Source organism: Crinia signifera, chromosome 6 (genome assembly GCF_055691185.1).
Source record: "Crinia signifera chromosome 6, ASM5569118v1, whole genome shotgun sequence".
In the NCBI taxonomy this organism is placed as follows: domain Eukaryota; kingdom Metazoa; phylum Chordata; class Amphibia; order Anura; family Myobatrachidae; genus Crinia; species Crinia signifera.
This window is the reverse complement of record NC_139222.1, coordinates 156,092,043-156,164,131: the sequence shown is the minus strand read 5'-3', so window position 1 is coordinate 156,164,131 and position 72,089 is coordinate 156,092,043. Positions and strand designations below refer to the sequence as shown.

The 72,089-nt window shown below is 43.4% G+C and overlaps 1 protein-coding gene across 1 annotated transcript; it reads left to right on the top strand.

The window, feature by feature from the left end:
* The first annotated feature begins 29,665 nt into the window (after positions 1-29,665).
* LOC146009663 (uncharacterized) lies at positions 29,666-54,254 on the top strand. The gene is made up of 6 exons (XM_083150118.1): positions 29,666-30,002; positions 30,497-30,565; positions 30,862-30,938; positions 38,076-38,104; positions 38,197-38,247; positions 54,161-54,254. Exons 1-6 carry the CDS (start codon positions 29,666-29,668, stop codon positions 54,252-54,254), a joined length of 657 nt encoding a protein of 218 aa, XP_083006244.1.
* The last annotated feature ends 17,835 nt before the right edge of the window (positions 54,255-72,089 follow it).

The window sequence follows — 72,089 nt, the reverse complement described above, 5'->3', positions numbered from 1 at the left end:
ATGTGAGTTTTTATTATTTAATTTTTTTTTTTTTTTTACTGTTTAAGATTTTTAGGTATTCTTCAAACTAAAAGCCCATGTCTGGGCTTTCAGTTCTACTGCAAATCACAAACTGAGTAGCTAGGTCACACAAGAAAATATCCTCTAAGACTGGCCTGGCAAAGTGGTAAAGAGGGGCACATGAGTTGTTCGCTGGGTTTGTGGGGATGCTCTGAACTGGCTGAGCAGTCAAAGGTAAACTACAAAACCCATGAAGCATAATACCCTTTCAAATATGCCTGCCTCTGGTGCTCTGTGTCTAGAGAGTGACATGATGTGGAGTGGAGCAGACTCTGCCAGGGACTGAGTCATCCAGATGCATAACAGAGGTGCTGTGTATGATTTTATCTCCCTTGTGGAAACTGCTACTGGGAAGAGCACCATATAGAGACGCAAAGAGGAAGATGACACAAGGCCCTTCGATACACTCAGCTTCATTATTTCATCATGTTCTGCTTCACAAGGACAGTCAACTCTGGAACTGTGAAAGAAGAAGAAGAGGGACTCACTGCAGTTGGAGGCAACACAAGAGCAGGCAATACAATATTAGCCATTGAACAGTACACATCACAGAAAAAGGAAGAATCAGAGATGAAGTCACAGGTGTGCTAAGTGGACAGTGACCCCAACATACAGTTACTACTGTAAGTGTGAGAGGGACAGGCCCCAAAGCAGCAGATCAAGGGTTTGCGAACATCAGAGGCAGTAATACATATATGGTTTATTGGTACTCCATTAGTTGTGCTAGCATGTGTGTTTCAGGCAAAGCAGCACTGGTCGGCGTTTCATACAAGACCACGTCATGAGTACATTGAGACCAAAAATACAGTGAGCACTGGTTTGTAGTTTAAGACTACTGAGGAGAGAGACTTGCACATCTCATTGTGACCATAGTGAACCCATGTGGCAGACTGATGTGCTTAGTTAAATCAATCATTACATCTCCATGTAATATCATATGAGCTCTAATTCGGAATCTACCACAGTGTACGATGGCTGCAAATACACACGATACATTCTCTGCCACATTGGATTCTGTCTTCAAGCATGAATGTATATACAGCACTATGTATGTTAAAGAATTTATTATAAATTATGCAAAGGACTCCTGTCATATGATGAGATACATAATCCAAATGACCAGGTCTTGTAATTCCAAGATTGTCTTTTACAGTGAAAGGGTTACACGCACTGGCTATAATTAGGAGATTCTTATCCAGCATCTTCTCTCTAGTTAATGGGAATTTTATGCTGTTCTTAGACCGACTGTCTCGAACTTCCTTTAATGAAAGGGACGTTGAAGTTTTTTTTTTTTTGTTTTTTTTTTTATGACCTATGCATAGTAGGACCCCTGGCCGCAAAGTATTATCATGTGTGAAACATATTTGAATGTATATATTCAATATAATATATATACAGACAGAAACTATGTTCATGTCTTCTCTGACTTAGTAGACACTTTTGTCTGCCATTTGTCTGTGTCAACATGTTACATGGAAATAATTTGTCTGTCAAAACACAGTACAGGGCTCTATCTTGTTATCAAGTATTGTACATGCCTCTCCCGGTGCTGCAGCACAAATGAGTATCTACTGCCCTGTGAGGTGGATTTCCTGAGGATGAAGGTGGGGTGTGACCTTCAAGTGCTCGCAGACTGCGGTGAGGGGACTAGTCAGCTGATGTGCTCTTAATATCCAAGAATAACACCTGTCCGTCCTTCCTCTTAACTTATGCCAAGATAATCACAGCTGAGAGTCCCAAAAGCAGTCAGACATGTGTCTAAGCCACAGAAAAGCTCTCACACATCAGGTAAACTCAGTGCAGCAAGAAAGAGAGTTCCTTGAGAGGAACATAGGTGTGGTGGTGAAGGCGTACCGCACGCCATGCTTAATATAAATTGGTTAGCGCAGTTGTTTGATTTTATTAAACAAACTTGGATTTTCTTTTTAGTCCAATATTTTCCTGACATGTTGTCCATTCCCAGTGAACCATATTAATAGTAATCCAGAGATTTTGACATAATGAATTCTGAATCTGTGTTGCCCCTGGACTGCAACAGTTTTAGCTTCTTTGTCATAGACAATTGCATCAACTTACAGTATTAGCAGCAGCAAATCCCATTAAATAGCTTGTCATCTAAACTGGAAGAGCAGCAGAAAAAGGGTGTGGTACAGGGTTCCGACAGTCGGGATCTCGACAGTCATTAGCCTGATGTCGGGATCCCGACTGCCCGGACTGTGGTGAGCGCAACAAAGCCCCTTGCGGGCTCGCTGCGCTCGCCACGTTGCGGGCACGGTGGCTTGCTACGCTCGCCACTTATTCTATTCTCCCTCTATGGGGGTCGTGGACCCCTAGGAGGGAGAATAGCCGGTGGCCGTCGAGAACCCATGCGTCTGTATTTTAACAGTTGGGATCCCGATGTTGGGTAAATGACTGTCGGGATCCCGACTGTCGGGTCCCTCTCCGGCACCCATAGAAAAGATATCTCTCACATCCTCCTGCTATTTTCAATGTAAAAAAGGAAAACATGCAAAAACACCTTGCAGACTGTGGCCATTATTCTGGTTCACTCGCAAAGGCAAAATCCTTCTCAAATGGAAAAAAAAAACATGTGCACTGCAGGTGGGGCAGATGTAACTTGTGCAGAGAGAATTCGATTTGGGTGGGGTTTTCCTTCAAAGTGCGATCTAAATTGCAGTGTAAAAATAAAGCAGTGAGTATTTTTCCTGCACAGAAACAATATAACTCCCCCCAAATGTATCTTTCTCATTACGTCTGCCTCCCCTGCAGTGCACATGGTTTTGTCCATTTGAGAAGAAATTTGCTTTGCAAGCGAACCAGAATAAGGGCCTGTGGGTACGCTACTTAGATATACACAATTTGATCCTTTATTATTATATATGCATACCAGTATTTCTGACTTTATTATATATTTCTATTGCATACATTTACATGGAATTTTATTTTTATTATTGATATGCATGAGTGCGCCATTGTTCTGTGTGTTTCATCCTCCAGACAGACCATTGGTGGAGAGTCAAATATATCGCCCTATTCCTCCATTTTTATCTAATTGTATTTACATCTAGTAAGATGTAATATTACAAAAGATAAAGTCATAATGTGACTCATACAGAGGTGAATGCATGATCAGGTTCATTTTTTAATGGCGCCCACCTTTTTACAAATGCCAATGGAGGGATAACCAGCGCTTACAGTAGGTTGAAACTTGCTTGTGAGCAGGAGACCAGAAAACAGGTGATAGAGTGGGCTAATGAAACCACACTTACTTTTAGGTTCTGTCTCGTGTTCACATAACAGTTTCTTTTTATAAGGAGGTATTTTCTTCTCCCCACCTGGATTGACACTTAAGGCCCCCATACATTAGGCCGACTTGTCCTTAAGACAAGTCGGACCCAATTCTCCTGTGAGCCACCTGGGAGCTCCCCGGGAGGCTCACACACAATTTGGCACTTGATGAGCCAAATTTGACATGTGATAAATTGCTTGCGATTTATCACATGTCGTGGGCGCAGGGGGCGGGCGGTGAGGGGCAGGGGGCGGCGGTGCTCTCATCAGGGGGAGCAGTGGGGCGGGCAGCGGGTCCCTGAGCTCCGGGGAGTGCTGACCTGGCCAGGCGGTGATGTTCATATATATCAGCAGCGCTGAGGGAGTTGGGAGGGGACGTGGTGCCGGGTGCGGCGAGTGCTGCTGGCTGACCTGGCCGGGCATGTGATAACAAATAGCAGCAGCGGGGACGGGACGCGCAGTGGCGGCTATTAGATTTTTAAAATACCTGTCAAATGACCGGCCATTCTCTGATTGGCTTAGAGTTATGGTTGCTCAAGGACCTGCTGCCCGCCCCACTGCTCCCCTGGTGTCTGCATGCATATGCCTGTCAGGTGGGCAGGCATATGCATACAGGGAGGTCGGACGTGATCATATGTACTGACCATCCGACCTCTCTGATCCGGTCCGATGCGCACGGGACCGCGCATCGGATTGGATCAGATATCACACACCTGCGATTTTGGGCCAATTTCACCCGATTATCGGCACAAAGTGCCGAAATCGGATGAAATCGTCCCAAAATCGCATAGTGTATGGGGGCCTTTACTTCAGATTTCTCTCTCGAGTGCACTGAAAGGTGTCTTTACTCTTCTAATACAACAATACTTTTGCACATAAAGGATGCAACTTACTTTCAATTTCGCATTCCCATAATGGTATCTTTAAAATCACGATCCGACATCAAGGATAAAACCACAGGTATTTATTACAGGAACATATGTACAGGGAAAAAGGAGGAGACACCGGGGCACAGCCGCTGAATACATGTATTTCTCCCATCCACGGCACTGCAGACGCTTGGATGGGTGACTCACAGACGGGTCCCGGTCTCCGTATACAACAAGCTGGGGTATGGTGCGCCAGCAAACAGCACTGACGTCAATGCGTTTCGGATGGCTCCTTTGTCAAGACGTGCTGTTGTCTCTCTCTATTTGGGATTTAAACCCGGCAGGCTTGTAATGTGATCAGACTTTCACCAATCACATAAATCCCCCAAAAACTTTGGAACCCGGCTCTTATTTTACAATATTAAAATACAATCACAAAAAAATGCATTATATCCATCAGTAGATAGTATAAAATGAATTTAAAAAAGTATTGTACAGTATACAGGCATATATATAACTGTAGTCATATTTGCCCTATATAAAATTCGAGTTTTTATCACTTAACAGTACAAAAATTCATATATATAAATAAATATCGATTTTATTAAAAAAAATCTTATGAAAAAGCATATATAAAAGCATCAATACACAGTATAGAGCTGGGTGTCAAAAAAGGACAAACAAACAAAAACATAATGTTAGTAACATATAAAAATCTGAGAACCTAAAACGGAATATATATATATATATATATATATATATATATATATATATATATATATATATATATATATATATATATGGTTTATCTAACCCTATTCCTTTTTAGGTTCTCAGATTTTCCCCATTTTCAAAGGCTTTTTTTTGCCTTGAAAAAGCGAGGAGCGAAACGCGTGCCGGCAGCACGGCTGTGTGGGTGTACTACTGTGTGCACTGTCTCTACTGTATTTAATAAAGATGTGTATTTAGCATCTATCACTTCTAGCCCTTTTTCGGGCTGTAATTATACTGTAGCACCGCCAAATCATTGTAGCATTGTGATTATTATCGCCTAAATACAGCAGCGGGTACACTCCATGTGTGCCACCGCTGCTGACTTGCTGAGAGACTGTGTGCGGACACGCTACCAATCAGTGTGTACTGCTTGATGTAACTGGTGTTATTGGGGCTACCACAAATTATTGCCTGTTTGTACTGCCATAGCAACACTATAGAAGCTAAAGGCTTCATATTATATGCGCACTGCATTAATTATTAACAACCAATGTGTACCGCCTGATGCGCTGACAGTTTGCTCAGCAAACGGGTGACATCGGGGTTACCACAAACTATTGTTTGATTGTACTGCCATAGCAGCATCATAGAAGCTACTGTATATGCTTCATATCACATGCGCATTGCATCAATTATAACCAATCAGTGTGTACCGCTTTATGCGCTTACAGTTTTCCCTGCAGTACTGGTAACATTGGAGCAACCATAACTCATTGCCTGATTACACTGCTATAGCAGCACTATAGAAGCCAAGGGCTTCACATTATATGTGCATTGTATTAATTATAACTAAATCAGGCATCAATACCATCTTTAGTTCATATACCAGCTTTAACAAACTAAACAGCAATATTATCGACACAACATGTCGACACATTGGTACTATCAACATAACTGGCAATAGACACACAGATCCTGAACATATATCAACTATATTAAAGTGCAAGCAGTTCACCTATACAGCAACAAACAGTTGTAACAAATGTAACAAGAAGAATTTTTCCCACATTTGAAGCTGTTACTGTTTTCTAAAGACGCAACACTGTATAACTGTATGATTAAAGAGACTTATCTCAAACACACAATCAGTCCCCACACGTGCTGTTTTTAAACACGCACCAATTCTCAATTTGTTTGTCATTTTTCTGTTTGTTTTATATTTCGCATTTTTTAAGAACAATCAATTTAACGTTAATTTTTATTGGCATGAATTAATTCTTTATGGTGCACCACACCAAGACACACTTTCTCTTTCCTTATATAATCTGTTGTTTTTGTGTCAGTGGTAGCACACCGTTAACTAATATGGACTTCTAGAATCTGAATAACAGGGGATCACAACATATAATAGTAATTGCAATACCTAAATCCTGTGCGGTAGATTATCCCACTCTGTTTCTAATAACGAGACCCCACAGGCTGCTCCCTCTGTATAATAACGGGACCCCACAGGCTGCTCCCTGTGTATAATAACAGGAACCCACAGACTGCTCCCTTGTATATAACAGGACCCCACAGGCTGCTCCCCCTGTTTAATAACAGGACCCCACAGGCTGCGCCCCCTATTTAATAACAGGACCCCACAGGCTGCTCCCCCTGTTTAATAACAGGACCCCACAGGCTGCTCCCTTGTATATAACAGGACCCCACAGGCTGCTCCCTTGTATATAACAAGACCCCACAGGCTGCTCCCCCTGTAAGTCTTACCTGATCTCTGCGTCTTGACGCCGGACATCGAGGTGGGCAGGAGTGAAGAGAAGGTGGAACGCACCGCTCCTGCTAGCCGCCGGCGCCTGTAACCTCATCCTCTGTACCGGCCTCCTGCACTAGACATGTCCTCAGAGCAGGAGGCCGGCGGCCATTTTTCTGTAGACTGACTGAGCCTTCGTGCGGGCGGCATAGAGGGCAGGGATGCCGTTTGCGGTGCGCGGCTCCAGCGCCCTGTCAACTATCGGCGCTCAGAGCTGGCGCTCCACCCTAGCTACACCACTGCCCACCTGTGGTCGCTTTCGGTGGCTTCCTCAGAACCAGTGGACATGCCTGCATTAATGTATTGTTAGGTGCTAAGGAACCCTTGTGGCACCATTTAAATAAACAATAATATAATAATATGCACAAGTTTCCCATTTGTCCATATATACATAAGTTCCTAACATCAGCTGATTTTCACAATATCTCTTGTAAATTTTGTAGGTAAATACTACCAAGAGTCTGTTTGGGAATGTACATGGCAGAAATTTGAAACGTAATTTCCTACAATCAATGGAGGTCATTCTAGTTTATTCACACACCCCCCCCCCGCGCCCGCGCGTTTGCACAGGGGAGCAATGTTTTGTGTCTGCGTATGCGCATTACTTGCGGGTGACTAGCATAGTCACTGGCCTGTTTGTATGGAGCAGTGCGGGCAGGGGGCGGTGGGCACGGGTCGCGCCCATGGGAACACCATGAATTTCATGGGCGTTCCCATGCAAACGCTGGGCATTCCCATGCAAATGGCACCATGACGTGGGTGCTGGGGGTGGGCAGCTGACATCCCCAGATGTCAGCTGCCACCCTGTTCATGTAGCAGGGCTCTGCAAATCTGATTCACTCTGCAAATCAATCATTCAGCGACCATGGAATGATTTTGGAAAATCAGCGGGCAAAAAAATCAGCGTGCGAAATTTGCAGCTTTGAGAGTCAACCAGAATGACCTCCAATGTGGAACTACCGCTTTCATCCAATTAATATTTCTCCTGAAATAATGTCAGTTAGCTTTAGTTTTTTTTTTAGACAAATGAGAGTGACAGGAATCTGGGCTCTGTTTAAAACCACTGTTACTTTTGTGTTTTTGAGTACTGTATTTATTACATGTGCAATTCTTTTTCTGTCTACATCAAAGGTCCGTGCATGATAAAAAGTTGTTACAGTAGACAATATCTACAGGTTGGGTTGCCGACACTTCACGAGCAACTGTAATACTTAATAACTTCTGCAAGGATAACGATGCACTGTTGCCAACCATAAAATAGAGCCAACCACATAAATGTTCCCTCTCCACCTCTACAAATGTATTTTACATTTCCTTTCCTGCAAAGTAAAATCTTGGTTTTTGTATGTGGGTTCAAATATTGCCTGATTCTGCCTAGCTATATTCATCTGAAGTTGAAAAAATATGGTAACATACACACATACACACGCTATATACAGTATATAAAGTATATATATATATATATATATATATATATATATATGCTAGGCAGTGTTCCTAACTTATGTATACAACTTGTCTCTTTCTGTAGAAGGTGAAGTGAGCGGTCACCTCGTCGGAGGGATGCAGGTTTGTGGTCAATAATTATGTGAAGGAAGGACGCTAAGTTATGGTTATTATGGACAAAATGTTGCGTGACCACTTGATCACTATGTCCACTGGAAATGGCTGCTGGTGTTGACAATTTATGTACAACCAGTCTCTTCCTGAGATTCCGATCAGATTTGCCAACATGCCCAAGACCACATGGACACGTGTTCAGGAAAATTATGTATTTGGGGCTACAAGTCTTATTTCAAATTTTTACCCAGTGTGTGGGTGAGAAATATTACTGCCAGTGGAAAGTGCTTGGCATAATGCACATTTCCGACACCGAAAGAATCTTGATCAGAGTGTGCTGACCTCATACCTGTGATATCGGTGTTAATGGTGTTTATGACCCAGTCACTCAGGTGACTGTAACAGGGCAATTAACCTTGTATTATGTAAATTTAGATCAGGGTCAGCTCTCATAAACGGTTTGAAATTTGTTGAATCTGCCCATTATACCGATTGACCCATGGTAGATGGTCAGTCACCTCTGTCTTGCTAGAATGACCCAATGTTGCTTCATGTGTCTGTTTCAGTGTCACCTTACATTTAGCATTTAGCCTTGCATTTAGCCAATTCTAACTGTCTGCAGTCATACCCCATTATCAGGCCCCTTATCAGAAAATCATTATAAAATGTTAGCAATATGTATCACACTCAGAGCAGATATGTATGGCTTGCAAGAATTGTAAGTATGGTAAAGAAACTTGTAGGATGTAAAACCATATTACGGTCAGTTGGCTTGCGGTACAATTTAGTACTCAATGACCCATTGACTAAACCAGTGATGGCTAACCTTGGCACTCCAGCTGTTGTTGAACTACACATCCCAGCATGCCCTGCAACAGTTTTAGCATGGCCAAATAGCAAAACTGTAGCAGGGCATGCTGGGATGTGTAGTTCAACAACATCTGGCGTTGCAAGGTTAGCCATCACTGCACTAAACTGACCAGCACATCAAAGTCATTGACCGTACTAGGACTAATATGGTAAGTGAATTGTACAGGATGTCCTGAATCAAATGTTCAAAACCTCCCATGTGCTGGTCCAGATGATGAAAAGGTCATCTATGTATCTTGCGTAAAATAATACATTGTCAAAGATGTCACGATTACCAAGCAATATTTCCTTCTCCACCATGTACATGTAGGCACTGGCCTACGATGGGGCCAGATTGGACTCCCATCGAACACCCAGATGTCTGCAAGTGGAACACCCCATCAAGCAAGAAACAATTACATGTAAATACAATCTTTAATAGGTCAATGATTAGTTCAATATCAAGACCTGTATAAAAATGGCTATCAACAATTAATTCACAGACTGCTTGTTGCATCTCTTGTTTATTTGTTGTCATTGTATACAAACTCAAAATGTCCATGCTGCAAAGCAATGATTCATCAGGGACAGGCCCAATGTCCTTCCATTTATTCAAGAAAGACGTGGTGTCTTATAAATGTTGAGGATGATTTACAATACATTGCATCAAGGTAAGGTGGGAAAATCAGAAAATGAGAGATATGGTAAGAAATCACCAGTTTTTTTAAGCAGCAATCATTTACACTGCAAAATCAAACTGATTTTGCAGTGAAAATGATTGCCGCTTTTAAAAAAAACAGGAGATTTCTTACCAAATCTCTCACGTTCTGATTCTCTCACCCTATTACATTTCAACCACCATTTCTGGCTGCAATAATAGGGTGACCAGGATGATATTGGACAGACTTGAGAATTTTTCGACAGAGAATATATAATCGGTACAAAGGGATGCTCATTAATCAAGGCTGTCACTACATCTGTCATTACATCTGTCTGTACAAGCCACAGCTTGTTTCTGTTTGTCTTCTCTTTGTTGTTTGAACCAGCATGCCAGGTTTTCTGTTGTATTACTTGCTGTGGAAAACCTGGATATTAGTGTCCCTTGATTCCACGTCAAGTGGGGGGTACTGTACTGTATTTGCCTTGCCCAGCCTCCATTAGCAGCCTTGTTCCACTGTGAGACCTGGTGGCACCGGAGTTTGCACTAACCCATGGGCACCAAATAGCCTCTCTGAGATATATGCTGATTGATCACGTGCCTAAATTGAAGAGAGGAGCACATTGTGAATGGATCCTCAAAAAGAAGGAGACTTGTTGGATCTTTGAGTTACAGACTATAGACCCTAATGGGTTAACGAAAATAATATGTTTAATATTTTTCTTCAAGGAGTGTAATATAGTAGATGAATATTTCAGTATTCCTTGCGGGTACAATTGGTGCCATCAGGTACTGGTCAATGTGCAATAGTGGTATACATGTTTTTAATTGTCTTATGTGTTATTTTATGCATACTGTGATGATGGTGATAGAAGCCTTGAAGCTATTAATATATACTCCCACTTGTTCATTAATTAATATTTAGTTTACTATTGGATGGGTTTCTGGTGCATTAGTCGAAACAATATTATATTATATAGCACTTTTTTTCTTATAGTTGGATATTTGTTTACTCTTTATACTTGAGCAGGACTAACCTTTTCCCCTATATACATTATTAGTATGGACCAATTTGCCCTACTATTATGCAGAGATGACACCTTATGTGCCGATATTTAGGATACAGATGGTGAATTCAGACACCAGTTGCTGCTACCTCGGGTGGGCGGTCTCGATGGTGTGGTGTCATGATTAAGTTTATTAATATCTTATTATAACTACTGATGCCTCTTGATGATTGGCTAGATCCCTGCAGAATACTCATGATATTCACATAACCCCAGCTCCTGGTGCCTCTACCTATGGTGAGCAGTCCAAGAGACACAGGTGCTTGTGTGTGATTGATGTATACAGGGACTTGCTGATTTGCCCCTTCATACATGTCAGTGCACTCATAATGCCAATTTGGGTGTGACATTGTGGACTGCACAAGTTATACATGTTACCCTGGCTCTGGGCGCCACTGCCTTTGGTGGGTGGTCCTCCTGGTTGTGTAGGTGATGGTGTTATAGTGGTTGGCTCAGCTAGAGCTTAATATATGTAAGATGCACTGCTTTTCACTCTGATGGTTGGTATATATATATAGATGGAGCCGGCCTCCCTCTTGCTGGCGAATCGCCAGATTGTCTCCGCTGGCGATCCACCAGCGGCGAGGCACTCCATCTGACTGAGACGCGATTGCGTCTCACATGCACGCGCGTCTCAGTTTCAGGGCGACAGGAACCCTGTTCATCTCCGCTTCAGGGAGACGGACATGGTTAACAGGGTTAGGCGGGCGAGCGGGGAGGCGGTGGGGACCCCGGGTGACCGCCGGCAAGCCGGCGGTCACCCGGGGGAAGCGCCATCGGAATGGGACGCGCGCGCATCTCGTGCGTGCGCGTCCCCTTTCGCAGATCAGATGGCAGCTGGCGGGGGATGGCGGATGGCAAATCTTCCGCCATCCACTGCAAGAGCGAGGCTGGCTCCATCTGTATATTGCAGATTGACCATGAAGTAAAATAGTTGCTGACTGTGTTTTTTGTACAGTAGCTTCGTATACTGCATGATACATCGGCTCGCCTGCTGTTAATTGAAACATTTACCTCTGATTGGCCCATTCATATGGATGTATATATGTAGTATCAGTATACCTCCTACCTACAAGTTGAACTTTTATGCTGTTGTTGCATAAAGGGAACACTTAAACAACACAATGTAACTCCAAGTCAATCACACTTCTGTGAAATCAAACTGTCCGCTTAGGAAGCAAGGAAATTCTTACCAAGGAGAGGAAGAGGAGAACTAGGCACTGATGTGAGGTGCTTTTACCACAATTTAGCTGCTGCTTGGGTGAGGTGTATAGTAAACCTCTAAGACAAATAGCAAAATACCGTGTATATAGATACCTATATAATGAAGCAGCGCTGTTACTTTAAAGTTTAAACGAATCAGTTAGTGGGGATTGCCTCAAAAAAGTACAATTTATTTAAAAAAGATACATTTAAACATTAAAAACAATTCATATTGCTACATGCAAGCAGCCTCTTGTTTGTGATAGTATGATTGGCCAATTTTCAAGTCCTCTAGAAAGGCAAGGGACAATTTTGTGGAACCACAGCTAAGTGTCAGTTTGCAAAGTCTCAACAACTTTTGTATATGATTTTTCCAGATGGGGTCCAGTTGTCCTCACTAGGGTGCAGTTGTGCTGTGATGGTATTAGGCCGCTGGAGGAATATCTAGGACCTTGTGGGGCTTCCTAATCAGGTGGATGGTGTTTTTAGTTGAAGCAGTGCTGGGTGTCCAATTCCCAAAAAAAAAAATTGCCAAGTGGAGGACGAGAGGTGATGCCAATTTTGGTCAATGGAGGTCTGCTCAGGTAGCCACCAACACGTTTCACTGAGCTCTGTCACTTTGAAAAAGCTTGGGTTAATAAATTTGATTTCCATTGATAATTGTTGTGTAATTTTGATGTCAGCACATTCAACTATGTAAAGAACAAAGAATTTAATAATAATATTTCATTCAGATCTAGGATGTGTTATGTTAGTGTTCCCCTTTTATTTGAGCAGTGTATATATGTGTATATACATATATATATATATATATATATATATATAAAATATACATGGTGGCGGAACACTTGTGGGTACAGAGAACCGTGTAAAAGTGGCAGAAATGAGGCCACATTTGTGCCCATACATAAACAAGTCTTTGGAACTCACTATTCTCACTTGTTCTTTAAGAATTTAAATTATCATAATTTTGGCTAATAATAATAAATGGCAGCATCCACTAAACCAGTGGTTCCCAAACCTGGTCCTCAAGTACCCCCAACATTGCATGTTTTCCAGGACACCAGGCAGGTGCACAGGTGCACTCATTATGGATGCATATTTTAAAAAATCCACAGGTGGAGCTAAATATTTGACCTGTGATTCTGTGTGGAGACCTGGAAAACATGCACTGTTGGGGTACTTGAGGAACTACTGTACTAGACAACAGGTGCACTTTTAGTCCAAACACGAGCCTTACTCTAGCCATCTCTTCTAAACCCAAATATTCAACTTCTCAGTGCTCAGATCATCCTCCTATGCACAAGCGAGCTCACAACCCTCCTTAGAGCCAAGGCAGCCCAATAAATCTCTTTACACTCTTGTAACTGGATACAGTTAAGATTTCCAGCCACACACAAAAAAAACAGCTACTTATTCCTGTCACAAAAAATGAAGCCAATCACAGTTGCTGGCACATGTACCGCACACAAAGCTCCAGTTACTGGTGCTGGCTCTTGACACAAGCACATGCAGATGTTTTCTCGTAATAGCGCCTGTCATTGGAATACAACCCACTCTGAGGCCGGTTATAAACCTGCTTTATAGCTTTGGTGTATACAGTATACATTTTTATATTGCAATAATTACAGTTTTTCAAAGTTAACCCCTTTCATGAGCTATTTGCAGAGCTCAGCTGAAGTAACATATACAGAATGTTTTACAAAGTAAAAAAAAAATACATTTATGGTAGTCTCAATTAATATTTATGTAATGTTAGGAAACAATCATTTTGTAATTTTTTCTTTTATTCCAACCAGTTTATATTCAGAGAAATCATTGCTTTGGAAATTAATGTATATTTTTTCTTGAAAAATTTTGTTGGCAGCGATTGTTTCCAGTGGTTCAGGAGAGTAAACATCTCACAAAATTTGAATACAATGCATATATTAGTGTGTAGTGGCACAGAACATCTTGAAGTTGTATCACAGTGATTTTGCACCTGTATCATTACTCATAGACCCATTTCCCAAATACTCCAAACTCTATCTGCTGTCTGTAACGTTTTCATGATCAACACCCACTTGAGCCTGCATAAGGTGGGATCTGACACAACGATAATCTAAAACAACCACTTGATCTGTCTACCAAAATTTAAACAATCTTCAGTTTATCTCCCACTAACTGATAGCTAACAAGCATGGAACCCCGATCACGAGGTTTTTACCGTATTTTTAGTTTAGAGAATCTCCCCCATTCCTTTCTCCATCCCCAACTATACATATTAAGATCTTTGAGTCTTTTCTAATAAGCTTTTGTGCTGCAGTCCATACACCATTGTAAATGCCATCTTAGTAGAGTCTAATGCGTTTATTTATACCCTTCTGGAGATATGGCGCCACGAACTGAGCACAGTATTCTAGAAGAGGTTGTACCAGTGGCATTATTACTTTGTTTTCCTGCTGCTGCAGAAAAGGTGTCTCAGTACTTTTTTTTTATGTAAAAGTAGCTTATGAGCAATGTGCCAGCTACACAAAAATGTGTTTATTTGCAGAATAACATGTCATACATTTTACTGAATAATTGTAGAACAAAATGTGACAATATATATTACTTTTAAAAAATGCCAACACATTGATGACCTGTCCACATGGCATTTCCTGGCTATATAAGACACAGGTCTAGATGTACTAAGCTTGAAAAGCAACCAGCCAATCAGTTTCTAACTGCCATGTTACAGGCTGTGTTTGAAAAATGGCAGTTATGGGCTGATTGGTGGTTGTTTTATCACTTTTCAAGGCTTAGAACATCTCACCCATTATACAAGTAGTTATTTAGATAGATAGACAAACAATCGATTGTAACCTTGTGAGCAGGGCCCTCCTACCGTTTGACTGTCTGTAAATACCCTGTTTGTTGTATCACTGTCTCCTTTGTAAAGCGCAACGGATTATGCTGCGCCATATAAGAAACTGTTAATAAATAAATAATTTACCCAAATATTTAATTTAATCACAAAACATGCACTGTCAAGCTGTATACACACGGGGGTGATAAATTGCTAATCAATATATTGCTAATCAATATATTGCTCAGTGTCTCCTTTTCATCAGCGACCAATGATGGTAACTGATGAAAGGGAAACTCTGCGCATAGGGAATCAGCAAGCTTCTGTGACCAGTGATCTTAAGGGGGCTAAAAGCGGGAGCGCGCACTCAGTAGTAGTGGGCGGCGGTGGCTGTGTACTGTAGCTGCGTACTGTAGGTGACAACCCCCCCCCCCCAGTCTCCTCGCGTCTCCTCTGCGCCTTAGGGTGGCCGGTGTTATTACCCGCACACACGTTTCCATTAGTATCCCCGGTCAGTCCTTGGAAGCTGAGTCTGATGACGGAAGGCTACAGTATGTCAGCAGGTGGGATGTCCTCCCTGTTACGCCGCAAAGGGCGCACATCACTCCTGGGGAGCTGCAGCACTACACATGGCGGCACACGGTGGCCCAGGTAACCAGTCTGCACCATTGTCATAATTTACTAAAGAAGGGGGGGGCACCACAATTTTTTTTGGCAGGGGGGAGCTAAATTTATAGTTATGCCACTGGAGGACTGGCACTAAATGTGCACAAGACGATGATTGCTTGGCATTCAAATTCAATGCATGAGATAGTACACAAACTTTGTGTCATGTTTTGGAACCTTGTGTTATGCACAGATTAAATATATTTGTTTATACTTCATGTGGTTAATGTGTTTAAACAGCCACAGGGCGTAACTAGAACCATGCGGGCCCCATAGCAAAATCTTGATAGGGCCCCCCCACCACTGTCACTACAATATGGGGACAGGAGAGGGAAATTCAAAGATAGAGGCACAGGCACACACAGAAATGAGCAGGGGGCTGCACCAAGTGTGGAAGTCAGCAGACATCAGGCTCCATGTGCTGCGCTGCCTGGTGGAAGATACTGGGGAGGAGCGCTGACTTAAGTTCCGTCCGATGTTTCCGGCTGTGCGCACTGCTAGGTACAACAAAAGAGAGGAGAGACTGCTCCCCATGTGAAGGAGCTGCTGGGCAATCAAAAAAGGCAGCTGCAGCGCCCTCTAGTGTGACGATCTGAGTCTACGCAGCCTGATATTTGCCCAGCCTCCTCCTACCTTCTTCTTCTTCTTATTATTATTATTATCATTTTATTTATAAGGCGCCACAAGTGTTTCGCAGCGAAATACGGAATAATCCGTTATCCAAAATTCTTCTGGTCCCGAGCATTTTGGATAAGGGATACTCAAACCTGTATAAAGGAAGGCTTTGCCCAAATACAACCTGCATAGTGTATATCCATCTCGGCTCTGGAAGTACTCACACTGTTAGTGCATTTACAGGCCAGGCTACACTTTCTGGAACTTTGGTGTTCAGTTTTATAGTATTTGCCACTGTATGTTTTTAATTTAATATTCTGAAGCTTTAATGTGGTATTATTGGCAAGATCAAATCAAATCAACTTTTATTGGCCATGTATACTCGCGTATACTAGGAAATTTTTGCGGATTGCGGTGCAGCTACAAGCAAGGGGAGCACAAGAGGGGGATGGGACATACAAGACATTTCATTACAGTGACTGTTTTACATTTCAGTGAAAGGCAAGCACAGTTGGACGTTACTATTTGCATTAGGTTGTCATAGATTGTTTAATTGGCGGATAGCTGTTGGAAAGAAGCTTATCACGGTTCTTGGTGATTTGGCAGGGATCGTCCTGAAGCATTTGCCTGATGGGAGCATGTCAAATAGGTTACGGCCAGGGTGAAGCTTGTCTGCCACAATCTTCACTGCACGCTTCTTTACCCTAGCAGAGTGCAGTTCCTGTACAGGGGGGGGGGGGCCAGTCCCAATGATCTTCTCTGCCGTCCTCACCACACTTTGCAGTCTGCGTTTGTCGGACTCGTGGGCCCCTCCATACCAAATTGTGATCGAGGAGGACTGATTCCACGATTGCCATGTAGAAGATGCGCATTTGCACTTGTGGGATGTCGAATTTCTTGAGTTGTCTCAGGAAGAATAGCCGTTGTGGGCCTTCTTGATGGTAGTGTTTATATTGGGGACCCATTTGAGGTTGCAGGATATATTTGTTCCTAGGAACTTGAAGGTCTCGACCTGTGGTACCTCGCTGTTGGAGATGACTAGTGGGGGCCACGATGTTCGGTTTCCTTCTGAAGTCAATCATCATTTCAACTGTCTTGGTGGGGTTCAGGTCAAGGTTGTCAAGATGGTGGGTGGTGCTCCTTTCTGCCTCCTGTGATCTAGGATGGACATTTGAAACATTCTATAGGTTCAGCAATAGAAAAAGTTAAATTAAATGGCCCTGTGTGAGGAGACACCCAACTAAGTGGTAGTGGTGATAGAGAGTTGGCCTTGAGTCAGTAGAGGCAGATATGGTTATGGTATGTCAGATGACCATTCCTTATCTAAAAGCACAATAAAGAGACATGCCTTTTTATATTAACTTCTACTGGATAAAAAGATTTAGTTTCAGACAGTATTACCAAATAAGTATGTGTTACCTTGTGTGTATGCACATATTAAATATCTGGGAACATTAGTTTTCCATGTCATTTCCTAGCACTTTCTTAGCAGTGAAATGGCTTGCTGACAGTACTAAGACAGTACTGGATTCAGAACGCCCACTTTGAAATGTGGCTACGCTCTGTATACTCGAGTCGTTACCAAAAGACGTGATGCATATTTCCTGATGGAATGCAAGGGTTCCAAAACATATACTTTTTGGATTTCAAACACTGACAATCTGTTGTACAGCACATTCTAAAGCACTCCTTAGGAACACTCAGTACAAATGATATCTAATATATCAGCCAACCACTGTTGTACCTGATGTTCCACTGACTTGCCTCTATGTTTCTAAACTCTCCTGTTAGCCTTGACCTGAGTTGTGCCTTGGCCTTGCTCCTATTTTATAATTTCACTTAAAACCAATGACAGGATTCATGTTGCTTCTACACCCAGCACTCAGGACCTGATTAAAGGTTTCAGGTGCCCCGGGCTAAGCCTAATACCCATGTTGCTCCCCTTGTAATGCTGCTAAACACACATGTATCAGCGTTTAGGGACTCCCCATTCATACTACCCATGTGCATGTAATGAAAGTTACACAGCTGGTACGTAGACTGTAATGATTGTGGCATATGAAGGAGACTTTGGCTTTAGGCTGACCAGCTGGCTTTATAGCACAGTGCACATAAAACAATGGTTCCATCAGTAAGTTACTTTGGCACATTCATCTGGCAGTCATAGATATCTATAAATCACGGAATAAATTATCCGTCTGTCATCTGCAAGGTAAACACCTCCCCCCCCCTCTTCCCCTTCCCTAGTCCTAGTGCCCTAGGCTGCAGCCTAATCAGCTTATTGGGTAATCAGGCACTGCCTATCCGACTTCTCCCCACTGAGAAGGTACACAGTCTATGGGCTCCATTACTGCACATGCACTGTGCTTTTCCTTCAGTGGACAACCTGTTTCAGCCCAGCTCCTGAGAATTACATATGCCAGCATACCCTGTTGCAGCTTGAGCATACCCTAAATGTATATATGTTAATATATGTTACTGTGCATGCTGGCACGTGTAGTTCCACAGCAGCTGAGTGCCATTAGTTTATATAAATATTGAGCACATCAGACATTCAGACTAATTCAACATGAGATGTAATTTTGCAGTTTTGTTAAATTAAACCCCCGTGGCAGGCTGCGGGGCTACCCAACGCAGCAAAGGCTGCCCTGCAATGTGCCTGGAAAGTTTTGTGGGCACATCGCTATACATCCAGTGATGTTTATGGTTTTGCCCTATGGATACTTTCATCAGACAAATGTTTCCTTTTATACCCTTGCTGTGATGCATACGCATAGCAGAAAGAACAGTGTGGCATAGTGGGATGCATGTGTTTGCATGCTCCTGCTATACCATACATTTGAATGAGAGCTGATGTGCACGTGCACGGAACCAATTAAAGTGGCCCACAACATGCCCTTTGTACACTCAGTTGCTTTTCAGTTTCTCCCACAGAGATGTGGCTAAGATTTGTATAATTCAGGATCACCTGTAGTTGCTTGAAGTTCTATATGATTAGCAACTCTGAAGGTATTTAATCAGGATCCTGGTGGTCAACCAACCCTGATAGCAAAATCAAACTTTCACAATGGTGCGGGATCCTGTTGGTAAGGGTAAGGATAGATTTAAGGGGTGGGTAAGCCTTTGAGAGGGGTCAGTTAGGGTTAGACTGTTGGAGGGGATGGTTAGCGTTAGGCTGCAGGAGGGCTTAGTTAGTGTTATGTTAGTGTATTAGAATGCTTAATATTTGTAGACATTCCCTTACTAATATGTGTAAACCTGAATCTTTGGTGATGGTCCCTAGGACCAGGGGAATTCTGGGAAGTGGGTGGACCTGAGGTAGTGTGTCTTAGTGATGGGCAAAACGGGTCACTAGCGAGAGCTGGGATCCAGTAGATCAGTCAGTGAAAAGACCCGTATCTTTTAGGCAGGTCAATAGCTCACTTTGAAAGAAGGGGTAATTTGTTAATAACGAAGCATGCTTTGTCTTACAATCGTTTATTCCCATTATTTTTTACTTTAAAAAAAAAAAAAAAACATTGAGCTGAACAAATAAGAACATACATAACCGAGTAAAACACTGATCGATGGCTGGGTGCAGAATCACCATCGATGGCAACCATCAATGGCGTCTGCACCAATGGCCATCCCTAGCAGCAGCAGCCTTATTATTCTTTCTTTTACTTGCAGTAGCAGCACAGAACTCAGTCTCCGGAGTCAGTACATCTCACCTACCACAGGTGGCAGTGCTGAGATCAGGAAAATGCATTGTAATTAAAAACGAAACTGAAAGTAAAGGAACGATGGATCAGCTTTTTGGGATCGGCGGCTCACTCGTTCTTTCATGGGATCCATTCAAAAGATTTGCTTCATTCGCGAAAGACCCATCTCTACTGCCGTGTGCTCCTCTCTTCAAACGGTGAGTAACCATGGATAAACTGGCTCCTCCAACCGGCATGCTGATTTCTGGTAACTAGTCTGAGACAAGGAAAAGATTTAAACAAAGGTTTAATATATATCTTGCTGCATGTGGAGCTGATACAGAGGCTGACAAAACAAAGGCATCCATTTTCCTCCATGTGATAGGAGAGCTTGTGCTGGACATTTATAATAGTTTTCAGTTTGCTAAGGGGCAGAATATGGTGCTATCTTCTATAATGCAAAAGTTTGACGATTACTTTGTACAAAGGAAAAATGTGACATACTGTATGAAAGATATAAGTTTTTCACATGTGATCAGAAGTCTGGAGATGGATTTGATCAGTATGTTACAGAGCTGCAATCACTCAGTAAAACCTGTGAGTTTGGTGATTTAAAGGATTCACTGATTAGAGATCGAGACTGCTGAGAGAGCAAGACCTAACACTAGACAAGGCAGTGACTATGTGCTGATCTGCAGAAATAACTAGATTAAAGTTACACAAGGAAGCTGATGGTGCCGTAGATGTAGTGCAGAAAACAGAGCCAAGCAAACCTCCATTCTCAAGAATGAAGCAGTCTAAGCCACAGTCTAATAAGGAAATTTGTAGTAGATGTGGAAATGCTCACAATCCTAAAATGTGCCCTGCTCATGGCAAAATGTTCATGAAATGTGGTAGACTTAATCACTTTGCCGAATGCTGTAAAATGAAAAGTGAAACAACCAAAGGGCTTGCAGTTAAACACACAGAAGAGTTCTTTGTGGATTGCATTGAACTTTGCAGTGCAGATAAGAAAGAATGGACTGTCCCTTTAGCTGTGAGATTGTCATTCCCTTTAAGCTTGATACTGGTGCGCTGTTGAATATAATATTGTTTCAAGACTATAAGAATTTTAGAGTAAAACCTAAAATTCATTCAGCCAAAGGGATAGTTACAGGGTACACTGGGGAGGAAATTCCTGTGAAAGGTACATGCTTAGTGACACTGAAATATAAGGGACAACAGTTTAAAACATCTCTACTGATTTTGGATAAAAATGTGCAACCGATTCTAGGATTAAGTTCCTGTGAGAAACTAAGCTTGCTAAAGAAAGTTTTTACGGTGACATCACAAGTAGATGATAACTGCAAATTGATGTTTACAGAATACAGAAACTTGTTTGAAGGTCTAAGTTGCTTGCCTGGAGAGCATAAAATAAATATAGACAAGCACGTTTCTTCTGTGATACACCCCTGCAGAAAAGTGCAGTTTGCACTGAGAGAAAGACTGAAACAAGAGTTAAATCGCATGGAAGCCTTGGGTGTGATACAGAGAGTTGATGAGCCTATGGAGTGGGTAAGCTCCTTAGTAATTGTTGAAAAGAAAAATGGACAACTCAGAATATGTCTAGACCCCAGAGATTTAAACAAAGCTATTAAACGAGAACATTTGAAACTACCATCTAGAGATGAAATCATGTCGCAATTTGCGGGAGCAAAATGGTTCAGTAAATTGGACGCATCTTCAGGATTCTGGCAAATGAATCTAGATGAGGCCAGCTCAAAGCTTTATACATTTAATACACCAGAAGGTCAATACAGATTCCCTTGACTACCATATGGAATTTTGTCTGCTCCAGAAGTATATCACAAAAAGATACACGATTTTTGAACATATTCCAGGTGTTGAAACAATGATGGATGACATTATTGTCTGGGGATCTACAAAGGATGAGCATGATTCTAGATTGAGACAAGTAATGGAACTTGTCAAGAAAGTGAATCTAAAGCTAATCAAGGACAAATGTGAATTTGGCGTGAATACACTTACCTTTATGGGCGACGTGGTCTTGGATCAAGGTGTAAAACCAGACCCACGGAAAATATCAGCCATAGTGAACATGGAACGTCCTAACAACAAAGACAACTTCAAAAGATTCCTAGGAATGATTACTTAGGAAAGTTTATTTATCAACTCGCTGAACGAACCGTCTCTATTAGATGGTTGTTGGACAAAGATAATGTGTGGATCTGGTCACATGAACAAGAAGAAAGTTGGCAACACTTGAAACAGATAATTACAGAGCAACCAGTGCTAAACTTCTTGACTCCTGCGAAAAGAATAAGAATTTCAGCAGATGCTTTGCAATTTGGCCTAGGCTCAGTGTTGTTACAAGAACATGAGGATACGGGGTGTCGGGCGGGGGTCCCGACATCGGGATCCCGACTGTCTAAACACCGACAGCCGGGTTCCCGACGGCCGTCGGCTATTTTCCCTCATGGGGGTCCACGACCCCCATAGAGGGAGAATAGAATAGTTGGCTTGCATAGCGAGCCACCGCACCCGCAGCGTGGTGAGCACAGCAAGCCCGCAAGGGGCTTTGTTGTGCTCGCCATGCTGTCTGGGTCCGGCCAGTCAGGATCCCGATGTCGAGATAATGACTGTCGGGATCCCGACTGTTGGACCCCTATACCACACCCGAGGATACATGGCAACCAGTAATCTATGCATCAAGAGCACTGACAAGTGCTGAAACAAGGTATGCTCAGATATAAAAAGAACTTCTAGCAATCACAAATGCATGTGAGCGATTTCATCAATTTGTCTATGGTCAAATATTTACAGTGGAAACTGACCACAAGCCATTGGTAGCTATCATGACTAAATCATTACATGACTGTCCCATGAGAATTCAATGAATGCTTATCAGGCTATAGAAATATGATGTACACTTGGTGTACTGTCCTGGTAAATACATGTACATCGCTGATCCACTTACTCGTGCTGTGGACAAAAGTGAAGGTACCAAAAGTCTGATGTATGAAGAGATAGAAGCCTATGTTAATTTGATCGTAGCTTCTCTACCAGTGTCTCTTGTAAGACAAGAACAGATTAGGAAAGAAACTGAGACAGATGACACAATGAAAGTGTTGAAAGATATCATTCTGAAAAGTTGGCCAGCAGAAAAACATACGTGCCCGCTGTCTATTCATGATTATTGGATGTACCACAGTGACCTTACAGTTGCCGATGGTATTATTTACAAAGGCAATAGGTTTGTCATACCTGCATGACTAAGAAAAACTATGCTGTTAGGGCTAGGCTGAAGTAGGGGTCAATTAGGGTGAGGATGCAGGGGGGCAGTTAGGATTAAGTTGTGGGAGGGTATAGTTAGGGCTAGGCTGAAGATGGGGCCAGTTAGGGTTAGGTTGTAGGAGGGGTATGGTTAGGGTTAGGCTGCATTTGGGTTGTTATGGTTAGGTTGAGGGATGGTATGGTTAAGGTCAGGCTCTTGGTGGTGTCAGTTATTGTAAGGCTGCAGGGTTCAGGTACAGTTAGGCTGTGGGAGGGGATGTTTAGGGTTAGGCTGCAGTTAGGGTTAGGCTGTGGAAGTGTATGGTTAGGGTCCGGCTCCAGGAGCATTCAGGTAGTGTTACGCTCTGGGAGTGGATGTTTAGGGTTAGGCTGCAGTTGGGGTTAGGCTGTGGGAGTGTATGGTTAGGGTCAGGCTCCAGGAGGGTTCAGGTAGAGTTAGGCTCTGGGAAGGGATGTTTAGGGTTAGGCTGCAGTTAAGGTTAGGCTGTGGGAGTGTATGGTTAGGGTCAGGCTGCAGGAGGAGTCAGTTAGGGTTAGGTTGTTAAAGGGAACATTTTGGGGTAGGCTGCATGCGGTGTCAGTTAGGCTTAGGCTACGATTAGGCTTGGTTAAGGTTAGAGTAAGACTACTCACTGGTAACAGTCAGCATTCAAACCCTTGAGATTCTACTGATGGTATTCTGTCTGTTGGGATCCTGACCACCTACATTTCATTCCCAACTAACTGTGAATAAGCCCTCATGTCTGGTACTCCAGTTCATCTTTGAAAAAGTAGGATCTTTTGTTAATAGAATTTTCCTTTATAACAATTGTATGTGAAAGCTTGCTCTTTTGAATCAGTTATCTACAATCCTCAATATGTTTCAGTAACTGATCATTTTCTCACTTCCTTTCTTCTCTAAGAAGCAGTCCACACTGGAGGAACTTGTTTGGCTCATCCATTATACCTCCTTAACTTTGCTAATGTCCTTCATCTCTTTTTAGTCTCCCATCCAAAGTCCTAGTGATTGCAACATCTGGCTGCTCTCCCTCAATCAATAAGTTCTGCGTAAAGTTTTTCCTTCCAGCCCCAGCATAAATTATTCCCAGAATATGCAAATGAAAATGGCTAATGTTAATTGCGAGGTCCATGGTGTAATTAATTTTTTTTTGCTGTTGATAATTATCAATCACTCTAGGAAGAATCTTTAAAAAGGCATCGAGTCATCTGTAAAGTGATTTTAAGGAAGATTGTGGAGAGCATGAGTGGCCTACACTGATTTTATATCCCAGACGCTTTCACTGCCAACAGACAGAAAGATGGCCTTGTAATAGTATGCGTCTGCAGAGAGAGTGGAGGCTAGAAGAGACTTTCTTATACTCTATACTTGGGTTCAATCTTCATTTTTTAAGCTATCATGTGTACTTATATCATGGGTGCATAGTAATGAGGTACAAGAAATGATAACAGCAGAAATAGTAGATAATAGATTTAAAATCCTCCCCCCCCCCCCCCCCCCACACACACACCTCCACCCAACACCCCCATGTAGAAGGGAGTGAATTGTACAGCTACTGAAAGGATAAAACTGTCACCTCTCTAGAAACCTTTTTTGGGTATCTGATATGTGATGTGAAATATGATGATCCATCATTGTTAAATGTATTAACCTATTAAATTTATAAATCAGTGTCTCCTTTCACCCGGCCTAGCAGAGAACTCATCTCACATTAACACAGGGTGGGTGCTGAGCTTCCATTATTACTGAACCTCTCCTCTTACTTGTTTCAAGATACATATGTTGTACACTGCATTTATTACTCACTGTCCTTCTCTGGGGAATCTCTCTTCCACAGGTTTCCCTGTCAATGAGGTGGTTAATTACCCTTATGTTTACTAGCTATGCTGTGAATAGAGAGTGACAGGTAGATGTATTATTCTTCTATGTGTGCTGATATCGCTTCCCCATGTATACTGTAAATGTACTGGTGTGTGCTAAATGACCCTGTCTATATCTGCCTTACTATCTACATGCCGATATGCTGTGCAATGTATGACTGTCAGTAGCACTGACCGTTCCGATATACCTGCAGTTATAAAATTCAACAGCTACAGGTGTCATTGCCCATTCACCATAGCAGGGGAAGCGCTGTCCCTGGTTGTGGTGGTGCCAGTTCTGGATCTTGCAAGATCTCACACATGTGCTGTGAGCTGTCCGAGGGTGAGACATAGCACATTAGAACTAGGCCATGTGCTGTGAGGGGTTGTGACAGACATCGCCAGAGGATTACACACATCACAAAGTGCCCCCCGTTCACATTATGCCACATAGATCTTAGCCAACAATTCCAGAAAACTAGTAGACAACTTTCTGACCTGTGTAGAGTTGAGTTAGGACCCAGAAGTGATCCCCCACAAGCTTCTGGGCCTGACAGCAATGGCACTCGCTGTACTCTCTACAGCTAAGCTTATGCTAACAAGCACTCCATTTATACCAGTTATGCAGTAGATGTTGCATGTACAAAATACAAGTAATGAAGTGGTTGCCCTGTTCTCATCGTGAGTAATAAGTGGTGCTTAATTAACAGACACAGAAAGATTTCTCAGGAACTGAATTATGACCAGAGAGGGTTGGGAAATAATGGTCCAATAAGTAAATATTGCTCCAAACAAAAAGAGGCACCAGCTTAGTGACTTACAGACCACTTCCTTTAATTTTCTTTAATGCAATGTTTATTTTTGTGAGATGGGAAATGTAACATATTCTGAGGTAAATATCTTTAATCGAGAAGCGTTCACCCTTCTCTGCAAATTGTTCCCAATGCAGCGATCGGGCCCTTGTTAATGGAAAAGTACAATGTTTTAGCTCTTTGGTATGTCAACATCCACAAATGCACATTTTTTTTTTATTGAACTTTTAAATCATCTTTGAATTTTTTTTGTTAGAACAGGTACAGTAACTATGAGATCACTATAGACAAATTTCAATTAAGTGCGAAAGATAAACACACACACTGTGGGGAAATGTATGGAGAGTGATGAAATAGAGAGAAACCAATCAGCTTCTGTCATTTTTTATAACTCAGTCTGACTGATTGGTCCTAGTTTATTTCTGCCCACATTAATACTCTCCAAGGCTTAGTAGTACATGTGCCTCACAGTCATTAGACCTCTAGGGTGACATTCTATGGGATGTGATAAATGCGCATGTTATTTTTTTTTTTTTTTAAATTCAATCAATTTTTATTGAAATTTTGTTGTTTACATACATTTATGCAAACATTTTATGAAGAAAAAAAACAAAAAAAGAGAAAAGAACAATAACAAAACAATACATTTGTGTACATTGCTCTTACAATTTAGAACGGCATATCGGGTTTCGTGTGTATACTGTCCTTGTACATATATTAAGTTAACATGTATTAAATAAATCCAATATTGTACCAGTATTTATTGTGTAGTCTGTCAGTTTTCTTGTCGCACTGATTGCCCATGTGCTCACTGGTTTACTGCTGGCGTGCAAGCGCCTCCGAGGCATGCTTATATCTCGTGCACAATTTGGTCGTGGTATAGGCGTAGTGCACACGTCTATCTAAACACATAGTTTTATCATCTACATCCCCCCTTACGTGATGGAGAGTGTTTAGGTCTCTCCGTGATTATCAGACTCGGTTGGGGTTTTGGTGCATGTGTGGAGAATTTAACCATTTATTCCAAATATCAATATATTTCTTCTCAGATCCTCTGGCCAGGTATACGAACCTTTCGTGCCTCACCACCTCATTAGTTAGTGCTAGCCACTCCTCCAGTGTAGGTCCCCGTGAGGCTAGCCAAGATCTAGCAATACATATTTTAATTAAAGTGCACATATTTATAATATATTGTTGGGTGGGCCTATCCAAGCTGTCCTCTTCGAATATGGCTAAGATGCACATTTTTGGGGTGAGAGTATTGAGGGGGATACCAGTGGATTCTATTATGTTCGTGGTTTCCCTCCAGAAGTCCGAGACTAACCCACAGTCCCACAGCAGATGCCAGAAGGTTCCATCGGAGGAACCACACTTGGGACATTTAGAGTCACTTCTCCCCCCCATTCTCATTAGTCTAATTGGCGTCAGATATACCCTGTGTAGTATATATAATTGGATTTGTTGGTACCTGGAGGATGTTAAAGAGATACGTGGACTATTCATTGCCATCTCCCAGGCTTCATCTGTTAAGGGGCCTATATCCATCTCCCACGTTGCCCTCAGCTGTGGTAAATCCTGCTCGTGGAGAGAGGACAGTAGGTTCCCATAGAATCTGGATATTGCTTTAGAGGGGCAGCTTTTTTTAAGTAAGTTCTTAACAGGCGAGACACACATCACTGGGGGACCCGTGGGGAATTGTGTGTGGCAGGCGTGCCTGAGTTGTAGGTATCTGTAGAAGTGGACATTAGGTACCGGATATTCCACCTGAATTTGTTGGAATGATTTTAGTATAGTGCCCGAGTATATTTGTCCTATCGAAGTGACTCCCCATTGGCTCCAGAATTCCCGTATCTGTATACCGGAGAGCTCTGGGAAAGCATATGATCCATCTAGAGGGGCATCTGGATCACATCCCGTCGCTTGTAGTATGCGACTCGCCTGTCTCCAGACCATTATCGCCTGTTTAAATATTGGCATATCAATTAGTTTTACATTGTCACTAAGTAGCGCATGCATCGGTGACAGACCCGGCAGCTTCAGAGACACCAGTGAGCCTGGTAGCTTAGAAAGTGGATCCTCACCCACCCAATCCAGCAAGTGGGCCAGCTGTGCCGCATAATAATATAACCTGAAGGATGGGAGTGCCATGCCTCCGCCACTACGTGTTCGTGTTAAAGTGTGTTGTTTAATGCGGACCCTCTTGCCAGCCCAGACAATGGATGAAAGCAAGCTTTCGATACGTTTAAATATCTTGATGGGGAGGTATATTGGGGCGTGTTGTAGTACGTATAAAAGCTTGGGTTGAGCTGTCATTTTGATCAAGTTTATCCTACCTGTAACTGTCAGAGGGAGTTTTCCCCACACTGAAATTCTGGATTTTAAATATGCTAGTTGAGGTTGAACATTTAAGGGGACATATCTAGACGGGTCATTTGTTATATAGATGCCTAAGTATTTAAAGGAGTCAACCCACCTCAAGGGGAGGGATAACATGGGGCTATCTGGAACCTTGCCCTTAAGGGGAAGGATGCAGGATTTGTCCCAGTTAATGAGTAGTCCAGAATAGGAGCCAAAGGTGTTTATAATATCTAGGACTGTGGGCATTGAAGATACATAGTCAGATAGGAACAGCAGTATGTCATCAGCATAGAGGGCAATCCTATCTTCTATGGAACCTATCGACAGACCTGCGATTAGGGTGGTGTTGCGTATGAGGCAAGCAAGGGGCTCTATTGCAATTGCAAAGAGGGCGGGTGACAGGGGGCACCCCTGTCTAGTACCTCTCGCCAGTGGGAAAGATGAAGAGGTGAAGCCGTTCACCGATATTCTGGCCTGTGGGCATGAGTAGAGTAGTTTAACCCACTTTATATATCCTGGGCCTATACCTACTTTGGACATGGTCTCCCACAGGAACGCCCACTCCACAGAATCGAAAGCTTTTGCCGCGTCCAGTGACACAATTACAGAGGTACTGGCGTCCCCGCGGGAGACCTGCAGGTGAGTGAAGAGTCTTCTAAGGTTGATCATTGTGGACTTACCTGGCATGAAGCCAGTTTGGTCTTCATGTATAATTTGTGTTATTATCAAATTGAGCCTAATGGCCATAATTTTGGCTAGAATTTTGATGTCTGTGGGTATAAGAGAGATAGGCCTATAGGATTCTACATGCGCATGTTATTTTAGCGCACCACATCGCCGCTATTCGCCCTTTTTCAAATCGCATTTTTCAGTAATAATTCGCATATTTAATGTGATGCGCTTTGGAGGCTGAAAAGTGCGAAGTGGTGCGATTTGCGGCGAAGTGGTGCGATTTTAAGTAACAAAAAAGTGCGAATTCTTCCGCAGGTCATGTGCGAGTTTTGGACCAACCGGAGTGCGATTTACAAAACTGTCTCCGCATGACTAAGAACCCCCCAACCTATTGGCCCACCTCTGTCCCCTCCAGTGGCAGAGGGAGCAGTGGCAGAGGGAGCAGTGGCAGCAGCCAGCCAAGTGGGAGAGCCAGCAGTGTGGCAGGCAGCATGGCCACAGCAAGGCCAGCCCCAGACCAGGCCCTGGGCGTCCAGCCCCAGCAGGAGGAGGTGGAGGATCCGCTGGCATCCCCATCCTATAGCCAAGACCTTGACCATAACCCACAGCAGCTGCAGGAGGGCCACATGTCAGAGGTGGAGGAAGATGGAGGTGAGGAGGAGGAAGACACTGGCATGGAGGAGGAGGGGTACATGGCTGGAGTAGAAAATGAGGAGGAGGAGGAGGAGGTGGAAGCTGGCCACACAAAAAGTGTCCGAAAGGTCCGATTCTCCTATGAGGAAAATGCTGCACTTGTCCGGGCTATCATGCCTGTGTTTGACAGTTTACTTGGCAAATCTCACCACAAGACCACTGCACAGCGCAAAAGGGCTATGTGGAAGGACATCACCCAGGCGGTGAACGCTGTCAGTCAGCACAAGCGCCTGGTCAGAAATGTCAAGAAGAGATTCAATGACATCAAAAGGCAGTTGAAAAGTAAAATGGCCATGGAGTTGGAGGAGGCCACCAAGACTGGAGGAGGAAGCCCCACCACTGTGTGCTACACATCGTATGAGGTGAAGTTGAAGTGCATCATACCCCCTGAGGTCCTGCCTGGCATGCACGTGGCGGATACCGATAGGCCGCAAACGCCATCCAGAGCTGGTAAGTGTGACCACATGCAAACTTAAACATACATGCCAATGTTTTCTAACTGTAATGTTCATTTGAATTTTTATGCTAAGTAAAGTGCTGCTGTGGAACTACATAGCCCAGCAAGGTCATGCACAAGAAATTGCCTGCTCCTACTTTCAAATTGCTCATAATGCTGGGCCTTGTAGTTCCACAACTGCTCATATTGATCAACACTGTAACATTCTTTCTAGCAGCCTAACATGTATGTGGCCAAAAACACAGAGGTGTACTGGTGGTTTACCTGCCATGACTACATACCACAGATTATCCAATAGTTTTCATGTGTCCACTAATTTTATAATAAATTAACAAAATAATATTGTGAAAAAAAAAATTGTGGTGAATAAATAATGTAGTCCTTATCCAAAGGAAGTATTGTCCATTATTGTCATTTGAATGCATGGTTTTTGAAAATGCTTATCCATTGTAAGGTCCATAATGGCTGGCCATCTTTCCTTGCACAGATTGTCCATCCCGAAGTGCTGCGGCATCCAAGAAAAGAAGGCCCGTTGCTGCAGAATCTGTGGAAGCAGGTAAATGATCAAAAAACACGCCATTACACATACAGTACACACACCCATGTCACATGAACAATATCTCACACTACATTCATCTCCTGCAGCTACATTGCAACGGAAATGAATGTAATCTGAGCTAGGCATGTGACTTATTATTAATGTCAATGTTACATGCTGTATCGGGGTACATGTGTAAGTAGATCACACCCCTAGGTATGTGTGTCCAGCATCTCAAGCCCTTTCTAAAACAGTATAGACGACAGTCTGGCCTATATATGCATCAGTACTTACCTCTTCATCTGTATCCACAGGTACTATACAACTAGGGACAGACCAAACAGATTCTTTAATAATGGTGTTAGACGAAATGGACATCATTCTTGAACCGGTCGAGACCTTTGCGGCAGAGGAAGAAATACAGACCTCATCACAGAGTGATCTTCCCCCAAGTGGTGTGTCTCCCAACCCACCCCCACCCACAAACACACCCCATACAGCAGCTTCTGCTTCCCAAGTAGCTAACTCCTTGGTCAATTTCAAGGACAAACAGATAGAATTCATGGCCTCCCAAAGCCTGCAAATAGGTAACATCCAGGGGTACATGCGTGACACGTTTCTTCAATTACGCAAAATTGCACGTAGTGTACGGGTAGGTGTAGGCACTCATCAGAATAGCCATATTGGCAGCCTTGCGCAAAGTATAGCTGCACTAAGCCAATCATGCACAGCGCAGACCAATGCCTTAATAGGAATGCAGGCCCAACTACAGCAGCTGTAAGCCAATGTCGGAGGTGGCGCAGCATCAACCCTCAGCAGTGTATCCAGCACCCCAATAAGTGGCTCCCCCACTTCCCCACCCCGTCGGAGTATTAGGACCCGTGGTGGGCTTGGTGCAGGTTCTAGAAGTGGTGTAGGGTTGCCTAATGCTGGGAGAAGGTAGCTCATGTTTGATAGTTTTGTAATATCCAATACATCTTGTAACATGCCCCCACAGTTTTTATGTTTCACCTGCAAAAATGCAGATTGCGTCTGACAAAGTAGCCTGAAGTAAAAATGTCTAAACGCATACCATTGTGTTTGTGTATTATTTTTAAACCAATTATTGTGTGAATTATAACATATTGTAATGGTATATGACAATGGGATTGCACTAAAGTAGTGTGGGGTAACTCCTGGCCCGTCAAAGGTTGTGGATCTACATATTCCAGCAGGCTCTGACACTGATGGTTTGGACTGTAATGGTTATAGTGTGTCAGGGCATGCTGGCACGTGTAGTTCCACAACACCAGTGAGCCATGTTTTACTGCAAACTTCATTCATACATGTATCAAATGTACTTACAAGCTTGATACCAGCAAGGGATAGGTCAGCACCACCAGCTGCATCCGTTGGGCTCTGTGTATTAGGCTAAATGTGGGTGGAAACAGATGGTATTGGTCACAAATTTGTTTATGAGTACACTTACAGCACAGGTACATTTTGGAGTACAGGGCACATGTGCTTACCAGAAAAGTAACGGCTGATGATGTGTGTGCGCACCAGATTCCCCCTCTGCGTACCCCTCACTACCCGAGGTGTGGTAGGTTGGGCTTACTGCACGACTGCTGCATGTTCCTCCTCCACATAGGCAGGTTGGGACAGGGCTATGTTGTGCAGCATGCAGCAAGCCTGGATGATCCTCACTACTTTGGCAGGGTGGTAAAGCAGCGTACCCGACGTCCTGTCCAAACACCGGAATCGACTCTTCAAAACGCCAAATGTGCGCTCCACCACATTGCGGGTTGCAATGTGGGCTTCATTATACCGGTGCTGTGCAGGGCCCTCTGGGGAGCGCAAAGGTGTCATGAGCCAGGAAACACAACCATATCCTGAGTCACCTAAAACACAGATAGGAAGTGATTGCCTTATATGGTAAGGTATGTGTTTCTTTCAAACAGGACACACTGTTAGAAGAGCAATATGCTTGTGAAACAGGAAACACACACATTAGAGCAGATACAAATAAGGACAGACAGGGTAATATGAAAAAGGTACTTACCTAGTAGCCAGCCCTCTGGCATTTGGTGGTCGGTAAATCTGTTCCAGAGGGCTGAGTGTCTCAGAATATAGGCGTCATGGCAGTTCCCAGGAAATCCTGCGACAACACTCAGGATTTTAAAGTGAGCATTGGATACAACCTGCACGTTCAGGGAGTGCCGCCCACGCCTATTGACGTAGACGTGGCCCCGCACGTGCGGTGCCCTAATCCCAATGTGTGTGCAGTCTATAGCTCCCAGCACGTGAGGGAATGCTGAGAGTCTATAGAAAGCCAACTTGTGGTCCTGCCACTCCAGCTCAGAACTGGGTAATCTGATGTATGTCCGCCACAACTTCTTTAAAGCAAGTAACACTTGAGTAAAATGCTTAGAGAAAGTGGCCTGTGATACCCCCAAGGCCCATGAGGTCACAGACTGAGTGGAGCCTGTGGCCAAATAGTAGAGGGCACACATTAATTTGTGCAGCCCAGACACTGCATAGTTGCCTCCCCCAAAAGGGTCCAAATCATCTCTCACCTGCTCATATAAGTCCAACAGGTTAATGCGGATCAGCCTAAACATCCCCACAACCTGTTGATCCGAGAGGGAGTCCAGCTACAGCCGAGCACGATACATACGTGGGGTACGCAGTAGTCGGGGGGCTACCTGGATCTGGCACGCAGCTTCCTCCCTCCTGCGCAGCTCCTCCAAATGGGCCACATCACAGATAAGCAACTCCAAACCACTCTGCAAAATCTCCATGTCTCAAACCCTCACAGGTGTCCTTAATGATGTTGGGGTTTATGTAGGGGTGTTTGTGAGTGAAAATGAGGGCACCTGTGGTGAAATTAACCATGTGTGCACTTGACCAAAATGAGTTCTGTGTCAAATCGCCAAACAGAACCTGGTCTGAAATAAGTGCGATTATTAGACACCTAAAAAGTGCGATTTGCGAAAACGCATTGCATTAAATAAGCGATTTGTATACTTTTCTGTACGAAAACATCTGGATGCGATATAAATGCGATTTAATCTCGCACTTTTGGTCCGCATGCCTTAACGCACATAATATGCGATTTCAGTCCCTTAGCGCATCCTATTAAATAGGCGATTTGACAGAAAAATGCGATATCGCCATTTTGTTTACTAATTAACGCCAAAAAACGCAAATTTCATCCCATAGAATGTCACCCCTAATGTCCTGCCCTGATATTTTCTAAAAACAGTTCAGAATCAATTGCAATGGTAAACTCCTCCAAATTGCCTGTTAAGTGCAAACAGACTATTTAAACAACAAATGACTACCCTTAGCTAGAACTAACAAGCAAATAGGGTTGAAATTGCAAAAATGATAAATGAATAAGGGCAGACTAGATGTGACAAGGGGGCATATGTATTAAGCCTTAACAAGAGATAAATGCAAGTGTGATAAGGGGGGGGATTCTCTATCACAGAAATGCGGTAAAACCCCCGTTATCTGGGTTTTTACCGCATTTCTGTCTGCTGTACTGTGCCTCCGCAGTGGTCACGGATCCCTCCCAGCATGCCCTGCGGCCGGCACAGATGGACTCCCGGGTTTACAGACCCGGAAGTCCAGTGCCAGCACCACATCGCAAGGGACAGCTCTTATCGCAAGAGCTGTCCCTTGCGTTAATAACAGCATATGTTACAGCATATGCCGTTATTAACAATGCGATGCCCGGCGAAGGGGGGCTGCGGATGTTACAACATCCCTCCCAAGGAGAGATAAACGTCCAGCCAATCACCTGCTAACTGCCATGTTACAGACTGTGTTTGAAAAAAGTCAGTTAGGAGCTGATTTGCTGGATGTTTATCTCTTGTTATCAACCTTGCATTTATCTCTTGTTAAGGCTTAATACATCTGCCCCAAGAGACCTTATCTGCCATCATATTCTATATGTATGTGTTTCTATATTTAGGCAATGACTCGTGAGATATCTTCTTTCCCTTAAGGACCAGATGTATCAAGCTTCAAAAGTGATAAATTGGAGAGTGATAAACAGCCAGCCAGTCAGCTCCTACCTGTCATGGTACAGGCTGGGTTTGAAAAATGACAGGTAGGAGCTGATTGGCTGGTTGTTTATCACTCTCCAATTTATCACTTTTGAAGCTTGATACATCTATCCGTTAATGTAATTAGTCAACATAATTAAGAGATATGTGGCCAAATGCAATACTCTCCGGGTTCATGAGATGTGTGTGTTGCCGTTAAAACTCCGGCCGGATCAGCCTGTTTCTAACGCAGCAGCCGAGTAAGTCCTGGGCCACACACAGACTATACACAGTGCAAAAATCATTCATTGATGAGTGATTGTCTATGGAATTTCAATTATTTGCCAATCCAACTAATTTTGACATGCCCAGCATACACCTGATCGCAGGGCTCCCGAAAATTAGCAGCCCAGCAACAAGGTCTGCATTAGGCCCTTTATTGGGCCTCCTTTTACCCTTAATAGAGCTTGAATTTATTAAGGGTATAGATCCTACTGGTGTGTCCCCCCCCCCCCCAGCCGCCGAATCCCCTTAATAACAGCGAGGGATGTAAGGGAACACATCCTCTGAAATCCAGCCGAAGGGGAGAGAAATCACCTGATCACGCCAATCATCGAGTGATTTTTCTTCCCTTCGGAAATATTTCTGGTGAAGTCCGCTGCAGAGGGGACAGGCATTGATGTCATGTAACATCAGCCGCCCACCCCTGGCAGGCATCCGTTTGCCTGCGTTCCCAGGGGAACACCCAGTGTTTTCATGGGGACACCCATAAAATGCTGGGTGTTCCCCTGATCCGGCCCATTGTTCGCCTCCGACCCTCCGTCTCCACAGTGAATGGCCTGGGGAGTGTGTAACTCGCCAAAGTCGTTCGTAACGGCAGAAATGCGCATGCTGAAACCCTGACCGTTAGGGCTGGAGCCGAAATCAGATCAAATCAGCCTCCAAATGCAATAAACTACATCTTCCAGTTCCTGGAGGTTTGATAGTAGAGAATCCATTTGTTGGATGCTCCTTTGACTTCATGATACAAATGTTTAATGTAATTGAGATCTGGATATTGAGGGCACAAACGCAGCAGATACCAGTCTTCGCCACACTCCCCACACCATTTGTGCTCAATGTGAGCTATACAGATGTGTCCTCAACAGCAGTGGTTCATTACTTAGGGGTACACTGCAGACCAGTTGGTAATTAATATTGGTAATGGGGGAATAAGTCTCCCATTGCCGTGGAGATGAACCACATTATGTCACGTCTGGCTCTGTCTGCGGCATCATCAGCATCTCCTTGTTCTTTTGACTGACCAGCAACCCACTGAGAGCTACCCCCACTGCCCTCAGACATCAGCATTCATCTGGAGGTACAGATGGAACCGGCTTCATCTTTGTGAGGGCTGGCGATAGAATCGCCAGCCCTCACCAGCCGCCAGGCCCCCGCCATCAGTTGGTAGGGGACACGTGCACACAAGACACTTGTATGCTCCGTTCCAATGGATCTCCCCGATACCAATGGTCTGCCGCCTCCCCGCTCGCTGTCGCCGGTAAGTATCACCCCCCTAACCCTGTCCATCTCCCTGAAGCGGAGATGGGCAGGGTTACCGCCGCCCAGCCACCGAGTGACTGAGACGCACGTGCCTGTGAGTCCCAGTCTAATGGAGTTCCTCTCAGCCAGCGCTCGCCAGCGGGGACATTCTGGTGAGCGCTGGAGCTGAATGAGAGGGGCTACATCTGTAGCAGCAGCATTAATCCTACAAGTGTTAGCGGGAACCCCTGAGACAAAATACAGCCAATGGCCAGACACAGAGGGATCCAATTTCTGACTGTACACTACTCCATCGCTGCTCCTTAATATAAGGACACGCATAACAATACACATACCACTCACTTTCACTCTACTTATAAGTACTGTGGATATTTCAAATTGAGATTAGGGAGTACTAATTAAAGAAAAGCCTAATCAAGGGGTACGGGAGAGAAAAAAGGTTGGGAACTGCTGCTCTTAGTAGTGCATTGTAGCAGGTTTATGAATCACACCCATCGCTGCATGCCAAGAGCGTTTGCATTGGTGCCAGATCCCATTACATTTAAGCCACTTTAATTGGTTCTGTGCACGTGCGCATCAGCTCCCATTCAAGTCTATGTTATAGCAGGAGCATGCAAACACATGCATCCCACTATGCATGCATGCTGTCCTTTCTGCAATGCGTATGCTTCACAGCAAAGATATAAATGGAAATATCTGTATGACCTTGTGCTGATGAAAGTGTCCATAGGGCAAAACCATCAACATCACTGGGTGATGGGTGCACAGTATAGCAAAGCTCTCACACAATAGTGATGTGCCCACAACAGTTTCCTGGCACATTACGGGAGTGCCTTTTGCTGTGTTGGGTGGTTCCCTCATGTACTGTAAATGTTTGATGTTCCTCATTAAGGGCAAGGTTTGCCATATGTATTATATGCAGTTAGTACCACAAAGGGCAGCCTTTCTTTACTGGTTTATGGCCTGGGAATGTCTTTGCACAGAGTGACAGTGGCAGCTGTTGGGCATGCTGGGATCACAGCACAATTTGAAAAGAAGCCCAGACGCTGGACCTCCACATCAGGGCCCTGGCATAGGTGCTTTAGTACACCTGGAGATAGGGTAAAAACCATGAAAGCAGTGGTTCTACCGCATTTCTGTCTTAGTACATCCCATCCTTAAGGTCTACACATAGGGTGACACTGCTGAGCGATCTGAGCAATGTAGATCACTCAGCAAGATTGCTCAGCACACAGCAATGTCTCAGTGCTGTGTGCTGAGAGATATATCAGGGCCAGTGTTCTCCAGTGAGATTTATCCAGCATGCTGGATATTAATCGCTGGGAGATAGCGACACGCGGGGCAGCGCATCGCTATCACTATGGCCCCTACACACGGAGCTATGTAGGGGCATTTTCTAGGTGACTTAGTGATATCGCTTAGAAAATGCCCTGAAATTGCCCCCTTTTGTAGTCCCCATAACTTAAATAAAGTAAAGGTATTGCACATATACTATAAGCATTTAATTGATTTGGCTGCAATATTTATGTTTAGAAAATAGAGTTTTCTCCAACATCGTATTAGCCAAATTATAAAATGGTGGATACTCTGTGGAATATGATGTTATGGAAAGCTCAGTTGAACAAGTAAAACATTTCCAGAGACCCACCAGGTGTCCTCACATCTCAGTTCTGAGAAATGTCCATATACTGTATTTGATCATTCCCTGAAAACACTGTTTACAGGTCGTAGTTTATTCATGTTGAGGTGAAATAGAGAGAAGGGTGTGGAGAGGAAAGAGGTGCAACCGAGACTAGTGACCCGGTTCTCCTCCTAAGGGCCTCTGCAAACAGCTGTGCAGGGTTAAAAAAAAATCTACAGACAATTTAAATACCCCAAACCAGATGTGCTGTGGATACACACCCAGAATGTCTTGTGCACGGTTTATTTTGTTTTCTGAAACTATTTTTCACCAGCCTGTTTTCTCAGCTGGAAAACTTCTGGGGTAATGTTTTCAAAAAAATATTACATTTGGCATTACAAGAAAACAGAGCCTTTAAGACATTAAAAGGACAATATCCTTGTTTCTCTTGGCAGAGTGAAGCAGGTCTGTAGGAATTTCAGAATTCTGTACCACCCAAAGAATAGGTAAGAGAAATTTTCCACTCTTAAATCCAGTTTACATGGGAATTTGAGAAGTGGTTTACTTGGAAATATAAAAACACACGCACATTTCTCAGTTTCCGGTCTATGCAAACAGGAAAAGTGAAAGTGTCCCGTTTCTGACCTAGTCCTAGAAAAACTTTCCTCAAAAAAGTGTCCCGAAATCTTCTCAAACAGGTGGCAAATGTCCAGGACGGCTTGATGGAAGATAGCAAGTCCCAATTTCCCAAATCTCTTTCAAGTTCTGCAGACTGAAACCTTTAACTGTACTTTTTATTTTGAGAAATGTGAAAGTATGCAACAGTTAAACATACTGCACAAGTTCAGAAAGCAGCATAGTGATCATACTGTATAACAAGCATAAAGATGCTTGCATGCATATTAAGTTACAGAAAGTTACATAGAAAGTAGGGACAAAAAATATGAGTACATACAATATAAATACATTTTAACTTTGTAGTTACGTGTCGTTAATGCAAATTCTTATAATCGTCCCCCTGTTATCTGTACATACAGTTCAATTGAGGGATGTTACTAGCGATACCATTCTGCCGAATGCAGCATGGGCCCCAATTCGCACAGCGGACAATTATCGATAGACTGCGCGTGACGCCGTCTACCGAATAAATCCTGGTACTTTTTTCTTCGCTAACCGTTCGCAAGTTGATTAACAGGAACCTGGTGTCTGGGGATGGTATCCTCCAGTTTATCGGGCATGCTAAACAAACCCACAGGTCTGCCAGAATAAATACAGGCGTGCCTAGGGAAGACGCAGGTGTGTTAAAGGTTTTTAAGGGATGGTGTGGGATGCCAGCTCCAGCCTTGATTAGGCTGAATTCATCACAGCTGCCAAGTAAGTCACTGGCTACTCAGAGTCTGCGAACAGTGGGGACCAGTGGGAAAATCATTTGATCGTGAGCGGCTTAGGAATGGATTTGGACATACAGCTGCAAATAGATTAGCAGCTGTGCTGTATTGCTCATGAGGTCACTGGGTACATACATCTGTTATGTGTGTACCCAGCATTAGTGTAACATATTTCTTCGATTTTTTTATCCAACTTGATACTTCTATTGGTCTTGTCACTGTGCAATAGAAACGGGTGACACTGGTGGGCAAAGCAACATGCAGACGAAGACCCTTCAAAAAATGGCAATGCCTTAAAGGGAAGTGCAGAACACCCATCGCTACCCAGAAATGTGGATTCCGGAAGCACTGGTACGCTGTGGCCCTGCAACCATCTCTGGCAATGACCATGTAACCCTCTCTAGTAACCCCTAGGAACGAGCATGTCACCCCTCCTGTCAAAGTTCATGTACCCCCCCCCCCTGGCAACGAGCACATAAACCTCTCTAGCCACAAGCAAGTAAACCCCTTAACAACGAACGGGGCTACTATCAAGTAAACCCCCGGGCTACGAACACGTAAACCCCCTTAACAATGAGCAAGTAACCCACTGACAATGAGCACGTAACCCCAGGCAAGAAGCCTGAAACCACTGGCAACAAGAAAGAAACCCCTGGCAGTGAGCAAGTAACCCCATGGCAATGAGCATCTAGGTAAGTTGCACTTGAGGGGGGTTCAGGTGTGTAAGAGGCATTAGAGCATGCATTATGTGTGAAAACAGCACTAGTGGAGGCATTATGGTGGGTGGCATTTAGTGAATTAAGCATTATGGGGTGAGGAATGTGCAATGGGCATTATGTTGTGTGTGATAATGTGTAACAGGCATTACAGTTTGTGGAATAATGTGTAACATGCATTACGGTGTGTAGCATAATGTGTAACGGGCATTACAGTGTGTGGCATAATATGTAATGGGCAATACAGTTTGTGTGGCATAATGTTTTTGGAGGCATTACTATAAGAATGAAATTGATGGGGGGGGGGGGGCATACCCTTGTTTTGGGCACCATGTCACCTAGCTATTCCTCTAATAGGAGACTCTCTGAAGTAGAAGAAATCTCCCTGACTCCCTGACTAGTCTACCAATCTTGACCTAGCCCATAATATGTAGCTGTTGCACTTTTGGGGAAAAAAGAAATCAGAGATATATACATTTGAATAGAATCATCAGTGGCATTTTCCTGCATTGGTTTAAAGCACAATGATCCCTATGGCTACATGAATTAAAATTTTAAGGTTTCCCATGGCCATTTATACGGAACCACTTGTAAAATATAACACTCAAATAAGTTTTGACACCATACTTGCCTGCCCTCCCTGAATAGTGTGCAAACCCCCCACTTTCCCCTGAGGACTTTGCAACCCCCTTGGTTGCCTACAGTAGAGTACAAGTGGGTGGTCCGATGGGGACCAGATGATGTAAGTCTCGCTGAATCATGTAATCATATCCCCACCCCCTGCTATACAGTTCCTGTTTTTCTTCACTGTCTACTGGGAGTGGAACCATGCCCACTGGCCAGCCCACCTTACTTTTGGGTGGAGCCAGAGATCACAGCTGCTCTGCTCTGTACAGAGCAGCGGTGATCAATGAAGAGGTGCTGTGTTTGTGCATGGTATCTCTTCAGTGCATGGAGGAGGGAGAAAGGGCAGGAGGGAGTCGGGGGCTGCCCAGCTGAAGAAAATGGGAGTTGTGGTGCTTGGCCATGCCCCCTCCACCCAAAGCCTCACCTGGCCGGTAGCCCTACCCCTTTTCTGGTAAGTCCCAATTGCAGAGTTTAAGATGTTGGGTATGGAACATGTCTGTGCTCATACTGTAGGTGTCTCCTTCACAATCTTCCTGAAATGCTTTTTTCAAAAGTAGGCTAGTGTGAGTATATGTGCTATCTTTAATTGAATGTGTTCTATTTAATTTCCTTTTACATTAACAATCTCCATTTGGATTATGCTAGTGACAATTTTTTATAGTTTGCAGCAGATTAATTTTTCACTGCATATGATACCTAATAGTACTGCTAGACATGTTTTATATTCTGAATGTTTAGCTTAAAATGTACCTGTTGCTTTCACAGTGCAAGATTGGTTGTTATGGGCAACATCACCTCTTAATTTTAGAAGCTTTAGTAAATTTACCCCTACATCTGTAACAAATAGTTATTGAGTAATATTAGGCTGCAGTCTCTTGAATGTACAAAATATCTTAAGCTGGGTACAGACTTGCAGGATATCGTGCCGATTTGTCGGATCCAGGGAAAATTGGAATAACAAACCGGTCTTAACTTACAGCATGTATGGCTGGTTACGCAATCCCTAGGGTTGTATGATTGGCCGTACTGCATGGCCAATCACATGATCTTGCTTATGATACAGTGAATATCAATGAGGGACAGAAAAATGATATTTCTATCACTCATTAATATTTGCCTAGTGTGTAATGGCCGTACATATGTGCAGTCTATCGATAATCACCTGGCCCTGCGATCGCGTCTGAACTAGGCCCTATGGGCTATTTCACACGCTCCGGCTCCTGCTGGGTGGTGAATCCCCGCACGGCCAAATGCCGTGCCGCACAAAGTAGTTGTTAATAGACACGATTGTGTCCATTCACACGGGACGGCCATGGCCTGGCTGCCCGGTTGCAACCGGATCCCACCACTAGAAGGGACGGCTGTCGGGCTGTGGCCATCCCTACCATTGTAAACTGCTTTGTGCGGCACGGCTTCCTGGCAGGAGCCGGAGCGTGTGAAATAGCCCTATGGATCCACCTCAGCAGCTAGAAATTATAAAAGAGGTATATATTTATCTGGGGCATATATTTAAACATTGTTGTTAAATGAAGGGGATATAGAGGTAGATTTATTAAGCTTGGTGAAGTGATAAAGTGTCTGGTCTTTATCATCCGCCAATCAGACCCTACCTATCATTATACAAACCAAGCCTTTAACTTCACAGTTAGGAGCTGATTGGCTGGTGATAAAGTACCAGCCACATTATCACTTCACTGAGCTTAATAAATCTGGCCCATATAGTAACAGTAACAATGTCACATAACAAGATTTTCAGAAATATATAAAGGTAATGTTAAAATACTGTCACAGTGTTTGTTGGGCAATGCAATGAGAGTGCTGGGAGGGGAAGGCGAGGCTGTCCCAAGCCACACGAGGGTAGGATTACATGTTTAGTTCTTAGGAACATTTAACTGTAGAGAAGATTTATGTCTGACCAGCGAAGTGTGCTAACCTGTATTATTATGTATTAACAGCTATATACAGCACATAAGTATTTTACAGCGCTTTATAGAGAATATATAGTCATTCACATCAGTCCTCAGTGGTGCTTACACTCAATGGCAGGCATTCCCAACCACGGTCCATAAGGCACACCAACAGTGCAGGTTTTGTATATATCCAGGCTTGAGCACAGATGACTTAATTAGTATCTGAGGGATTCTGATTAAACCATCTGTGCTGAAGCCTGGATATCACTAAAACCTGCACTGTTGGTGTGCCTTGAGGACCGTGGTTGGGATTGCCTGCTCTATGGGCCTGATTCAAACTGGGTTGTAATTTTGAGAGGATTTGCAAAACTATAAACTTTGGTGGCAGGCTGCGGGGGGCCTCCCAGGACAGAGCAAGACCGCCCTGCACGCTAGGTCCCGCCCCGTGATGTGCCTGCAAAACTTTGCTGCACAGCGAAGCGCCTCCTATTGAGGTAACCTGGACGCGGTGGACAAGCCCATAATAATGGCCATCATTATGCTAAGAACCTCAGAAATGCAATATAGCAATGATATTAAAAGGTCTAGCATTTGTATTTAGTGTGCATCTGCAAACTCCTCCTCTTGCTTGCTGCACTACAGGTCTCAGCAGGTAGCACCTCATATGTCCAGGGTGTGCAGTTTAGGGCCCCTCCCCCTATGTACTATATATTGTGTATTCATATACACTGAAGGAAATTAGAGACGCCTTCCTCCTTAACTAGCACCCCTCCCACCTGTCCCAGATTGTTTTTAATTAGCTTGGAGTCCTACACGCAAGACTGCACACTCAGCTGGGCACTATAAAGATAATTCCTACTATACATATATGCTGAGTGTTGGTGTGTGGGACTGCGTTTGGGGCACGGGCAGTGGCGTAACTATATATTTTGCGCCCCCCCGCCAAATTTTTCCGGCGCCCCCCCCCCCATACTCTTACCTGACGGTCACTGTCCCGTCCAGTCTGCCTCAGTCACCGCTGCCCGGCCGCATCTGCGTCACTGTCCCGTCACTCGCTACCGGCGCCGGCTCCTGCTGATAATGAAAAGTGACTCTTAGAAAATGGCTGCCAAAACTGTCTGCAATACGGGGGCAGCCATTTTCTAAGTGTCACTTTTCATTATCAGCAGGAGCCGGCGCCGGGAGCGAGTGACGGGACAGTGACCGCAGATGCGGCCGGGCAGCAGCGCAGCGGGTAACTATAGCACCGCAGCCCCCCAGGCGCCCATAGTTACTCTGCGCCTCCCCGCCATGGCGGGGGCTGCGGAGGCTTAGTTACGCCCCTGGGCACGGGGATCTTTGGGCTGCTGTTGCTGGGCTGTTCCATGGCATCATATCGTACACTTTCCATCACCCCTTTAGTTTGTTTAGTATATATGTAGCACCCTTCACATTTATTATAACCTCTTACTTAGGTAAGTCTTATCACATATAATTTCCCTTATCCCTTTACTATCACTTTAATTTCACACCAATGTGATGCCATGGGGTGGTTCTGCTGGGCTGGCCTGGGGGGTCCCGTGCCCTAGACCTGTCTCAGAGTAGTGTTAGGGACTTGTCCTCTGGAGCTTAAACCTGATAGGCTGAGGGGAGACCCATTGAATGATATCAGTGGGATTCCCCTCAGGCTCGGAATGGAGCTGCATGTGTAAACAAACATGCGGCTCCTTAGTCCCCTGCTACGGTTGATTGGTTTGCTTTTTTAATCCGTGGATGCTACATGGACTGAAAAATATGCGATCTACACTGTAGAAGGTGAGTATTGGGTTTTTTTTGCCACTGGTACATGTACCTAATAGATTTATACTGAACAAGGGGACCGACCTACATGTCAAGCTCAACATTTCCAAAAAAGGAATTACTTATATTCCCACCAGCTAAAACAGTTACCATCCTGACATCTCCATCACTGTTGACAACTCAACAATCTACCCTACTTCCCAAGCTCGTTCGCTAAGGGTCATCCTCGACTCTGAACTGTTCTTTGTTCCCCACATTCAATCTGTCACCAAATCATGTTAAATGCATCTAAAAAACATATCCAAAATATGACCCTATCTCACACAAGACACTACTAAATCTCTTATCCATGCACTTATTATATCCCACATTGATTATTGCAATAGTCTCCTAACTGGTCTTCCCAAGAACAGACTCTTGCCACTGTAATCCACTCTAAATGCTTCTGCTAGGCTGATCTTCCCAGCAAGATGCTCATTGTCTACTGATAGACTCTGCCAGTCACTCCATTGGTTACCTGTGTTTTACCATATTCAATATAAAACCCTTCTGTTAGCCCAGTGGTTCCCAAACTGTGCGCCGTGGCTCCCTGGGGTGCCTCGGGACACATGCAGGGGTGCCGCGGCTTGGTGGTCTAGGACCAACTCAAATTATTAATGGTTAATTATTTATGAGCAAAACCAGTGCTGGTAGCTGGCAATCATAGAATGTGTACCAACAGAAGCAAATCCTGCCCTTTACCACATAACTGCCACTAAGAATCGCATATAAACCCAATCTAAATAAAAAAAAATTGACCTAGGGGTGCCGTGAAAAAAATTCTGATTCTCTAGGGTGCCGTGAATCAAAAAAGATTGGGAACCCCTGTGTTAGCCTATAAAGCTATTAACCATACTGCTCCAGCTTATATCTCTTTACTTATCAAAAATATATCCCATCTCGACCACTCCGCTCTGCACAAGATCTGCATCTCTGTTCAGCACGGATAACCGGCTCCCATTCACTATTACAGGGCTTTCATCGGGCTGCTCTCATCCTATGGAATGCCCTTCCATGCACAATAAGACTCTCTGCTAGCCTCCAAACTTTCAAGCGATCCCTGAAAACTCACCTCTTCAGGCAAGCCTATCATATTTAAGTTCCATACTCATAACCCTCTGAGACACTTATGTATTATATAGCTTCCCTTCTGGACCTACAAGCTATGATATTACTGGTGCTTGTCCTTGTGTTTCCCTCCTATATCCCTATAGATTGTAAGCTTGCAGCAGGGCCGTCTTATCTCCAAGTCTGTCTGTTGTTACCCAGTTTGTCTTATCACTGTCTACAATTGTAAAGCGCAACGGAATCTGCTGCGCTATATAAGAAACTGTAAATAAATAAATACATAAGTGAATATGTATGTACAGTATGTATGTACTGTATGTTATGTGCATGTATGTAATTAAAATTGTACTTGTTACGGTGTGTGTGTGTTATTTTAGTATTAAAACTGCTGTGAAACTACAAGTCCCAGCTGACTGTGACGTCATTAAGCCCCGCCCCCATTACGGGAAATAGGATAAATGACTGATCTCCATGTAGTATTGTGGCATTTTAGCTCCGCCCCCTCCTCTGAGACCCGCGGATTGCGGCATGTACATGCCGCGATTCGGGGGGCTCAGGGGGGTCCCCCAGATTCCGGGAGGGTTGCCCACACTTCCGGGGGGCCGGGAGGGTGACCCGATTTTTGGGAGACTCCCGGGAATTCCGGGAGGGTCGGCAACCCTGGATAATGGCATGGCCACTGGACCTTGTATAAAAAGCATCTCCGGGCTGTTGCATTATCCTACTGGCTGTTTGAGCCCGGAGATGGTTTAAAAAATACTCCTTTTGTACCTGTATTTTTTAAACCAGGACTGGTTCAAGAACCCGGGGCTGGTTTTTGAAATATAGGGAACCGCTATTTAATTTCCCCCCATATTTATGGAATCAGGACCGGCTCAAAGGGAGGGGGACCCATGCCATTTAAAATATATATTTTTAAAACTATTTCTTATTTTTTACACAGAGGAGCATGCACGGATCTCACTGATGCAGGCAAGTTCTATCAATGGTTTATTCAGTCATACTGCCAAATACAGCAGAGCTTGCTGTTTGTAAAAACTGCAACACTACCAAATTCTGAATTTTGAAAATTTGCCGACCACCGGGTCCCGGTCAAATGGGTATGAATGGGTGCATTTTTACCTATTCGATCTTAGTACATTACTCTAATAGTGTCTGCAATTCTGCAGGAGAAATGTTGAATCAAGGCCCTTATTCTGTAATGTCAGATGGCTGCGTGTTTGGCCGATGTTTTGTGTTTGCGCATGTGCAGAGGCATTTCTGTGCTTGTGCGAATGCCGCGCACGTCCGAATACGGCGTGAATTCCCTACAGAAAACAATCAGAACAATCTGAACAGGGGGTGGAGAGGGGCGTGAAGGGCTGTTTGGGCTCATTACCATATGCATACGCCCCCGTTTCATGGGTGTTCCAGTGAAACCGCTGGGCATACCTATGGTAATCTGGCCATGATGCACATGTTGGAGGCGGACAGCTGACATAGCCAGATCCCAGCTGCCCGCTCATATCCCTGCTTTCGCACTGAAAAATGTCCGAGTGGTCTGGAGCACTCGGAGCTGTTGGACAGCTCGGTCCATCATTCAATGGTCTGCAACCATCGGAGGTTGGCGTAGGTTCCCACAGATGGGGGAATTGTTCACATGAAACATCCCCTCGCGATCCGTTTGCTCTGCGTCTTACCGCATTTGGATGGTGTGAGCGATCCGTACGGTAGGCGGGGCTAAAAACACTCGGTGGCCGTCTGAAAATACACATCCATCCGAATCAACTAGAATAAGGGCCAAAAGGTCACTCAAATGTCTGATAGTGTTGGAAAAAGCACTGTCGCACTGTTGCATTATATGCTAGAAATAATTATGTTCAAATCTAGTGACTAGACATGAATGACGCATATATAGCATCAGTGACATGCTCCTCAAACCAATGGGCAACCACACTGGGCAAGATGAATTGAGCATTGTCATCCTGGAAAACACCCAGGGACGAAAAGCTGCTGCATGTGCTGAAAATGATCACTGAGAACCTTTTAAATTAGTATTAGCCATGACTTCTAGGTAAATGACTGAACTGAAATCATGGCAGAAAAATGCATCATACTGTACATTCCCGCAGATGCTAGGCTGCCCCTCTAGACTTGCCTGCCTGCATAGCCGGATCCAACACTGACTAAAGAGAAGTGCTGCATGTAATGTCCCAGTACAGCACCCAGCTCCTGTCACTGACTCAGCATTGTTAGGATTGTGGACCTAATTCATCCCCTATCGCTCAGCTGCAAACTAGTGCACGTGCATGATCAGTCCGTGTGATCACATCGTGATTCGCAGTCATGCACAGGGGCAGGGGGAAGACCATGTCTGCATTTTTCTGATCGCTGGGCTCCAGAGAATCTCAGCCCAGCTATCGGATCTTAATCAGTAACCCAGTTTGACCTGTTCAGTACTTGTGTGCAGCAGTAGGGTCTGAAGCATGGAATCAGCAGCTCCTCCTGTCCTAGACTACTAACCTGCTAAGAGTTAATCTGCCTGATTAGTGGCACCTGGGCGGGGGAGCAATGGGGCATTGCTGTTCATGTCTTCCATGTGTCATTCTTGGGATCGGCCTTTGAGGTTACTGAGGTTTCTTGTAATGTACCTGGATAGTGAGCCTGATTCAGACCTGATCATTGCTGGGTGATTTAGCAGAGCCCTGCGATCAGACAGTCACCACCCGGCCCAGACAGTATTAAACCCTCCCTGTGGAAGTTTGTGAATGGATCACAAAAATATCACTGATTGTCGCTTAGCTGCAAATCCATACGCAACTCACCATCAAATGATTTTCCCTGTCTGTGCAGTCTGCGCGTAACCCAGAACCTACTCTATCTGTGCAATAGAATCTGGCTTATTGAGCCCGGAGCTGAAGTCTCAGACCTTCCTGGAAAATGCTTGGGAACGCCTGCATAAAATAGGGAAGGTTATACTGTACATGTGAGAGGCCTTGTGTTTCCTTTCATGGGTATAACGGTACAACGTGTAGTAAAGGTGTATTTGGGTGCCTAAATTATGACTGAATTGTATAGCTTTGCAGAGAAGCAGACGTTTGCAATGGTGAGGTGGGCGGAACATGGCTGCACAATATATTTTTCTGCACAGGAATATTAATACTGTATGTGTTACAGGGTTAAATAAGGTGTATTTGTCTTTCCATGCAAAACGATACACAGCCATTTTCACTCCTCAAAAACTCTTTGGACACTAGCCCAGAGCTGGCAGAGATCACTTTGTACCTTCCAGTAGTATTTCAGCAGATTTCTAGGCACATTTTAAAAACACAAAGGTTCAAGTACCTTGCAAACACAACATCTCTCCCTGGTGCACTAATCCCCACAGTAATATGGATGCGCCAAAAGCTAATATCAACATCAGAGTCAGTAAGGCGGCGGGGAACTGGGACAGAAGGCTTGGCTGCCCATCTCTGCTTCAGGGAGACAGGCCGGGAGCAGGGGCAGGCATGGGGCAGAGTGGGCAGTGAGCGGGGAGAGAGGCAGAGGGCTGCAGGGCTTCCGGGAGATTGGGGCGCACAAGCGCCTTGTGCACTAGCGTCTCGTGCACGCGTGCCCCATTCTGTCGCTCTCTGGTGGCTGGCGGGGTACGGGTAATGGTGATAGAATTGCCAGGAGCCGCTCTAATGAGAACGGCTCCATCTGTAAATTGCTGATTTGCAAATTTGCAGATGAGTACTTCTGATGAAGGACAATCGGTCCGAAATGCATTAAGTGTGGTGCATACTTTTTTCTTCTGCTTGGTGGATGGTGACTTCCTTATCTTTCCTGGACCATTGAGGACTTGGGATAACAGTGCCCGGAGCTTCTATACAACACCAGAGCCCAGGACTGAATTGGAAAAAAACGCAGCAGCTTTGCCAATGGATATGTGATTACATGCTTTTTACCACCTATCATTGTGAGTTCCCTGTATTTAATAAAAATTATGTTATACTTGGATACCGCGCTATGATCTTTTTATGTTGATGTACCCTGATCTCTGAAAATCTCATTAATTTGGGGAAAAGGATATATCATTTGTGTCCCTTTAGTACCTGAAAAACCAAATGTATCTGGATCAGTACCTTAGCAAATGTTATGTAAAACTTTTTTTATTACAAGTGTAGCGCTGATTGGTGTCACCGATTTTTTTTCTACAGATGAGTAGTAAGCCAACACCCGGACAGAAAGAAAACCTGCCATGTGTAAATGGGTGCCGGACGGCTCCCCGACAGTCGGGATTCCGACAGTCATTACTCCGATGTCGGAATCCCGACTGCTCCCTAGTGGGGGTCCACGACCCCCATAGAGGGAGAATAAAATAGGTGGCGAGCGCAGCTCGCCACCGTTCCCGCAAGGGTCTTTATTGCTCTCCCCACGCTGTGCAGTCAGGATTCCGATGTCTGACTAATGACTGTAGGAATCCCGACTGTCGGGGAAATAAACCACACCCGTGTAAATCTGCGAGTGGAAATTTACCAATCTGGCAATACAACCTGTCGCACATCCATACCCAATTCACTCCCCCTCAAATGATTTTCCCAGTGTGTGCAAATGTGTGAAAGTCTGACCCATCCACAACTATGTGACAGACACACGCTGATCAAGGCTGGTGCTGACGTCACACAACCGACCTTAAAACACTTGGTCACGTCTGCAGTTTCTTGGACACTCCCTGATAACGGGCGTTCACTCCTGTCTGCAAATTGTGAAGGGATTGTGATAATATATTTTTGCTATTTTTTTTTCGCTATTTGGCCTTGCGCATGCGAGCTACGATCCATTTGATTATCGGTAGGATTGCAAATTCACACAATAGCGATCATCTCTAAATAATGCTCAATGTACATATCTTCTATTGCACATACTGTATGTATTAGCACAGTCATTACAGTGAATGTTTTCAGCTTTGGTATATTATTGCTAAAATATATATAAAGAAAGATCAATGCTGACTTTTTAGCACATCAGATTACATTTTTGTTTAGATTAGTTGACATACTAATTTGCAGCATTTATTGTATATATATATATCAATCCTAGATTGAGCCTCTATTGGCACAGTCCAGTTGTGTTTGACCATATCAGTAACACTGAACACTGTAATCTCATGTAAACCCATTTCGATATTCTGAGCCTCAATGAAATAAGAACATCTAGTGGAATTATGCATGAACCATCACATGATTGGGGATATCTGAATCTTGTAACAAATATCTTACACATCTCTCTCTTTATAGCACATTCCTTTTGCATCTCTCTACATAGGATTTACAGCCCGACTGATTTTCTACTTTATTCTAATCCTAAAATTTAGTTGCGTCTGGGAAACTGGAAACTGAGCGTTCTGCAATTTTGCATGAGGCTAAATAAGCAAATGCTACACTCTTGTATCCAGCAATGCTGTTCTTGTGGGAGTTATGGAGTAATGAGAGTAATGAAGGATTAATGCACATTACACAGGCCATTAAGCTGCTGAAGGGACAAGATAAGATAAGTAAAAACTCCCAGCTGGAGGCCCACACAGCTCTGTGTGAAGTGCTCTCACCCCAGCCTGGAGCATTAAGCCTCAGCAAGGCATGAAAGAGGGAGGCTGCCATCCACATAATTGTTATTATTATTGATATCCACTGTTTCTGTCATGTATCATGAGAAAATAATAGAGGTACATAAGTAGCCAGAGAAAGCTACATTAATCCTTTTAGTGGTGCCAAAAAATTACACAAATAAACCAACTTCCTTTGTTCCAGAGTTGTCTCTGATTATAGGATACAGTAAAGGGTAACAAGTATAAACCAAATGTTTTGTTGACATCACAACAGCTTTCTGTATTATTAGGAGCACCATTATTTAATGTATCATATACCCATCATCTATCTCATTGGTTCTGAAACTCGGTCCTCAGGACCCCACACAGTTCACATTTTCCAGGTCACCCGGCAGGTGCACGGGTGCACTCATTACTCACTGACACATTTTAAAAGATCCACAGGTGGAGCTAATTATTTCACTTGTGATTCTGTGAGGAGAGCTGCAAAACATGCACCGTGTGGGGTCCTGAGGACCGAGTTTGAGAACCTGTGATCTAACTTATACTGCTAAGTAATAGCAGAGGTCAGTAAAGTACTAAAATATGTCCTTGACCATCTAACTCCATGTATATGCAAAATATATGTACAATCCTAGATACATGGAAAAATAAAGCATAAATACAAAACCTGACTTCAAGGAGTTTAAAGATAAAATAAGGGGGGGGGGTGAGAAAACCATTGTGATCATGGTCAATTTTTCTGTGGAAATGGGGAAACAATTCCTAAAAGTGGAAACATACTTGTGTGGATCTGTGTCCTATGGCTTACATTAAATTAATGCCCCCTACACATCTGCAGTGGATTGGCACAATTTCCAGATTCCTCAATGTCTGCGCTGGGAAATCGAAATTATTCAAGCTGTTGAATGATTTGCTGATTCTGACTAACAATAATTTGGATTTGCAAATCAGGGAATCTTAACATTTTGAATTTCCCAGATGGATCCACTATCATCTATGACTGCAGATTGCTATTTCCTGTCAGATCATAGAAATGGCAGCTGATGTATGGGGTGCTTAAGTTTCTCAATGAAATATTGGTACTTGTGAGTTATCCGGACGCCCGATTTCAAAATCGGGTCGGATCGGGCACATCGCATCGCATCGCATGCGACCATCGGATGCGATGCGATGCGATGCGATGCGATGACCCGATTTTTCCATAGGAATCAATGTTAAAATGGACTGAGTCCATTTTAACATGGAATTCAATGGGAAAAAGGGGTCCTTTTCATACCCCTACTATCCAAGTGGGCATGGAGTTGGATATAAACCTGTGGCGAGCGTAGCGAGCCACCGAGCCCGAAGCGTGGCGAGCGTAGCGAGCCCCGCGAGGGGACACGGAATACCGTCCCCTCGCGGGGCTCGCTTCGCTCGCCACGCTTCGGGCTCGGTGGCTCGCTACGCTCGCCACAGGTTTATATCCAACTCCATGCCCACTTGGATAGTAGGGGTATGAAAAGGACCCCTTTTTCCATAGGAATCATTTTAACATTGATTCCTATGGAAAAATCGGGTCATCGCATCCGATGGTCGCATGCGATGCGATGCGATGCGATGCGATATCGCATCGCATCGTATCTGATTGTATGCCTTAACTTAAGGCATACAATCAAAAAATCGGGCGTCCAGATAACTCACAAGTACCGAAATATTTTCTCACTGCTCTGTTGAAAGATTGATAGTGAGCTTTGGGTTCTTCAAGTTTCTGATTCATTATGGTAATATTGATTAATTTTGTTTTCCACCCTTCACCTCAGGGTGTCAAGCACTGGCACGTTCTCCCCACAGAAAACCTGACTTTACACCACCCGTGATCCAGACAAAAAGAGTCCAGTTTAATTGATCCCTGAAAATGATGTACAACCCCTACAAAGGAAGACCATACATCCAAATTTGTCTACTACTAGTCAACTCTGCTCATTTAAATGTTGGTGTTTTTATGTTCCACCAGGGTCATACCTTTTTTGGCTACAATGTAATATTCTACCATTTTTCAGCCAAATTCCTCTTCTAGTGCACCTCAGGTGTACACCACCTGCTCTCCTGTTTCATATGTCAAGCACTTTTCTATGGGGAACATATCTGCTGCTTATTGGCTATTAACTCGCACACATTTCATATTATAGAGGATTTAACACAAGCAGAGTGAGGCCAGCCATGAGTTTCCATATGTTTCCTATATAAAGCCCCTAAGTAATCTCACCTGCAGAGAACCTAAAGCTCTCCAAACCTTGACACAGAGGTCTACGCAGACCTCATAAACAATTATTTATTTATTTATTTGCAGTTTCTTATATAGCGCAGCAGATTCCGTTGCGCTTTACAATAGTAAACAGTGATAAAACAAACTGGGTAACAACAGACAGACATGGAGGTAGGAGGGCCCTGCTGCAAGCTTACAATCTATAGACAATCAATCAATCCAGATATTGCCTCACTCTAAATGTGGATTTCTCTGCCCATGTTGTTTGGGTTAATGTGCCTAGATTAGGCTTGATAAGGATCAAATCTAATTCATGTATTATTTAATAAAGTTTAAATCCTTTGTAATTTGTCCATAAAACCTATGGCATAGAACCAGCAACTGGTTACTGCAGAGTGGAGGGAATAATAAAGACTCTCTGAATGCGTAATTGCTTTGTTATCAGTACCATGGACAGAGGGGAAAACTTGCACAGATATAAAATCGACCCCCCCTAAATGTTAAATGCTGTTCACTTGTGACACACACAAAGGGGCATCAATATGGGAAGATACTTTGTTATATAGCTTACCATGAGATGCGCGGTGTTGGATACCAATTCAAAATTGCTCCGGGGTGGGGACATCTGCTCCGAACAGCATCTGTCTCTGCTAACTCTAACAATGCAGATTCCGCTGATAATTACTAGTGGCGGATTGTTACACACAGTATTAGTGCACATGCATGATCTAAGCGCATGCAGCGTAAAGTGGAAGATTACTCTCTTCAGCCTAACCTCAGATTAAACATTAATGGTCGATATATCGGTCCAATGAACTTCGCGAGCATTGCAACATTACAAAGAAGATTCTCGGGAAATGTCCACCTTAAAGGGTTTTTTATTTACTAAGATGGAAGTTCTATTGCAGATAAGAAGTTGCTATGGGCAACCAATCAGATTACTGTAAATCTATTATCTTCTAGAAGGTGCTAAATAAATAAGTAGCAGTTCGGATTACTTGCTATGAGCTACATCCCATCTTCAATAGAACTCCCATCTTAGTAAATTTACCCCAAACTATTCCAAATAATGCAGAAACCTGTCTGACATAATAAATGATGATGAGGATGATGATGATGAGGATGAAGTCATGATGAAGCAGCAGGGATTGGACTTTGTTGGGACATAGGACAGAGTTTGGGAAAGTGCATACAGGAAAGCACACACAGCAGAGGTGGCCTATGATGCTACTATAGTAGAAGGCCATGGTCTGCTATACAAATATTCACAAAACCTCATTGCCACAAAGAACAACATGGGATGTGGCGTACAGAGATTACCTAACTGATGTTTGCTGGGATAAGTTATGACCATACGGTTTCAGGCAGCCATGAGAATAAATGCAGCTGTGACTTTCCTGATATACTTTTACATAAATATTTGTATTCTCTGACAGTAACTCATTGGAAGGGGAACTTTAATCTATTTATAAATGGGTAGATTTCACAAAGACAAGCAATATAACATATGGTAGCATTTCTGGTAGTGGAAGAGATGCTGTGAATATTTCTAACAGTTCTACATGTAAACCTATCAATATACATTAAATACCACACATTAATGATTAGATTTGACCTGTGACTATAGAATGGACAGTATCTGTTATAAGTCTTGCTTTGTGGACACTCACTTGCACTGGGCCAACATTGTAATTTGACTTGATCTTGTCCAACACTCTTTGTTCATCCTGGACATTTACTGGATAACTGAATTTTTCATTCAGTTTGTAGCCCCTGGCTTACAAATAATGCTGTAGGGTTTTCTCGTGTTTATTCTGTTACATCATCATATATCATTGGTATAATGCTCAACTTAATTTGCCTATGTAGTACATACATGCTGTGATGTAACCAATAGGAAGGCCAATTCGAGGAATGGGATCAGCGGGATCCTAATATTTTGCCCCTCCAATCTCAGGAGTCGTGGGAATAGGTTGCTCATGCAGTTTTGCCAAGCCATGCTGAGCACTAGCAGCACTTGTATCCATGGCGGATTATGAGATATGTACCCTACGTACAAAGCGGAGCACAGATGAGGGAGCAGAACACAGCTGAGGAGCCTCATAAGTGGACAATGCGCCTACTGGTTCACTTATGGTGGTGAAATGCAAGATTAACAATATGAAGAAAATACAATGAAAGACATATTTCATAGTAAATGACTAACCAAAAATGTATCCAGTTTATTAACAGAATATTAATCCTCAATGTGATCTTCCAGTGTTCCTGTTATCTGATTCCTCATGTTCAAGTTTATATGCTTAACCAGTTTTCTTTATTACTCCCATTCCTGGCCTTGGACTACATTCTGGCTGTATTCTATGTTTAACCCTGTATTGTAGTCATTATATCAGTAATCATTAACTATTCTTCTTCTGGATCAAGGTCTTCCTGCTTGCTAGCAACACCTGTTTGCTGATCTACGATGTCTGCAAATTAAAGTAAATACTTCAGTCCTGTGCATTACTATATGGGTCTCTTTATAAATTGCTCTTTGTTTTCATCTAGATCCACCTATTAAATATCGAAGTGCTCATTGGCAAGTTCTGTGAAAGGACCGGTTACACTTCCTGAGAAGAGCATATCATGTCTAGAAGTTGTATTTCACATTTCAAAAAGTTTAAAAAATAAATAAATCCAGCAACCTATTTCATTACTTCTCCATGGAGACGCAATGGTGTGGGTCATGGTGGAAGTAGATGAACCAATTGTAAATTAACCCAATACCTTTCTGGGAGATATGAATTAGTTTTTTTTTAGGTTGCTAACACATTTGCCCATTTTTACAATCTGAAATAAGAAAATAAAGATGAGCTGCTTAAAGTGTTCTTGTTCTATCAATAAAAACAGATTGAATGAAAAAAGATGAACTGATCCCTAATGAAGATATATAAAGTTATGTATACTTGTACTGGTGCATTATTATTAAGTTCCAGCAGATACTGTAAAGGTTGAAAAATAAAGCTGCCATATCCAGAAGTCACCAGAGGCTATATCTAAGGAGCGTCTTTCCCTGAGGCATGGTATCCATTGTTCAGATGTGATCATCAACCAACCCTAACAAACCAGGGCACTGCACCAGTTCTGCCAGTGTTCAACTACCCCTTCCAATGGAGGAACAGAGCATCTCTGCAAAAGGATTGATGGCCCTTATCTTCTGGTCCATATAAAAAGATACAGCGCTATTAAGGGTAAACTGCCCAAAAAAATGGAATGGATATTACCTAGGGAGCTATTCACCATTGAATAAATATAATTGTGCAGCTGATGAATCTCCAGCCCTGGACGCGTATCGGGAATTGCTTGTCCCTCACTGCCTGACGAAGGGACAAGCAATTCCCGATACGCGTTGCAGGAGGTTGGAGTGCTGTGTATGGGAAAGAGGCATCCAGGGCTGGAGATTTGGGAAGTACCTGAGACCCAGGTTTATCCGGAGAACCAGGGGCCCTCTAAGGATTTAAAGAACTATCCTATAGGCTTCCAAAACCGCCAGAATCTGGTAAACCTCCAACCATATTTTTAAGGATACCATAAAAAGTGGTTTTATACTGTGTGTACAAACAATTTTACTGTGTTTATTGGAGTGTATCTTTTTTGTAATAAATTGTTATCCCTGGCAATATTACACTATTTGTGTTTCTGTCTTCCCCATATATATATCCCTCATATTGCTGAGCCTCATTTGAGAGGTGAAGATATATAGAATACGGGAAGTAACATTTACCTACCTCTCACCCACATATATATAATTCTTTTTTGCACTTGTTTTAAACGGTCACTCACTTATCTGGAAGGTGTCAGCGCACAGTGTCACTTATCATTCCTTTATATTGCATTGTTCAGTTACTAGGGAAGTAACTTTTAGTGACTAGTGCTGCAGACATTCAGTGTTCAGCGCCACAAACTATATAGACTCAAAATCACAATATATAAAAACCAGAGATGGTCGCTGATAAAAAGGAGACTCTCTGCCTTATTAAACAGCTGATTGCAGGAGCATGCTCCTCCGACCAGCAACCATTAGGAGCATGCTCCTCCGACCAGCAACCATTAGGAGCATGCTCCTCCGACCAGCTGAACAAAGGAGCGCGCGCCAGGCATTTTATCTCCGACAGCACATACAAATCACTGGCAATATGGTCGCTCAGTGACCATATTCCCAGCGATATGTGCTTAAAATCGGCCGGTGTGTACACAGCTTAACACTAAAAATCTCTTTCCATGCTGTGTACTTTGAAACAATTGATGGTTCACTTATAAAATCTGGTTTTGTCATTCATTAGTTTGATTCTCTGAAATTGATCCCTGAAGGAATGCATTATGAATCCTTGATTTTTGGTGTCATATTAACTGTATCCTGGTATAAACTCACCACTGCTGGGACTACAGTGGTACTTCTCATAGGCCCTTATTCTGATTGACGCGGACTTTACCGCATACTTTCGGATCGCGTCTTTACGGCGTCTGCGCATGCGTGGAGAACGCAACGCGCATGTGCCACGCATTGACTCGGTACCAGTTCGGCCAGATCCCGTCCAGAACTGTTCACCGCTATCATTCGGGAAATAGGGGCGTATTATGGGCGTCATGCGGAATGACACATGGGCGTAGTTTCAAAGTGGGCAAAACGGGGCGGAAACATGGGCGGACACGGGGGAGTACACTTATGTTGGGGGGCGTACATTCGGAAACCACTCCGAATGCACGCGATCAAAAAGGGCAGAAATGTGCGGTGTCCACAAGTGTACTATTGCTTTGCGGACACCACTCGTTCATGCGCTAGGCGAACGTACGCCTAATGACTACAACCATTAACACCTGAACCCAATAGAATCTACTCCTTTACTCATTACTCACTAATAGGACGCTTGTCAGTGCTTTAATTGAAACCATTGCTGCTTCAATTGCTGTAAGGGTTAATGTGTGCAATGCATGTGTTAGGCATGCTTGTAAGGATATATTGGCATCTAATTGATTCCAATTCCAAATAAGCAGTTTTTTATGAGGATAGGTAATTGAATAAGTGGGTCATGTGATGTATTGCAGAAGATACTTCATAGTGGGTTGTTTGGCGTAAATACTCCGCTTACGTGCGGTAGCACCGCTTGGCTCCCGTTCGGATGCGGTATTCCCGAGCATACTCTGTAATACTCTGTAATACCGTGCCGAATCGGAGTGTTTCTCCCGCACACGCATGGTTTGTATGTCGTCCGTAAACACGCCCTGTTCTTAAAGAGTGAGTCCGTCCGAATGCGGAGGACACGTGGGCGTTTCTACGGACGATGGCCGCATGCGGCAAAACACCGTTGCGTGCTGACCGCTCCGTAAGAATGCGGGAATTTCCGCACAGATCAGAATAAAGGCCATAGTTGTGATCAGCCTAAATCTAGGATCAGGATAATGCATACTCCAGAAAACTCATTTGATTTGTCCACTCATTGAAATTTTTGACCTGACTCAATGGCTCATTAATCTTCTTTCTCATCCTTTGGTTGTATACCATCAATTCAGGGACATTGAACCTATGATTGCTGCATCATTCCAGGTGCATGAGTGGCATTTGGACACATTTACAGTATAAAGCTTGTCTCATTTAACAAAATACAACTTACTACAGTATGTTCCTGATTGTATAATAGTGCTCTAAATAAAGAAACCATTCATTATAGACATCCTTTGCCTTTGGTTCCTGAACTACTGGAGTAGGCCTGATTTGCCACTATTTGCAGACTGCCTTTACAACCATAAATGAGCATTATTAACACATAGTAATGCTGTTCAACTTATGGCACCTGAATTAAGCCTAACTCGCACACTTCACAGAGAATTTGCTTAATACTGCTTGCACCCCTATGGAGGTGTGAGCACTTTTAAGCAATTTCGGTCCGCTGTGGATTTGCACCCATTTTCGTGAAGATTCGCACTCGCGAATAATCCGCAACCTTCGGGACTAATAGGATCGACCCCCAAGAAGGGTTGTTGACATCTGCACACATAGAAAAAAACAACTATAAATAAGTCTACATATGTAAATAAGCAGCTTTACATGTAATCTGCTTTACCTGTAATGTAAAAAGAATGTTTGAATAGTTGTATGCTGTGTCTGATATAAAGTATTGTCCATTCAATCTTATATATCGTAAGTGCATCGGAGTTGTTCACAGACATATCGTGTCGGCCCTGTAGCATTGTGATGCTCATTGTATCTGCAGATATATCGGCACATCGTGCTGTGTGTATGAGTGGTCTGCAGACCAGCGGTACACTTGCTGCAGAGGCTGACATCCAGACTAGGTGGGCACATGTAAATGCCTTCCTAGTTGTGACATTAGGGATAACACATCAGGCTGACGATCAGTAAGTGTGTCAGACAGGTTATAGGAACACCCAGAAGGTCAATCCGTCGGTCTACTGCGGTGTTTTAAATGTGTCAATTTTGTAAGTTCTGTACAAATGCATTTACATCGTTCTAGGGCCCCAAAAGATATGTTACTACATTAAATAAAGGCAAGGTATTTTCAATAGAACAAAGTTTCAATAGCTGCCGAGTCCGCCACTATTGAGGAGATATGATTTGTTACTGTAAGTGTAGGGAGGGAAGTACATTACTGTAACCATGTAATTCCAGACACCTCCGTAAGTTTCGGGAGTCATTTTCCTTTTCTAAATATTCCCAAAAGGAAAAATAAATACACAGAGAAAGAAAAACAGATCTGTGCAACATAATCCAAACTCATTTCATCTAAGTTTCCCGTTGGTAGAAAAGTTTGAAGTGATGGCAAATATTAAACACATTTTGTGTTGCATCGGTTTCTGAAAATAGCTTACAACATTGCAGAGCAGGGCTTCATCAAAGTTGAATTTATATTTTATCTGATATTATTTAACATTTATCTTTAACCCTTTGAGTGCCAACGTCTCTGTGAGATACTGTATGCGCAAAATATTGTCTAATAATGCCAGCGTCATTCACATTTGTTATATAAATTAAAATAAAAAATGTTGTGTAAAAGATGATTATATTTCCTATGTAAATAACATTACAGGTCATTATGAGGAGTACAAAAGTTTGCTTGCCAATTTTTCACAGCTATTTTGACAAATTCACATGGCACTCAAAGGGTTAATGACTTTGAAAAAAAAAAAGAAAATATTATTTATTAAGTTTCTTATGTAGTGCACACATATTCCGCAGCGCTTTACAGAGTATATTTGAACATTCACATCAGTCCCTGCCCCAGTGGAGCTTACAATCTATATTCCTTACCACATGTACACGCACACAGACAATCTAGGGTTCATTTGTTGGGAGCCAATTAGCCTACCAGTATATTTTTGGATTGTGGTAGGAAACCGGAGTACCTGGAGTAAACCCATGCCAGTACGTGGAGAATATACAAACTCCGCACAGTTAGGGCCATGGTGGGTATTGAACCCATGACCTCAGTGCTGTGAGGTAGTAATGCTAACCATTACACCATCTGTGAATAATATCACTATGATTATATGTATCGTGTAGGTAGGCAGCTAATAAACTCTTATTCTACCCATAAGAAAAAAAGCATTTTGTTTTTAGTTATAATGTATATTAGTTTCATTAGTATCTGTTTCAGCTTACCTACAAACACAACCCAACTGCTGTGTGCAGATTTCTCTTTGTTTTCTAAAATTCTTAAAAAGTCCAAAGTAATTTGCTGGAAGCTCCAGAGGTAAAGCGGGGGTTTAGCCCCGTACACACGGGGGAGATATATTGCTCAGCCATATATTGCTAGCAATATATGGCTGAGCAATATATTGCTCAGTTTCTCCTTTTCATCAGCGACCAGAGATGGTCGCTGAAGAAAAGGAACCTCAGCCGGCGGTACCGCAGAGGTAATCAGCTGGTCGCAGGAGCAAGTTCCTGCGACCAGCGATTAGAATGGGGCAGATAACGGGAGCGCGCACCTGGCGATTTATCGCCAGCGACCATATTTCCAGCGATTTCAGCCCCTATCGCCCCGTGTGTACACAGCTTTTGAGTTGTGAGCCACACCCAGCCAACTAGGCCACACCCAACCCACAAGACCACACCCTTTTCCCCTCAGACTACAGGTAATGCCACACTGGTTGTCTGAACAGGTAGGGAATCAAATCTAAACCTCTCTGCACATTTCCCCCCTTCTTTTCAGCATGGCGTTGCCTTCTTCACAACATTGCTGCCTGTGTATTCTAGACCATGTGTTCCATGAAGGTGTGTGCGCACCCAAAAATTGGGCAGAGCTTTGGGGTAAGGGGGTGGGGCACCACCATTCTTAAGTTAGATTAAAAGTCCAGTGGCTAGCTATACAGGCTCAAAAGTTGGCCAAGGTCTCTTAACCCCTTCCCGACATTTGACGTATATATACGTCATGGCCGGGATGTACTTCCCGACACATGACGTATATATACGTCATGACTTTAAACTGTCCCCGCGTCTATAGACGCGGTGACAGTTTAAACATGTCTGCTGTCCCTGACAGCAGACATATCCCAGCATGTCCAGGGGGGGCGGCGATGCCTCCCCCCCGTCGGCGATCGCTGTGATTGGCTGTTCAATGTGAACAGCCAATCGCAGCGTTTTCCTGTGTTACCGGCGAATATGACGCTCGGTAACAAAGGTGTCAATCACCGCCGGGTGGGAGGGGGCGTGAGGGGGTCACCGGTGATGACCACACCTCACCCCACCTCACCCCACCTGCCCCCAAGGCTGTGATTGGTCCGTCGGACCGACGGACCAATCACAGCCATAGCGCGTTATTTAAACTAACGGTGACTGCGCTGCAGACGCCATTCCGGTCTGGAATTGCGTGCAGAGCGGTCACCGGCCAATCTGTCGTGATATACATACCTGATCCTTGCCTGATACTTGCCTGATACTTACCTGATCACCGCTGGTAGCGTGCTGCCAGCAGCTGGATGCTTACTGGATCTTGTCACTTCCTGTGTGCTGCTGCTGCAGTGTCATAGAGTGACAGATAGTGAGAGATAGTGAGAGATAGTCAGAGATAGTCAGAGATAGTGACAGAGAGTGATAGAGAGTGCTATATTTTGTGTCTGCTGCACCCCCTTTTGTGCTGATCAGTATATCTGTGCTGATCAGCAACTTTTTGGGGGTGCAGGGTTTTTTTTTATATATATATACCCAGTGGCGTAACTAAAACTTTTGCGCCCCCCCGCCGGGACAATTTCACCGCCCCCCCCCCCCCCCCGGGACAATTTTGCAGCTGCCCCCCCCCCCCCGTTAAAGGACCCCCCCGGGAGCTGGCAGGGGGGTCCGTGTGGCGCGGAGGTACCTGTATTAAAGGAGAGCCTGGAGGTCCCTGCGCCGCCTAGTATGATGCTGCCGGGGTCCCTGCGCCTGCGGCGCTGAGTATGATACTGCCGGGGTCCCTGCAGTGAAGTGGAAATAACGCGCTATCTCCAGCGGAGATAGCGCGTTATTTCCACTTCACTGCAGGGACCCCGGCAGCATCATACTCAGCGCCGCAGGCGCAGGGACCTCCAGGCTCTCCCTTAAACAGGTACCTCCGCGCCGCACAGACCCCCCTGCCAGCTCCCGCTGCACCCACATGCAGTGGGGAGCTGGCGGAGATCCACCAGCGCCCGCAGCCCCCCGGCGCCTCCCCGCCACCGCGGGGGCTGCGGCCTAATTGTTACGCCACTGTATATACCTGTCAGTTGCACCAAAGCTTGTGCTGCCTGTGCAACTGACTGCTGCCCCCCTGCTGCCCCCCCTTTTGTGCTGATCAGTATAAATTAACTGATCAGCAACTTTTTGGGGGTCCAGGGTTTTTTTTTTATATATACCCTGTCAGGTTGCACCCACAGTTGGGTGCCTGCTGCCCCTCACTGCTAATCAGTGTTGCATCACTGATCTGCAGGTTTTTTTTTTTTTTGGGAGAGTGCAGTGGGGTTTTGTTTTTACACCCACGTTGCTTTTGTGGGTGTCCTGTGGCCGCTGAGCGCTGATCAGTGACGTACATCACTGAACAGCATTTTTGGCTCAGGGTAGATATAATTTTTTTTCTGCAGTTTTTTTAAATTGTTTTTTTTTTGGAGAGTGCTGTGGTTTATTTTTTTTAAATTGTTTTTACACCCACGTTGCTTTTGTGGGTGTCCTGTGGCCGCTGAGCGCTGATCAGTGACGTACATCACTGAACAGCATTTTTGGCACAGGGTTGATATAATTTTTTTTGGATCAAATTCCTGTTGCCTTTGAGCGCTGTTCAGTGACGGACGTTACTGACCAACATCTGTGCTAAATTTTTGGCGCAGGACCTTTTTTTTTATTTTAACCCCTTCAATTTTTTTTTTTTTTATTGGGATCAAATTCCTGTATAAAGTATTTTTTTTCTGCACTACATACACACTACACACTACATAAAGTTTGTACCCCCCCCTACACTATACACGTGTTGAAACATTACACTTACAGAAACACAAAAATAAAAATGTCATCCCAAATGTCATCCCAAATGTCATCCCAGTCATCCAGAAGAATGTATTCAGCGGAGGAGGCATATGCCATGCTTGCCTCTGACTCTGACACAGCCAGTGATGCAAGCAGGGAATTTGAAGGATTCGTCTTAAGCTCCTCTTCCTCCTCTAGTGATGAGGGACCCCCTCAAAGACGCCCCCGTAGAGCAGCTGAGACCCCCCCCCAAATGATTGATCCCGTATGGACCCCACCACCAGACAATTTTGAGCCCCAGGTTCCTGAGTTTTTGGCCATCCCAGGAATCCAATTTGATTCAACAGGTCTCAGAGAAATTGACTTTTTCAAATTATTTTTCTCTGATGATTTTATAAATTTAATGGTGGACCAAAGTAATTTATATGCCCAGCAGTTTATTGCTCAAAACCCCACATCATCATTTGCTAGGTGGACTCCTGTAGATGCAGTAGAGATGATGACGTTTTGGGGTCTGGTGTTACATATGGGCATAGTAAAAAAGCCAGAAATTAGGCAATATTGGAGTACAAATGTTCTGTACAGCACCCCACTTTACCGTATGGCCATGGATCGGACTCGTTTTGAGACAATCCTTAAATTTTTACATTACACCGATAATGCACAGTGCCCACCCAGAGATGATCCCACCTTTGACCGGCTATTCAAAGTCAGGCCGGTCATTGATCATTTCAGTGCCAAATTTGCAGAGATGTACATCCCTGAAAAATGTATTTGTATCGACGAGTCCCTTATACATTTTAAAGGAAGGGTTAAATTCCGCCAGTACCTTCCCAATAAGAGGGCAAGGTATGGCATAAAAATGTATAAGCTGTGTGAAAGCACCTCAGGGTACACCCACAGGTTTAGGGTATATGAAGGGAAGGACTCAAGAATTGAACCGCCAGAATGCCCCCCCTCCCTCGTAGGTGTTAGTGGAAAAATTGTCTGGGATTTAGTGCACCCCTTCCTGGATAAAGGTTATCACCTCTATGTGGATAACTTTTACACTAGCATCCCCCTGTTTAAGGCCCTTGGTTCAAGAGGTACAGCAGCTTGCGGTACTGTGCGCAAGAACCAAAGAGGCCTCCCAAAAACGCACGTTGCCCAATTACTGAGAAGGGGTGAAAGCAGGGGAATATGCACCGAAAATATGTTGTTGGTCAAATATAAGGACAAGAGGGATGTCCTTATACTGACAACAATTCATGGAGACAGTACCACCTCCGTCCCTGTACGAGGTACCAGTACCCACACCTCAAAACCTTATTGTATCCTAGATTACAATAAGTACATGGGCGGAGTGGATCTTTCAGATCAGGTACTGAAGCCGTACAGTCCCCTGCGGAAAACAAAAATCTGGTACAAGAAGCTGGCCGTGTATATCATCCAGATGGCACTGTATAACGCTTACGTGCTATTCCGTTCTACCAGCCAGAGGGGGACATTTATGCACTTTGAAGAGGAAGTCATAAAGGGCCTAATATTTGGGAACCAGCAGGCAGAGGGCCCCAGTACTTCTAGTACTGGCCCCCATATTGTACCAGGGCAGCATTTTCCTAACGAAATCCCCTCCACTGCAAAAAAGGGCAGGACACAAAAAAGGTGCAAAGTTTGCTATAAAAAGGGAATAAGAAAGGATACTATTTTCCACTGTGAAACTTGCCCCGACAAACCCGGCCTATGTATAAAGGAGTGTTTTAAAATATACCACACATCTATGGATTATTAGGTTCATCATTTCACCGTGCTTCGGGGGTCATGCTAATGCCACATAGCACCCACCATTCATTCCACCACAATCTGAGCTGCAAAATCCAAAAATCACTCCTTCCCTTCTGAGTCCTGCCATGCACCCAACTGGTATTTTTTGGTCACATATGAGGCATTGCCATACTCGGGAGAAATTGGGGCACAGATTTTGGGGTGCTTTTTCTCCTTCATACCTTATGAAAATGAAAAATTTTGAGCCAGAACTGCATTTTTGTGTAAAAAAATTTAATTTTTCATTTTCACAGCCCAGTTGTACCAAAATTGGTGAAACCCCTGGGGGTTTGAAATGTACACTATACCCCTAGATGAATTTCCTGAGGGATATAGTTTGCAAAATGGGGTCACTTGTGGGGGGGTTCCACTGTATTGGTGCTTTGGGGGTCTTGCTAATGCGACATAGCACCCACCAACATTCCACCAGAATCTGTGCTGCAAAATCCAAATAACACTCCTTCCCTTCTGAGTCCTGCCATTTTTTGGTCACACATGAGGCATTGCCGTACTCGGGAGAAATTGGGGCACAGATTTTGGGGTGCTTTGTCTCCTTCATTCCTTGTGAAAATGAAAAATTTTGAGCCAGAACTGCATTTTTGTGTAAAATAATTTAATTTTTCCTTTTTTTACAGCCCAGTTGTACCAAAATTGGTGAAACCCCTGGGGGTTTGAAATGTACACTATACCCCTAGATGAATTCCCTGAGGGGTATAGTTTGCAAAATGGGGTCACTTGTGGTGGGGTTCCACTGTATTGGTGCTTTGGGGGTCTTGCTAATGTGACATAGCCCCACCAACATTCCACCAGAATCTGTGCTGCAAAATCCAAATATCACTCCTTCCCTTCTGAGTCCTGCCATTTTTTGGTCACACATGAGGCATTGCCGTACTCGGGAGAAATTGGGGCACAGATTTTGGGGTGCTTTGTCTCCTTCATTCCTTGTGAAAATGAAAAATTTTGAGCCAGAACTGCATTTTTGTGTAAAAAAATTTAATTTTTCATTTTCACAGCCCAGTTGTACCACAATTGGTGAAACCCCTGGGGGTTTGAAATGTACACTATACCCCTAGATGAATTCCCTGAGGGGTGTAGTTTGCAAAATGGGGTCACTTGTGGGGGGTTCCACTGTATTGGTGCTTCGGGGGTCTCGCTAATGCGACATAGCACCCACCAACATTCCACCAGAATCTGTGCTGCAAAATCCAAATATCACTCCTTCCCTTCTGAGTCCTGCCATGCACCCAAATGGTATTTTTTGGTCACATGTGAGGCATTGCCGTACTCGGGAGAAATTGGGGCACAGATTTTGGGGTGCTTTGTCTCCTTCATACCTTGTGAAAATGAAAAATTTTGAGCCAGAACTGCATTTTTGTGTAAAAAATTTAATTTTTCATTTTCACTGCCCAGTTGTACCACAATTGGTGAAACCCCTGGGGGTTTGAAATGTACACTATACCCCTAGATGAATTCCCTGAGGGGTGTAGTTTGCAAAATGGGGTCACTTGTGGGGGGGTTCCACTGTATTGGTGCTTCGGGGGTCTTGCTAATGCGACATAGCACCCACCAACATTCCACCAGAATCTGTGCTGCAAAATCCAAATATCACTCGTTCCCTTCTGAGTCCTGCCATGCACCCAAATGGTATTTTTTGGTCACATGTGAGGCATTGCCGTACTCGGGAGAAATTGGGGCACATATTTTGGGGTGCTTTGTCTCCTTCATTCCTTGTGAAAATGAAAAATTTTGAGCCAGATCTGCATTTTTGTGTAAAAAATTTAAATTTTCATTTTCACTGCCCAGTTGTACCACAATTGGTGAAACCCCTGGGGGTTTGAAATGTACACTATACCCCTAGATGAATTCCCTGAGGGGTGTAGTTTGCAAAATGGGGTCACTTGTGGGGGGGTTCCACTGTATTGGTGCTTCGGGGGTCTTGCTAATGCGACATAGCACCCACCAACATTCCACCAGAATCTGTGCTGCAAAATCCAAATATCACTCCTTCCCTTCTGAGTCCTGCCATGCACCCAAATGGTATTTTTTGGTCACATGTGAGGCATTGCCGTACTCGGGAGAAATTGGGGCACAGATTTTGGGGTGCTTTGTCTCCTTTATTCCTTGTGAAAATGAAAATTTTTGAGCCAGAACTGCATTTTTGTGTAAAAAATTTAATTTTTCATTTTCACTGCCCAGTTGTACCACAATTGGTGAAACCCCTGGGGGTTTGAAATGTACACTATACCCCTAGATCAATTCCCTGAGGGGTGTAGTTTGCAAAATGGGGTCACTTGTGGGGGGGTTCCTAACTTTTAGCATCTTATGGTGCCTAGAAACCTACATGGTGCCTAAAAAATAATCTCATAAAAAGGAGGCTCCAAAATCAAGTAGGTGCTCCTTCTATTATGAAGCCTGTGGTTTGGTCAACGTGCACACTAGGGCCACATATAGGATATTTATGAAAACAAAAGAATTGGGGGAATCAATTTTTAGTCACATTTCTCTAGTAAAATCTACTGTGTTCCTTAGAAAAATGTATTAAAATTGCAAATCTGGAAAAAAAATGAAATTTTGAAATTTCACCTACACTTTGTTTTAATTCCTGTGAAACACCTAAAGGGTTAACAAACTTCCAAAATGCTGTTTTGAATACTGTGAGGGGTGCAGTTTTTGAAATGGCATCATTTATGGGGGTGTCTCACATACAAGTCCCTCAAAGTCACATCAGAACTGAACTGGTCTCTAAAAAAATCAGTGTTTGAAATTTTCTTGAAAATTTGAGAATTTGCTATTCATATTTTAAGCCTCCTAGTGTCCAAAAAAATTAAAAGGATGTTGAAATAATGATGGAAACATAAAGTAGACATATGGTCTATGTTAGTTATTAACTATTTTGAGTGGTATGATTATTTGTCTCACAAGCAGAAAACTTAACATTTTGAAAATTGCTAAATTTTCCATTTTTTTACGACATTTTGGTATTTTTCAAAAAAAAACACAGACTGTATCGACCCAAATTTACCACTAACTTGAAGTACAATGTGTCACGAGAAAACAATCTCAAAATCACTGGGATAAGTAAAAGCAAAAAAAAGTTATCCCCACTTAAGTGATACCTGTCAGATTTGAAAAAAAAGGGCTCTGTCAGGAAGGCAAAAACAGGCTGCGGCGGGAAGGGGTTAATGTTGGAATGTGACACAACATAAGTAGTGGCTGTCAGGCAAATTTTTGCCTGGGAGGGGGGGGGGGGGGCAAGCAACATAGAGAATACAGGGGTAGATGTATTAACCCCAGTGAAGTGATAATGTGGCTGGTACTTTGTCACATGCTAATCCGCTCCAAACTGTCATTTTTAATCAGTCTGTCTTTAACAGTTAGGGGCTGATTGGCTCCAATGTGACCTTCTCTGGCAATAAAGACATGACTTGTTGGGGTTTCTTGGGAATTGTATTTGAAAATTAGCACCCTGATATATAAGAAACAATCAATATTGATCTGATTATTAAGTATACTATTGTAAATGAGTGTGGTATAGCAGGTTGTCTAGGTCGACCCCAAAAGGTCCACATGTACATGGTGGACACAAGGAAAATGTCAACATGGAAAAGGTTGACACAAAAAAAAAAGGTCAACCTGAATTTTTCAAATTTTTACTCGTGTCAATGTCGTAGAGGCTTAGAGCCCCAATTAGCGTATCCCCCTGCACTTCACATGGCTCACTATACTTTGTGCCGGTGTCTTTCTGCTGCCACTGAGCTCAGCACCGAAAAAATTAATTTTGCGCACTTTTTTTTTAAAGAAGATTAAATAATTTAAATTTTAGTAAACAACACAAATTCATACACAGAATAAAAATATAATAATACTGTAATTGATGTCATTTACATATTAAAATCCGGTACTTTGAAATATAGCATACCAAGGTGCAATATGCTATATTGCGCTCAGCACCACTTTAACGTTCCCTGAGCCCATGCAGATGGGAAAGTATGAAAAAAAAATCATGAAAAACTTTTGTCAACCTTTTGACCACACCGACCATACGTTGTCGACCTATTGGCTTTCAAACTATACATTGTCTGTATATATCTGGATACTATACTAAGTATGCTAATTGCAAGTATGACAGATATGAGCTATTCTGAATATATTTTGGCTTCTGTCCCAAGAAGCTCAGTTCTTCCAATGGAGCATTTATTGCTAAATGGTAAATTGTAGGATCCACCTTAAGTAATGACGTTGCTGCAGGTAAACCTTGCATGGCAATTATCACATTGCTCCTACATTTTAATATACAGGAGATTCTGGTACAGTGGGGCAGATGTATTAAGCCTGGTAAAGTGATAAAGTGGTGATCAAATGGAAGGTAATAATGCACCAGCTAATTAGCTCCAAACTGTCATTTTTCAAATACTGCTGATTGGCTGTTGTGTTATCACCTTCCACTTTATCCCTGCCTTATAAACACTTTATCACTTTACCAGGCTTAATACATCAGCCCCATTGCTCTTTGCAAGCCGTGTTTAATTGTATTTGCCTGTGTCACGTGGTGTCCTCTGCCTATTGTTGTCTGGCTGTATTCTGTACTATTATACATACAGCGAATGGAAGAAAAAAATAAACACTCAGGAGAACTGACAAGCAGCTGATGGAACACTGGGAAAAACAGCTTGCATCTACAAACATTCCAACTCATGCATTAATTATATGCAACAGTGTCCCCTGTATATAGATCTCTAATACCTCTTGTCTGTGTATTGACACAACCTGCCACCTTTGTGTCATTTGTCATTTTTCCAGCAAGTTCATCCACTTTGTCCTCTACATGTTATGTTTGGCTTCCATTTTTAGTTTACTGTTGTCCGTGCCATGATCGTATGCCAGAGTGTCACAATAACAGTCTGCCTTCAGATTTTGAAATATGTATATTATTATAGCAAACAGGACACAATGACATCATTACATAAAAGTAACAATCTTCTTCTGTAAAGGAAAATAACCACTTTTAATAACTATCATGAAAAACAAAAACTATATTACACTGAAAGAAAAGTAATTTTTCCTTTTGGATTTTGACGGTTATTCAGGCCTGATTGCACTGCTGCGATTTCACAGCCCGGCCGATTATTGATAGATTGACACTCTGCGGCCATTTGGGGTAGCGGTAACCCAGCATTTTCTAAAAGAGTGCCCTTGAAAACACAGTCATTCCCTGGCCTTTGGAGGGAGAGCCACTGACGTCATCAGCAGCCTCCTTCTGACCATGACCTTTGCAGCATTGAGTGATATGATAGCCGTGCACATGGCGGGATCTCTCTCATGCCGGGTAGAATGGGGCAGAATTTACCTGCTCGCAGCAAGCACGCAGGTCTGAATCAGGCCCATAGTGAGTGTTGACATAACATCCCATAAAGATATGCATTAATCTAAATTAGATTATAGTACATTCACAATTTGCTTCACAAAAAAGAGTATTATTGTTTCTTTGATAAATCTCTGCCTCTGTGAGCTCCACTAACCTACTTTTATTAATTCATTATTTATATGAGTTTCAAATATTGAGTGTTGGTTTAGCTGTTATTTGAATACACAATCCTCTGCCCTGTACAGTATCGTGGCTAGTTTTTGTTGTGGAAATCCAAAAATATACTGGTAGGCTAATTGGCTCCTAACAAAATTAACCTAGAATGAATGTGTGGGTGTACATGTGGTAGGGAATATAGATTGTAAGCTCCACTGGGGCATGGGCTTATGTGAATGTTCAAATATTCTCTGTAAAGCGCTGCAGAATATGTGTGCGCTATATAAGAAACTGTTAATAAATAAATACATAATAAATAACATGACATAACCAAGAAGAGTAAGAAGATACAGTATATCAAGTGGAGGCAAGTATAGGGTCCAGGTCATTTAAATTACGTAATTACGTTTTTTTTTATATGCATTAAATGTTTGATCTACACTCCTAACAAGGCAGAACACAGTATAAATGTATATTTATATATATATCATAAATTTTGCGGACGACACCACTGTCATCGGCCTAATTGAAAAGGGAGACAAATCCGCATACAGACTAGAAGTGGACAGACTGACACAGTGGTGCTGCGAAAACAACCTTGTCCTAAACCCTTCCAAAACAGTAGAGATGGTGATTGACTTCAGCTAGAAACCAAATAATCTGGCCCCGCTAAAAATATCCAACGCAGTGGTGGCGAGGGTTGAATTCTTCAAATTCCTAGGGTCAACCATTATCAGTGACATGAAATGGGGAACAAATATAACCACTAATGTCAAAAAAGCCCAACAGTGACTGTTCTTCTTGAGGCAACTCAAGAAATTCAACATCCCGCAGGATCTGCTGTGTGTTTTTTACACCGCAATCGTGGAGTCCGTCCTATGCTCCTTCATCACAATCTGGTATGGGGTGCTAGTGAAATGACAAACAACGACTACAGAAAGTGCTGAGGACAGCAGAGAAGATCATTGTAACTGGCCTCCCCCATGTTAAAGACATATACTCAACCAGGTATAGGAAGAGTGCCAGAAGGATCCCGACAGACAAGCTGCACCCTGGTTACAACCTGTTCGACTTTCTTCCATTGGGAAGACGATTCAGGTCCGTCCCTGTGAGAACTATCAGATATGCAAGAAGCATCTTCCCACTAACCATCCATTAACTGAACAACTGCGTCCAAGCAAGCAAAATCTGAACCCTGTCCGTTAAATAAAA

Bases quoted from the DNA above. Each gene is read 5' to 3' on its own strand.
- LOC146009663 (XM_083150118.1), top strand. From the start codon at position 29,666: ATGCCTGTGTTTGACAGTTTACTTGGCAAATCTCACCACAAGACCACT. The intron at 30,003-30,496 runs GTAAGTGTGACC...TTCCTTGCACAG, and splicing joins GCAAACGCCATCCAGAGCTG to ATTGTCCATCCCGAAGTGCT. The intron at 30,566-30,861 runs GTAAATGATCAA...CTGTATCCACAG, and splicing joins TGCAGAATCTGTGGAAGCAG to GTACTATACAACTAGGGACA.